The 72,089-nt window shown below is 46.4% G+C and overlaps 1 protein-coding gene across 1 annotated transcript; it reads right to left on the bottom strand.

Moving 5' to 3' along the window:
• Positions 1 to 17,101: 17,101 nt before the first annotated feature.
• LOC146184690 (uncharacterized) lies at positions 17,102 to 56,103 on the bottom strand. Its single transcript, XM_084608602.1, has 11 exons — positions 55,591 to 56,103; positions 55,305 to 55,526; positions 25,830 to 26,025; positions 25,687 to 25,755; positions 21,336 to 21,578; positions 21,012 to 21,182; positions 20,183 to 20,369; positions 19,862 to 20,104; positions 18,450 to 18,473; positions 18,048 to 18,179; positions 17,102 to 17,289 (listed from the first exon to the last, which is right to left on the bottom strand). The coding sequence occupies exons 1-11, from the start codon at positions 55,902 to 55,904 to the stop codon at positions 17,102 to 17,104; spliced, it is 1,989 nt and encodes a 662-aa protein (XP_084464728.1). The 5' UTR covers positions 55,905 to 56,103.
• Positions 56,104 to 72,089: the final 15,986 nt, after the last annotated feature.

Here is a 72,089-nt window from a genome sequence, read left to right as displayed (position 1 = left end):
CTCGGACCGCAAGGTTCGTGGGCCTCGACGCATCCAGCGTCAAAAAATTCAGTGGGTCCAATTGGGAATCTCCCAATTGAAATGCATTGATCAAAAACCAATTGTGTTTTTGCCACCAATTGGGCCTGACCATTTGATATCAATAGGTGCTCCCAATTGAAAATAATTGTTCACCCATGAAGACCAAATGGTTCACCAATTGAACTCAAATGTATACCCATTGAGTCCAAATGGTTAGAACTCACATAACTGAAATAAAAAAGAATGGAGATGCAATTTCAATGTTTTGTGTCCAGAAGTTATAGGGGAGCAGACTTTAAACAAGTGGAATGAAATTACAATTTTTTACAGAAATCATACATGAGAGACAAGCAAGCATTAAACACATGGAACACAGATTCAATGTATATATCCACAGGTTGCAGACTTATAGACTCCATTCTTTGAACAGTGCTGCTGGGACCAGTGACACATCTTTGTTATTCAGAGTTAACTTATTTAATTATGCCTGCACGTACAGTGAACACGATATAGGAGGTATGCACGTGACGGCATCCGCTAGGGGCGCTAGCGGCCAGCGCAGAATTCGCCATACGCGTGATCGTGTGTGTGGGCACCGCACCCAGCCGCAGTATTCAAATCGTTGTGACCCGTGGGGTACACCTTTCGCGTCTTTACAGAATTTCTGCGTGCGCCAGCGTAAACCATGCGAGCGAGTGGATCCCCCCGTGGAGTTCATGGAACAAGAAAAACGGCTGTCTCGACAAAATGTTTGACTTTGTGAAAACACCGGCTCGTACGACGACGGTAACATCGTCGAGGTGTGCCGTGTACTACAAGACAACTGCTTCGCGTTGAATTCCCTGACATCGGTACCTGCCATGTGAAGTGCGGTCTTAAGTTTTGCGACAGGTGAAGAAATTAAAACGTACTAAGCCACGAATGTGCTTTAATTTTTGGCAAGAAAGCGAGGCCAAGAGCCACACGTGCGTGAGGGTGTCGATGACTGGCGTGCCGTTTTTAGAGGTGAGCACATTGCGACGTGTCTGCTCGCTTAGCTAACGCTGTCACCTCCTCCGACTTGCAAGTGACACGTTACAACTGTATGAAGCGTTATCGCTGCACATCGCGTTGTTGCGAACCTAGTTCCATGGGTTATGTGCATTTCAAGCAGAGCTACGCAGCCGATACTAAATTTGTAAAACATGCTCTCTGGGTGTGCCGTTTGTCCTGCGAGTGCGTGACCGTACCTTTTTCTCGACCTTCTGTCACTAAAATTAAGCAACTGCATTGATTCGATTTACTGCTGGAATAGCGCCTGTGGAACCCTCGGTAGTTTGCCGACTACCGCCACTAGAACTGTACGTACGTTTCGCGGCCATGCGAGCTTTGGATTTGGGGAATTTAATGCGCTCGCTGTCTTTTCAAGAAATGTTCTGCCTCAGTGGCAGCTAAAAACGATTTTAAAGAGCTGCAAGTCGTTTTTCGCGAAATGGGTAACCGGCCACTTTTGCTGTCAAGCTGTTGCACGGGTGATGCCTAGTAGCAACGCTGAACAGCTAGTGTTATGTCCCGGAGCATCAAAATATCGCTTCAGACTCCATGCGCATACACAGTTCAACAAAGAAAAGTGGATGTTGACCTATTTACTAGCTTGATAAAACTTTACGGATCTTTTCCAATATACGGCGGCCACCTGACAGCGAACCTGAAACTGCTCGAGCCGACGCGCGCCGATGCCACCGGCGACCTCCGACATGGCGGACAAGGCGGGCCGATGCTCGCGCCATCTGGTAGTACAACCTCAATGAATACCTCCTATAATCAATAAGATTAAGCGGCAAATACTTTTTATAAGAACCAAATTTTTCACTGTTGTCTATTTATAGAGGTATGTATATCTGTGCGCATCTCAGTCAAGGGTATCACTGACTTGACTTTCCCAATTGGGAATGTTTGCTTGGGAGCATTTAGATGCAATGGGAAGCCAAGTTGGAAGCCCAATTCGTTTCAGATGGGCGTCCCAATTGGGAGCGAAGGAATCCGAATTGGGATTGAAGTAACCCATTGGTCTTCCCATTAGCCCAATGGGTTTATCCAATCCCAATTGGGATGCCCCGTTGGTTTCTTCATTCCCAATTGGGAGTCATGAAACCAACTGGGCATCCCACTTGGGAGTGAGGAAACCAACTGGGCTTCCCAATTGGGAGTGAAGAAACCAGTTGGGTGGGACAGTACCCATGGACAAACCATTTGGGATTGGCAGAACCAATTCAATCTGACTGGTCTTCCCAATTGGACCCATTGATTTTTTTTTTTGACTGGGTGCCGCTTCTGGGGCCCTCCCTGCTGCTTCGGCAGCAACCTCGGGCCTCGACGCGCCGCCCTACCCGGCGGTCCTTCCAGCGTCCCCTGCCGCGCCTCAGCTTCGGCTGAGGTACCCCTGCGGTCCCTTCCGCTGCCTCCAGGATATCCCCAGAGACAGTGTCCCGTGTGCTTCCCGCTCACGGTCCTCGGAGTTCCATCTTCCCAGATGACCCCTACCCGCCGCGCCGCTGCCACGGTAGAGGTTTCCCAGCGGTCACTCCAACTGCCACCCGGACTTTCCGATGTGACAGCGTACTGCAGATCCTCTGCAGTCATCCCGGCATCTTGATCTCTAACCGGACCAGGACGCTTGCCGAGCAGCATGCTGCTCGCACCTAAGCCGACCCTGCACTGGGCTCCGACTTGCCGGACGTGGTTGCGTTTGTGTTGTGTGTTACCCGCGGGGTACCCAGGATAGCCCTCTCTGTTCTGCGGACCTCATCGCGGTGCTTCCGTGCTTCGGCCCTTGACTCTGCGGACTATTGCTCGCGCGTCCCCCACCCCCTCCCAACCTTTCCCTACCCCATTCCCCTAGATACCAAGAGTGCCGCCGCTCGCTCAGGCTGGCATACGTCGTGTCCAGTATCCCATCCCCCCTCATCATAGTTACCACAACCACGGGCCTCGCGCCGCGCCGGCTTGATAAAAATGTGCGCCGATTTCGTGACACGGCCCTTCCTTAAAGAATATTGTCCTGCAATATTCACAACAACCACGAACATCGCGCGCACATGCATGCGCTTACAAACTACATTGGGCAAATGTCCACGTCACACACATACATTGCACAAATTGCAACCACAGATTACAAGGCACAAATCAGAAGTCTCAAGTTTCTCAGACTTTGATGACAAATTTTTTCACATATCACTACATGATGTTCACAAAATAGCAACACAATGTTGTCGGATACACATAGGAATCAACAACACACCGCTTTTCAAATGCGAAGCGCACTAACCTAAATTTCCGAGCGTAATTCCAACCTGCGATCAGTACGTGACACGCTTCTGTCCGCCAGGGATTCTGCCTTCGCTCTAGGCTCTTGCATTTCAGGTGCTTCCATGTTCCCAGATCGGGCTACTGCAAATTCCTTAAGGCATGTCTGATGGTCACCTTTCAAGTCACACAACCAATATGTGTGCCGATAAATGCCCTTACAACCAGTAGCGCCGACGGATACACGGGAACCTGTGCCAACGCGCACAGACCAACAAAAAGAATCGCTGTATTAGTGCTCTTTACTAGGCACCGGTATTCCTTCCGCTGAAGGTGAAATATTCCAAGTAATGCCCCCATAAGTAGGACACATACATTTTCGGCATCGGGATTATTGCTTTATTCGATCCACCATGCTCCAAAACAGAGGGACTGTAGCTCAAAAAACCCCAGCACAGCTCAGTTAATTATCAGCGCATTTATCGAGACCAGTTCCGGTTTCAGTCTCTCCGAGCACGGGCGCGGGATGACGTCAAAGATACGAAATCTAACGAAATCTAAAACCCCTCAATAAACTAAAAGTAGCGCCAACATGTGAAGTTTGTCGCCCGCCTCCTCTCCGGCGCTCTCCTTCGTCGTTCGACCCTCTCATTGGCCGAGCGCCGTCACGTGCTCGCGCGCGCTTTTTTTTTTTTTTTGCTGGGCGTGCAGCTTCCTCCTTTCCAGCGGTGCGGGCGGCGCGCGCGCGGCACATTACGCCGTGTGTTTTGCTGCCACGCGGACTGCTGCTAAATTGTTCCCGCCGGCTAGTTAATTTTTTTTTCAAGCATGTTGCGCAGTTTGGTCGGCGGCTGATAGAAGCACGGTGGTGAAGACGAGTTCAACCAACGCACACATCGCGTACGTATGGTGTCACACACTGACAGTTGAAAACGGAACCGTTTCAGCGCAAAATATTTACAAAATCGCCACACTAGCGCCTCCTGCTGGCAAGACTTGTGATGACGTGAGCATACATTCTTCTGATGCCAATGGGTAGGGTTTGTCGTCTGCTCGCGATCGCACGTGGACCGAAATGTCGTCAAGCAGCGCTTCAGACTCCAGTTTCGAAATTATTTCGGGCGATGACGCGGATGTCGGCGACATTGCGAGGCACTTTGACCCGCTCGCCAGTGACTCAAGCGACGACGCAGAAAGCAACAGCAGCTACGAAAGCTTGGAGGGTTGGCGTGTTGGAAATGTCAACTGGTAAGACATGTTGTACTGATTACTTCTTCGAAACAGGCCGTGAAGTACGGCACATTTTTATTCCTTTAGCACGTACTGTGAATGTTGTAGGTCAAGGAGACAGTAAAGTCTGCATACATACTTTTTTGCCAGTTAGGCGCACAATATTGTACAGCATGCTACAGCGTCGAAAATGACCACCCTAGCAAATGTTTAACTACCGCCGCAAGCATGCTGTGTGGTTTGCTCATGCTCAAGCAGTTTTAAAATATAGGCTGTGTTTACCTCGCGAATACAGACATTAATACGTACAAAGCTATCAGTAAAAGGTCTCAGGCCAGTAGCATTTTGATCGACATCTTTTTTTCTTTTTAGGTGCCAGTGCGGCCACTGCCGCGCTATGGATACGGCGGTAGAATAATCGATATGCTGCCTCGAAATTCCGCGCGTGGTCGCCTTGGTGCCCGAAGGAGCTGACTGCGTAACAGAACACCGCACTTTCGGGGTAGCGTGCCTCGATATTGACGCCGTGGAGGTCGCTTATTATGGCCTGGCGGAAGTTCGGCCAGGTATCGTGCAGGCGATAGACATCTACAGGTAACGTAAAACTGGCTGCTTGCGGCATGTATTTGGCGTCAGCAATATCGGGAGCACACTGACCCGATTTTCATTGTGTGAGCGAGGGAAGGGGGGGGTATAGGTAGGGACACCCTGCCCCTTTGGTTGCGGTGTCTCTACAGAGTGCAAAATGGCTTTCGATAGCTATTTTTGAGTATCTTACCTGTTCCCATTTCCATGGGCACTTTTGCTGTTGTGCAAAAAAAAAAATCACATAACGCGAGCCTATTAGAACGAATGCTTTTATTCATCAGTATTTTTTCTAAACCATATCGCTTAGCTTTCGAGAAATGCAATTGACATATAGGACATATAGTATAGTGATATAATTGCCTGGAAGAAATTCACATGCTTCATATTAATGAAAAGCATTTTCTTGCTTGGTATATAATTGTGGCTATCTTTTTCCTATATAGTGGATGTAATGTAGATTTAGATGTAGATTTTTTTTTTCAACAAATGACGAGCATGCTTGTATTGGTTTGTAGTTCTCTCTAAGCATGCTTTTTCTTCAGTCTCTTCTTGGGTATTCTGAAATAAATAAATCAATGCACAGTATTAGCATACATTGCTCAGCCAAATGATAGTGTCCACTTTTCAGCTGCTACAGGTACACAGCATACCGGCAGTTCGTGCGGTGGGTGTGGCACTGCCTTGGAAGAAACAACCGGACTGTCCTGCCGAGCTGTGTGGTTAGGACCATACGCGACACATTCCCTTCAGAAGAATACTGTGGCTTTAGGTACCCCGAGTGTTAAAGAAAAATTTCCAAGCGAAAATGACTCACTTTTATTCAGATGCAGTTCAGTTCAGTTCAGGCGTTCAGTCGTGTCCGACTCTTCGTGACCCTATGGACCATGTCACGCCACGCTTTCCGCGGTCTCTCACTATCTTCTTAACATCACATAGCTTCATCTGCAATGCCTCGAGAATGTCATCTAACCATCGCGTTCGCTGCCTACTCCTTCTCCGGCGACCCTCAACCTTTCCCAACATCAAATCTTTCTCCAGCGACTCCTCTCTTCTCAACAGATGACCAAAGTAGCTGAGCTTTAACTTTAGAATTTGACCCTCCAATGAGGAGTCATTGTTTATGGTCGACAATATCGACTGATTTGATCTTCTGGCAGTCCAAGGAACTCTTAAGAGTCTTCGCCATCACCACAATTCAAACGCGTCAATTCTTCGGCGGTCAGCCTTTTTCACAGTCCAACTCTCGCATCCATACATCACAACTGGAAAGACCATAGCACGGGTTATACGGATCTTGGTTGGCAGACCAATGTCTCTGCTCTTTACTAGGCGGTCAAGGCTAACCATTGCTCTCTTTCCCAGAAGCAGGCGTCTCCTAATTTCATGGCTGCAGTCTCCTTCCGAGGTAATCTTGGCGCCCAAGAACAGAAAATCTGTCACAGCTTCCACTTCTTGTCCATTGATGCTCCAGGACTTGATAGGGCAAGACGCCATGATCTTCGTCTTTTTAATGTTCAGTTTAAGCCCAAACTTCTCACTCTCTTCTTGTACGCGCATCAGAAGTCTCTTGAGTTCCACTTCACTTTCTGCCATTAAAGTGGTATCATCCGCATATCTAAGGTTGTTGATACGTTTTCCAGCAATCTTCACTCCAGCTGAAGACTCGTCCAGACCGGCCTTCCTCATGATGCACTCTGCATATAGGTTAAATAGGCAGGGCGACAGTATGCAGCCTTGCCTCACCCCTTTCTCAATCGGAAACCAATCAGTAAGACCATGCCCAGTTCTGACTGTGGCCTCTTGCCCTTCATAAAGGTTCCTGAGGAGACAGATGAGGTGAATTGGAACTCCCATCTCTTGGAGAGCTTGCCACAATCTGCTGTGATCTACGCAGTCAAACGCTTTCGCATAATCAATAAAGCAGAAGTAAATGGGTTTCTGGAACTCTCTTGCTTTTTCCATGATCCAGCGAAGGTTGGCAATTTGGTCTCTAGTTCCTGTGCCCTTGCGAAACCCAGCTTGCACGTCCGGATGCTCCCGATCCACATACTGCTGCAGCCTACCTTGCAGGATTTTTAACATCACCTTGCTAGCATGCGAAATAAGCGCGATCGTGCGGTAGTTGGAACAATCTTTGGACTGCCTTTCTTTGGAATGGGGATGTAAACTGACCTCCTCCAATCCTGTGGCCACTGCAGGGTTGTCCAAATCTTTTGACATAATGTATGCAGTGTGTTAACAGCATCGTGGTTGAGGTTTTGAAGCAACTCAGCTGGAATACCATCAATTCCGCTAGCTTTGTTCTTAGCAAGGCTGGCTAAGGCCCATTCAACTTCACTCTTCAGGATGCCTGGCTCGAGATCAGTAATCACAACCGTCCTATGTTGGGTTTGCACATCCGGGTCCTTCTTGTACAGTTCTTCTGTGTATTCCTGCCACCTCTTCTTTATCTCTGAGGCTTCAGTGAGGTCCTTGCCTCGTTTGTCCTTTATCACGCCCAGCTTAGCACAGAAGCTTCCTTTGATATCTTTGATTGTCTTATACAGAGCTCTTGTGTTCCTTAATTGGCTGTTGTCCTCAACTGCTTGACACTGTATGATCAGGAAGGCATTCTTATCTGTCCTTGCTATTTTCTGAAAATCCGCATTGAGAACCTTGTATCTTTCTCTTTCCCCCATACCTTTTGCCATCCTCCTTTCCTCAGCTATTTGCAAAGCCTCTTCAGATAACCAGTTTGCTTTTTTGCATTTCTTTTGCTTTGGAACTACCTTAGTAGCAACTTCTTGTATTATATCACGAACATCAGTCCACATCTCTTCGGGCTCTTTGTCTTCTAGATCTAATTCTTGAAATCGATTCCTCACTTCCACAGCATATTCTAATGGAATCTGATCCAGATCATACCTGAAAGGCCTTCTAGTTTTCTGCGTTTTCTTCAATCGAAGCTTAATTTTGGCAACAAGAAGCTGATGATCGGTGCCACAATCGGCCCCAGGCCTTGTTTTTACTGCTTGTATAGCGCTTCTCCATCTCTGCCGGCAAATAATATAATCAATCTGATTCCAGTACAGACCGTCCGGTGAAATCCATGTGTACAGGCGCCTCTTGTGCTGTTGAAAATGAGTATTCGCTATGGTCAGGTTGTTTTCTTGACAGAACTCTACTAGCCTCTGCCCAGCTTCATTTGGCTCACCAAGACCGAACTTGCCTGTAATTCCGGATATTTCTTCACTCCCGACCTTAGCATTCCAGTCTCCTATGAGAAAAACGACGTCTGATGATGGGGTGCGGTCTAAAAGGCATTGTAGGTCCGCATAAAATCTCTCAACGTCAGCTTCTTCAGCAGCAGTGGTCGGTGCATAGACTTGGATAACTGTTATGTTGAAAGGGTGACCTTGGATCCGAAGTGAAATCATTCGGTCGTTTTTGGGGTTGTACCCTAGCACTGCTTTGCCCATTCTTCTGTTTACTATGAGAGCGATCCCATTCCTTCTCTTGGATTCGTGCCCACAATAAAAGACATAATGGTCGCCGGAGTTAAATTCTCCCATTCCGGTCCACTTGAGCTCGCTGATACCCAAGATATCAATGTTCAATCTGTCCATTTCTCGCTTGACGATATCCAGTTTACCTTGCGTCATAGATCTTACATTCCATGTTGCTATGTGATATATCTCCTTGCAACATCGGACTTTCCGGTCGCTTCCCGACACATCCACAACTGAGCGTCCTTTTGGCTTTAGCCCAGCCGCTTCATTCGTCCTGGAGCTACTAGGAATCGCCCTTTGTTCATCCCCAGTAACATGTGGGACGCCTTCCAACCTGGGGGGCTCATCTTCCGGCGCCATATCGATAATGGTATTGTGACTGGCCATAGGGTTTTCTTGGCAGGCAATACTGGAGTGGGTTGCCATTACCTTCTCCAGTGAATCACATTTTGTCAGAACTCTCTGCCGTGACCTGTCTATCTTGGGTGGCCCTACACAGCAGAGCTCACGACTTCATCGAGTTTCGCAAGCCCCTCCGCCACGACAAGGCAGTGATCCATGAAGGGGAATTCAGATGCAGTGTACTTGAATAGAACACAGTACTCATAGAAGCAGGAACACACATGGAATTTACAAAGAAAAATAACCAAAAAAAACATTCAATGAAACTTTGCATGCACATCTTTGTGATTCATCATAGTGGCTGTACAAGAAGCAAAAGCATGGTGCCATATAAGCTCATGCCACTTTTTCCTTCAGTTGTATTGGACTATATACGACAGCAGTTACATGTGAAAACTAACCACAAGAAAACAGAGTACCTGCGATTGCTGAAAACACCTGCATGAGCTAAGTACATGATCACAGTACTCATGCAATTGCAGGCACTACGACAGCAAGGTTAGTGGATGCTCCAAATTGTAAACCTGCCGCTAACACAACAATATGGGAGGCGGTACCGAGCACATACAACTGGCACACCTCATTCAGAGCAGCATACATCATGGATAGAAATAGCTGAAACAATTGGGAAGAGATTACACAATGGAACTGCAGAAAGCTCTCTAATAAAGTTTGGCGAAATCAAGACAAAATTATTGTACGGCAAGCTGCATTCATGGGCGTTCTTGATACAGAAACATAAGTTATATTCAATAACAGGATAAATAGGGTACCAGCGTCCGTCTATCCCTGATAAACGAGCAAGCGCTGAAACCGAAATGCCAGGAAAAGCTGCAGCCTATATTAGGGCCAACATTCCCCAAACGCCACTTGACTTGAGCAAGTGGTGCAACACTCAGCAGGAAGTAGTTGCTGTACTCACGCATCCAAACAAAACGCCCCTGATATTAGTCTCTTGTATGCTTGTCTAAGAAACACAGTACTTAGTCTTGGATGGGTTAAGCATATTCGTCATTCATACCCTGGAATTGCAATACTAATCGGTGGAGATTTTAACGCGCTGCACACTGTATGGGGATATGATTATGATTCTAAAAGGGGTGATCAAGTTCACACTGCCTTCACAGAAATGGAATTTACACTGTTAAATCATCCAGGAGCCGCAACACTACCTGCAACACAAACACACTCGCCAGACGGCACAGTTGAGATGATTGATAAAACAGGAATAACGTCACCATTTACCAGATTGGAGTTATTGGCTGCTATAGAAGAAACGAATGGTAAAACTGCGCCTGGACCTGATGTTTCTTATGAAGTCTTCAAGAATTTAGAAGGAACCGCGGTTGACAGCTTGTTGGATGTGGTAAATGAGGTATGGCAAGGAGGAGAGATTCCACTCGGCTGGAAACACTCGGTGGAGGTCCCAATACCAAAGGCTGGGAAACCTCCCACAAGCCTAGAATCTTTGTGGCCTATCTCGCTAACACCCACAATTTGAAAGATTTATGAAAAGATGACAGCCACCCATATGTCATGGTGGTTGGAAAGTAATAAAAAATACCATGCTTGGCACAGAAAATGGACTGGCTATGCTGGCTGATGAGGTCATACACGTGTCGCCTTAGAGCCACCTTGTACACTGTATTGGCTAGCGATGTGGCGAAGGCATACGACAATGTGTTACATGCCAAGATTCTTAGCAACATGGAATATATGGGCATTCCCTTACAGGTCATAAAAGCAGTACATAACCTGCTTAAGGACAGGACATTTTCTATGTGGATAAACAAAAAATGAATTTGCAATTAGTACATCTCGAACAGAGGCGTGTCACAAGGATCAGTGGTAGCGCCTTTGCTATTCAATATGGCACTGATCCTTCTTAGCAGGGGGTGCTATGAATTCCTGGCTCCGCTGGACAGGCCGCCATTGAAAACTGACCCCGGCAACGTTTAACACTAGAACCCTAGCTAGTGAAGCTAGTTTAGCAATGCTGTTAGAGGAACTAGAGGGTACGAAATGGGATGTCATAGGGCTTAGGGAGGTTAGGAGGCCGAATGAGGTATATACTGTACTGAAGGATGGGAATGTACTGTGTTATCGAGGTTTACCGGAGAGGCGAGAACTAGGAGTAGGTTTCGTTGTCAATAAGTAGATAGCGGGTAATATAGATGAATTCTATAGTATTAACGGGAGGGTGGCAGGCATCGTATTTAGGCTTAATAAGCAGTATAAACTGAAGGTTGTACAGGCCTGTGCATCTACATGCAGTTATGATGACCAGGCAGTTGAAAGCTTCTACAACGATGTAGAATCGGTAATGCGAAAAGCAAAGACGCAGTATACTGTACTAATGGGCGACTTCAATGCCAAGGTAGGGAAAAAGCAGGCAGGAGACCAGGCAGTATAGGTGACTATGGCATTGGTTCTAGGAATAGCAGGGGGGAGTTACTAGTTGAGTTTGAAAGAGCGCAATAACTTAAGAATCATGATACCTTCTTCAGCAAACAGAAGAACCGGAAATGGACACAGAAAAGTCCTAACGGGGAGACTAAAAATGAAATTGACTTCATACTGTGTTCAACCCCCGCCATTATGCAAGATGTAGAGGTAATCGGGAAAGTGCAATGCAGTGACCACAGGATGGTGAGGTCCCGAATTAGCCTAAATCTGAAGAAGGAACGCAACAGATTAGTAAGAAAAAATCCATCAACGAATTAGCGGTGAGGGGGAGGGCAGAAGAGTTCAGGATCTCGCTACAGAATAGATATTGAGCTCTAACCGAGGATGGCGACATTACCTTAGAAGCAATGAACAATAATTTCAGATATATTACTGACTGCGCTGTAGAAGTAGGCGTTAGGATAGTTAGAGAGGATACCGGTAAGCTGGATAAGAAAATGAAAGATTTGATTAAGAAACGCCAGAGTATGAAAGCTTCCAATCCAACAGACCATATAGAATTGGCAGAGATATCAAAGTTAATCAATAAGCACAAAGTGCCCGATATAAGGAACTATAACATGGAGAAAATTGAGCATGCTGTAAAGAACGGAGGAAGCCTTAAAGCGGTGAAGAAAAAATTAGGCATAGGCAAAAATCAGATGTATGCGCTAAGAGACAAGGCGGGCAATGTCATCACGAATATGGACAAGGCAGTTAAAGTAGCTGAGGAGTTCTATACTGATCTCTACAGTAGCCAAAGTATAGTCAGGACCGTAATGAGATTGGCGGTAGGGAGAAACAGTCAGATGTTCCACCAGTGACGAAGGACGAGGTTAAGAAAGCAATAGAAACTATGAAAAGGGGGAAGCAGCTGGAGATGATCAGATAACTATAGATTTGTAGAAAGATGGGAGGGGAAATGCTAGAGAATCTGGCCATCCTGTATACACACTGCCTGGTGTCATCGACAGTACCGGAACCATGGAAGAACGCAAATATTATCCTCATTCATAAAAAAGGGGACGCTAAGGACCCTAAAAATTAGACATATCAGCTTACTGACTGTTACGTATAAGGTATTTACTAAGGTAATCGCTAATAGAATAGGACAACCTTAGACTGCAATCAAGCAAAGGATCAAGCAGGTTTTCGGAAACAGTACTCTACTATTGATCATATCCATACCATCAACCAGGTGATAGAAAAATGCTCGGAATACAACCAGCCCTTATACATAGCATTCATTTATTACGAAACAGCATTTGACTCAGTTGAAACCTCGGCGGTGATGCAGGCATTGCGAAATCAGGGGGTAGACGAGCCGTACGTGAAAGTGCTGGAATATATATATAGTGGCTGCACAGCAACTATAGTTCTGCATAAAGAAAGGTGTTAGGCAAGGAGACACAATCTCCCCAGTAATATTCACAGCTTGTTTAGAGGAAGTATTCAGAGACTTGGAATGGGGGCAGTTAGGGATAAGGGTAGATGGAGAATACCTCAGTGATCTGCGATTTGCTGATGACATTGCCTTGCTAAGCAACTCGGGGGATGAACTGCAAATAATGATTGATGGCCTAGACACGAAAAGTAGAAAGGTAGGCTTAAAAATCAATATTCAGAAGACAAAGGTAATGTTCAACAGCCTCGGGAAGGAACAGCAGTTAACGTTAGGTAGCCAAGCACTGGAGGTAGTAGGCGAATGTCTACTTAGGATAGGGAGTAACCGCAGATCCGGACCATGAAAAGGAAATAACAAGAATAAGATTGGGATGGAGTGCATTTGGCAAGCACTCGCAGATTATGACTAGCAGCTTACCGGTATCCTTCAAGAGGAAAGTATACAACAGTTGCATCTTATACCCCAGTCAAGCGTGCAAGTTAAAGTGCACTTCCGCCGAGTGCACTTCGCAGCTTGAAAGAGACTTTACGCTACTTAAACGGGAAGGCGAAGTGCACTCGCATAAGCACTCGTTGGTACGAAACTAGCAACTGAAAAAACGTTTTAAAAAAGACCTCCAAGCGCGAAGTTCAGGGAACTGCTTTTTAAAGTAGTAAAACATTTAAAAAATGCTTAAAATTTGACACCGGGCCATGATTCATAGACCCCTTATGAACGAACACCATGAACAATAACAATCGCCCCTTAACTGAAAATGGCGTAGCCGCAGTGGCGCACCACTCATAATGTGGAAGTTGCGTACGCGGTTACATCTTGTTTTTGTTATTTGATATTTTGCCCGTCGCTATTATAAATAATTTTATCAAATGAAAATATGTACAAAACAACTAAAATCAACTTGTATACATATCTTATTACATAATACATTTGTGACGGATATTTCTGCCGGCGTGGCTACGCGCTCAGCCCTCGAAATCTGTTTTGCGAACGCACTCCGACCTGAGTGCACACTTTGGCAAGTGCACTTACGTTACGCTGTTTAGCAGCGGTAGAGTGCACTTTTCGTAAATGACACTTGCCGTAAGTGCACTTTATTATGCGCGCTTGACAGGGGTATTACCTGTACTCACCTATGGGGCTGAAAGGTGGAGGCTAACCAAGAGGGTTCCTTAAGTTGAGGACAACCCAGAGGGCTATGGAACGAAAAATGGTAGGGGTAACATTAAGAGATAGGAAGCGTGCAGAGTGGGTCCGAGAAATAACTCAAGTTACTGACGTTCTAGTGGAAATTAAGAAGAAATGGGCATGGGCAGGACATGTAGTGTGAAGAGAGGATAACCGATGGTCACTTAGGGTAGCAAACTGGATTCCAAGGGAAGGAAAGCGTAGCAGGGGGCGGCAGAAAGTTAGGTGGGAGGATGAGATTAAGAAGTTCACAGGGGTCAAGTGGATGCAGCTAGCACAGAACCGGGTTAATTGGAGAAATATGGGAGAGGCCTTCACCCTGCAGTGGGTATAGTTAGGCTGATGATGATAATGATGATAATCCCATTGGCGTGGAAATTAGCTGAAATATCAGAAGTGCGGTTCATGATATACGCAGATGATGTCACGATTTGGTCTGCGCATAAACATCTTGAGAGACAGAAGCTGCATCTGCAAGAGGCTTTACATACTATAGATGAGTACGTCCAAGATGCAGGTCTGGAATTGTAACCTCAAAGTCCAGCTACATTCATGTTACAAACAAGAATGGAAGAAAACTATTGGCAACGCATTGAGTCACCCTAAAGACTGAAAATCAGGCATTGCAAGAGGTTGACGAGTTCAGAGTTCTTGGCCTAGATATTCACAAATCCGACAAAGAAACAATGGCTCCATAAGATGAAAAAAGTAGCTGCGACTTCCTTAAACTTGATCAAATGCATTTTGTCCAGGAGAGGAGGAGCTTGAGCGGACATAGCAAGACGTCTTGTACAATTGGTGTTACAGCCGAGGATACTGTACTATAGGCACAATTACAAAGACTCCCAAGGTGGCAGTAGACGGAATTGAAAATAAATAGAAATGCAATGCGCACAACCACGGCTTTACCAAAATTTACCCCTATCCCTATTCTCCAAGAATTTGTACAGCTGAATATGTTGGCAGAATTAATTGAACATCGAGAGGCAACAAGGAATATGAAGCGAAATTATGTTATGCCCATAGCATCCTTGTATGATGAAGTGGCAGTGCAAACACCAACAATGGCTGACCTCCCTCAATCCTCGGCCCAGTCACACAACTGCCTCACACTTCCATAATGCTGAAAGGTATGGAATGTCCGTTGCTCAGTGAAATGGCAAGTCTCATCACTACGCGCTGACCAAAAAAAAAAAAATAAAAGAGAAGGAGGCCTCTTTAGTGAGGCCAGGTGGTTTAAAAGGGGAATTAAGAGTGAATGTACTCAGAGTGCTAAAGTAGTGCATTTAGTGCTAACGTAGTGCATTCTGTGGCTCTTTCCTTCTTTCTCCAAAAAAGGCGAAGTCAGTGTTAAAATGAGAAATGCAACAGAAAGCGTTAAAAAAAAAATGAGCCCCGAGACGCCCACCGTCTCCCAGCTCCAAAAACCGTTTCGCGCTCAATATTTCCTGTTTGTATGGCATTAATGCGTGTTGGTAACTTTGCAGTCTGAATACAGAAGTCAGCTTACATCTTTTGGGAGAAACGAGAGGACAAAAGTTAAATGTTGAGAATGCAAAGTAAAAGGCTTTCACCTATGCATATATGGCATATGAAGGGCTCTGCTTGGGACCTAACTACAACGTATGGTCCCATACTGGGGAATCACCTGTCTTAAGCCGCTTGCTCAGTGATTTTCCTCGCTACTTACACGTGATAGTGTTTCTGCGTTTTTCGGAAATATGTGCTTTTGAAGTGATCTGCTGAATTGTAAATCGTGGGGCATGATCGCTGCGTCCAAGTGTTAAAAGAAAAGCCACATCATTCGCATCGTGTGGCTAGGTGCAGAGCAAACTTGACTTTGAAGCAAACCATGAGGACTGAACAGGTAGAAAGGAAGTTGCGATTCGGTGCCTAAAACAAGAGAGGGGAGGGGAGGGGGGGGGTGAGCCGTGCCTCTGCACCGGGTGCGGGTGACCCTAGTGACCCCACTGGGTAAAAGAGTGGGCTAGCTAGCAACATACTTTGGCACATATGGCTGCCTCTGAAAGGGGCATGCACTTGCTATCAGGAGTGTATGGTAAAATTGTGTCGGTTCTAGGGAATGGCTGATGCCCATAAAGAAGGAAGAGAAAAGTAAGTAAATGTCGGAGAATTGCAAGTAGCTGCTGGCAACTATCAGGCATATAGTTACTTGCTAAAGATGGTTGTCTCAGAAAGCTAAAGGTGATGTTTGCTGCAGCGGTTGGCGAGGTGGAAATGGCGCTGATAATGGACACAAGCCACTTTCCACTGCTCCACAGGTATATCAGTTATGGTAAGAGTCAAAGTGAGGATCTGCTGCTAAGGGACATACCACAGCTTTGGGAAACCAAACTGTGGGCCTCATAAAATGCTAGAACTGCAGTGTAGGGCACAGGAGCAATGAAAGGAATGAGGTGAGGCGCATGAGCTCCATTGTATTGTTCTTGAATGGCCGACAGCAACACCAGCACCAGGTAAGAGGCTGTCATTACACAGGGACACCCTAATAGCCGGCATGCAACTTTGTCCCTAACAGACTGCTTGATCTGGCTATGTGAGGCATAGAAAAAACTTCAACATAAGCATTCCTGTGTCATTATTGCAATTCACTGTAACATGCCTGCTAGCTTCATAGAATGACAATAAACAACATATCAGTAATTAAACTGCAATTTTTCATGTACAGAGTGACCTAAACCTACTTTTGACATCTGGGCTATCATTTGGTCATTTAAACTGAAGCATTACAAGAAAAGAAAATTAACTTATAGGTTGTTTAGCAATAATAGAAGCGTATCATGCGGTGAACCACGTACACTAATAACATGATATGCATCATTACAGAAAATAAAACATATGCAACTAAAGTTAGGTGTCTGCATTCCTTTTAACTGAAACCAACACTATCATCGTCTGCAAAGAAGGTTCACTCAGATGTGCTAGGCATTTGGCGGTCATGTAGTTCATAACGTGACCTGCACGCTTCCACGAGATTAGATATGTTGATGACCTCATAAGCACTTGTGAGGGGAGGTGGTGGGGACAAGGTTCACTCAGATGTGCTAGGCATTTGGCAGTCATGTAGTTCATAACGTGACCGGCGCGCTTCCACAAGATTTGATATGTTGATGACCTCATAAGCACTTGTGAGGGGAGGTGGCGGGGACAGCAGCCTGGCAGCCTGGCTGTTTGAGTCCATTTCTTCCTGCACAGCACAGAGGAGGCGACCCACATACCCTGCAAGAGTGCACAAAGACACAAATGTTTTGAGCAAGCAGAATAAAATGGAAGCATAAACCAATTTGTCAGTCTTACAGTTACTTCCTTTACTGGCTTCGTGTCGCACAATGAATTATCAGTTAATGATCACGGCCCCTCCAGATATTGTGCGCACCAGCCAACTAGGCTAGAGTTGAAAAGCATCACAGCCTCCTGGGTCATTTTTATCTCAGCATCAAAATGACAGCCAAAACCTGATTGCAAAAAAAGGATTACGTCCCGCATAATGACCTGTGAGGGAGAAAAGGGGTGCATTCCTTTTTTGACGAGCATGCATATAGAGAACAATGCTATTTGATAGTTATTGAAGTTAACTTAGTTAAACATACATAATAAGTTACTAGCATGTTCAGTTAAGTTTCGGGTTGTGTTGAGGCTATGTATAGACATGAGTGATGCCATTGTGGGAGGCTCCAGATTATTCTTCAATACGAAAAAAATAATTAATCTGGTGCATTTTATGCGCACTGAACTGATATTGCGCAGTGGAGAGGCATTTTAATTTCTTTTATTTTGAAGCTCAGCTGTCTTCAACGTGATTTAATCCTTCAGTCTCAGGCTCAGTAGACAAAACAATTGTACTCACTATCTTTGCCAATTTTCCAACCTTTTGCTAGTGCACAGTAATGTGTACAATGAAAGGAAGTGTAATATGTAATACCTTTATAAAGCAGTTATCTTATTCAAGCATGGCAAACTGAGAATACTCTACAAACCATAAGTAGGTGCTTCCTTGATGGGGCACACGGTGACCTCCCCTTTCCTCTTTTTTGGATACCTCTGCTGCCATCGCTGCTCTCCACTTTTCGTCACCGAGTGATTGTTGCCAGCATTCTCATTATAATGTCCTATAAAGTGTCATATAATGCACCGTTGTTTAAGTTCCAAGCGGAGACAGGGCAACAATATATAAATACAAATTAAATGGTTACATTGAGAGGAAAAAGAACAAAAGGAAGAAAATATAAGCAAAAACATGCATATTTTTCATCCTGTTCTTTTGAGCAAGCTGCTTGTTTTATTGTTATTGCTGTGGCATGAAAATTGTCACCAACTAAGTTTTTAGGCACAAGCCTCTTATAACCATGACACTGCTAAGGCCATTTTGGCAAGGTTACTTGATGGAGCCACAACACCCACACCTGAAAACATGCACAATGAAAACTGCATTAAAGCAACTCAGGCAGACCATAAAGTGCAGGATATAAATCAGGATGCACTGTAAACAGAGGCATCCGATTCACAGTAAAATTCAATTTTTTAGGGCTTTCTAGATGTTTGTTTATCTTTGGCTCAATCGGAATTCCGCGGCCTGCTCGTGGAACTGTAGCAGCACTCTGCACAAAATGAAAGTACCAGATGCCACTTAACGTGTTGGGGACCTCTTGAATAACGGGGGGGGGGGGGGGGGGGGGGAGGGGGGGCTCATGTTATTCAAGAGGTCCCCAACACATTCATGGCTGAGAACTGCATTAGACCATCCCCATCAATATGTCCCTAACAGAGCCTAATAATACTAAACACTTGCCTGAAAAATAAAGTGATGTGTAAGGAAGCTGAACTTGCAGCATACACCAACCATGAGTGTTACAGGTGACAAAGACAAGATGCAGAAACAAAACATGTTTCAAAAAGAAAACTAATGGTTTAAACGCTAAGAAAACTATTGGTTAGAGGACAGCCTCCTTCATTTCACTGCAATAAATACTTTTCCCTTTAAGACAGCCAGCAGTTATTTTTGCCAACTTTTTCAGAGTGCCTACTGCATTAAGGGGACATATGTGGCCCACTTTTTCAACACTGATAATTGATGTGGCAGGTTGGAAATAGTGCAGAGGGCATTCTTTTGCTATAAATCTTGAGGCCACAGTTGGAACTGTAATAATTACAAATAATTCATGTTAGCCAAGGCTTGAAAGGCAGCTAGACCTTGATTGAGCAGACCCACCTTGCTTGCATTCCATGATATGAAAAGGCATAAGCCTTTGGTGCAAACCGTTTGATGACTGCATGAAATGATTGCACACCTTTGCCGCCTCTTGCAGTTCAAGAGGCGGCAAAGTTTGTTGAATGCATCTAAGTCTGAAACAATATCTGCAATAAGAACAAGACAGATCTGAGTACCAAGAAACTCCAAGGAAGCTTGCATTACCACAGAAAACAAGCTAAATGTCTGTTTTCATAACTGAGTGGTGTGCCTCTGCATAGGTTCATTTATGACTGTAAAGGGTACACTTTCGCTCAGATAAGATACAAGAAATGCTCAATGCATATTAAGACTTCAACACCATGACAAGTAATAATTTTTGAAATTAATCTAAATTTCAAGGTCCTTTTCTCTCAGCCTTGTTAAACTTTCTGAATGTTAAATCTATAACTAACAAATTCAGAGATTAGTGACTGAATCTTTCATGAACCATGAACCATTCCAACACATAACTAGGCATCTATTTAATTCATAACAAGCAATTTAGCTGTTCAATATCATTCTAAATTCAATGAAGATGATGTTAATACTTAGAAAGAGCACCTGGATGAAACCACTTTCGTGGTTGCAGTTGGCCATGCTGGCACCTGTCATACAGGCAACCGTGGCCATGGTGCTTATTCTGCACGTGGTTCAGCAGACTAAGCCACACATGGACAGCTATGTCTCCACTGCCAGCACCAGCACTAGCCGCAAAATAAAGGTGATTGATTATGGACTTGGTCCACAGCCCAATTAGTTCACAATCTGCGCAATTTGAGGCGGAAAGAAGCTTTTTCCTCATCCCTGGAAAGAGAACATGGGTATCACTGAACGTGACAAAGCATGTTGTCTTTGTGTTAAGTGCATTCTTCTGCAACTGACCTTTGCTCACGTGCCACATATCAAAGAGATGAGTCGTCTTCTCCCGGTTAGTCCGAAGGTACTTTCGTACCTGAGGATGACGATCTGTAACTATTTCATTGATAGTAATGCCATGGCTATCCAAAGAGACCAAGACCCTCTTTAGGCCCTCCAACTCCATGTTGCCACTGCAAGTAACTTCAGTAGACTGTAAGAAATTGTACATTTAAATAATGAGCTAGACTTCTGGAAAAAAAACTGTAGTCAAGACTAGTACAAAATGATTCCTGTTCCAATAAACATACTGCTGTGGCAGCTAGCCCACCAGAAAACAAATGTTTCGGCAAACAATTCATGGCAGACAATTTTTTATTATCTGCTTTGAAAGCCATCATGAAAAAACAAACTTTTAGTCGTGAAGCATGGTATGCTGCACATTTTTTTAACACTGACTTTTCCTTCCATACTACTAGCCTGATTCCAGACGTTACTAGAAACATAGGCCATAAACATACTAGCATGTATATGCCATACTTACACATTTCCTAAAATAATAAATGCAATACACATTGTGGTTTTTCAATCATACTGCTTCAATCATACTTTCATCAATTCTTTCTATGATTACTTTACTTCAAACAGCAAATTCAAATTAATCAGAAAGCATGAGTGGCTGTTGCCTCCCTTAGTGTGCATCCCATAATGAGCCTCTCATTTCTCTACATTTATTTGCTTCCGTGCCTGCTAGGCTGAACACACACCAGTAAAGGTGATGAGTTATCTTAATTAACATCTAAGAAAAATTATGGGTATGACTAATGGTTAGGTACTTAGGAGAGTTTGTTCTCACCTGCACAAGCTGGACATCAGTGATTTTATTGTCAGATGTTTCTAGCAAAGAGTATGTTCCATATTTAGCACTATAGCCTGGGGAGTCCGCTCGGCTGTCCCCAGCAAGTTTTGCCCCATTGCTTCTCACTTTCAGTGCGTCGAGCAATGCCTCCCGCTCCTCTTGCCACACCTTGGGTAACAAAACAACACCATATGCTTTGTGACATGCTTGCAATAGAAATGAAAATTTTCTGTTCCTGACCTTTGTTTGGTCAGAAATACACGTTTTCTGAGCAATGCATGCAAAAGTTCACCACAGGTTCTGCTCACAAAATCTACACACCTTCTGCACTGCTGGAAATAAGAGGCGGCTCTGTATGCGGTCATACATTCGCCTGCTAAAGCGAGCCACTCCAGCATGGTTGAACAAATGCAGGACTTGAGTAGGGCTGCACCCTGCAAACAGAATTGCTGCGGCAATCGCAACATTTCCGCATGGAAAGTTTTTTTGCCTTGGCTGGCTGAACCAAGTACAGCAGTGACCCTCCTCACATGTTGTTGTGATGACGGCCATTGAGCTAGACACCTGAAAATTAAAAAAAAGCTTGTAATAATGAACCAATGCAAGCCTGTGGCTCCTTCAAATGCACATGCTATGACTAGCACTGCTCTCATTTCAAAATTATTATTAAAATGAGGCTTGATAACAGGAAGTGGAAGGAAACAATTTCAGAGACGTTTAGATCAATGTAATCTTACTGTGACAAGGGCACAGTTAGTGCCACTTTGAATGAATAACATTTGGCATTCAGTGTCATTCCTGCAGTTTCACATGGTGAATTTTAGGGCTAGTAGTTGCAGAGTGCCCTCACATCATGGTGAGTTTGGCAATCTCAGTTCATTTGGTCAGGCCAAAAAAGGAAATAAGTAATAAATAAGTAAATAAGTAATTATTAAGTAAGTCTCAACATCAGCACATCTCTATAAGGTTATAATATACATTTTTGAAATCGCAATGTCTTCAAATTTTTCGTCTGAGTTCTTGACTGTATTTCAATGACCATCTCTTTTAAGTCAACACCAAAAAAAAAATAGTGCGCACATCTTTACAGCTGCTCTCACAGCCAGTTCTTTTGAGCACACTGTTAGCTACAGCTGCAGCAATGGCAAAATCATTCACTTGCAGTTACTAATCAGTCAAGCATAGCATGCTTAGATAAAAACAAACTGACGAAAACGAAACAATCACGTGAAACAACCCCTGGGTTCACCTGCTGCACAAAACGACACTCAAAAAAGACACCTCTTTGCTTGAAAGAGCAAGAGAAGTCTTGCTGACACACTTATTGTCCGTTGAAATAAAATATGATTCAACCATCTCTCTCGTCATCTTTTCTTTGTGGCGATACAAAATCCTAACCTGGTCAAACATAGGAGTGCACTTCTTCTCCTTCTTCATTGTTTCACATGATTAGCAATGTGAGACCAGAAATGTTTTGTCCTTGCCACTTTCCAAGTTGTTCTGGTGTTCCAGTAGTCTCTTGTTATTACATCGTCCTGTTTGTCCTATATAACAGGCTCCACAAGACTACTGGAACACCGGAACAACTTGGAAAGTGGCAAGGACAAAACATTTCTGGTCTCACATTGCCAATCATGTGAAACAACGAAGAAGGAGAAGAAGTGCATTCCTATGTTTGACCAGGTTAGGATTTTGTATTGCCACAAAGAAAAGATGACAAGAGAGATAGTTGAATCATATTTTATTCAAACGGATAATAAGTGTGTCAGCAAGACTTCTCTTACTCTTTCAAGCAAGGAGGTGTCTTTTTTGAGTGACATTTTGTGCAGCAGGGGAAACCAGGGGTTGTTTCACGTGATTTTTTCGTTTTCGTCATGTGTGTTTTTATCTTGGCCTTGGAGTAAAGGCTTAGGCATAGTTGTGAGTCATAGCATGCTTGCTATTCAATCCCAAGCTTAAGCAGCATCAGCGCAGTGAAGCTTGGGCCCTCATGCAACATAATGCTGCTGAGACAGTTGCATTCCTCTGTTGGGCCCCAAAGAGTAGACCCCATGGTCCGCTAAGTTTTTCTTGCTATTGCGTTCTGGTCTGGCTTTTTTCTTGCTTGTCTGTATGCTCTTTGTGGTAAACATGTTATTACCTGCCTAAATAAGCTCTGAAAACTAGTTTGAAATTATTGTATTTGTCACAAAATTACATATTTAAGTATTTGTGCCGATAAATGTTGATTTAAACAGAATGTCTAACCTTCTTTGTCACTGCCCTTATTTTCAAATGACATACTTTGTTTCCATATGACAGCAAGCATCAAAAGTGTCATTTCTGCAAAATAAATGTCCTTCATGAAAGTTTTACTAAGCCTGTTGATGTGACAGTGGCATAATATAACTTACATTGTAGTATAATTTTCTTTGCAAAAAATAATTTGTCAGCATGAATTAAAAAATCTGCTCTAGTCACTGTATATTTTAACTTTTTAGTCGGGTGCTTCAACAATAACTATAGCTCTGCTATCAACAAATGGCGAGGAATTCTATTTGTATATATGAAAAGAGTAAAAAAATTGTGTCTTTCAGGGAATCAGGTAAAACAAAATATGAACTTAAATTGAAAACTGGAATTAAAGCTAAAATTTGATATAAAAATGTAAAACTTAATAGCTGGGTAGTACAGGGATGCAGATTTCAAACATGCTCTATCTGAAAAACCATTTTTACCACAGTTTCAATTTCAAAGAACCCTATCCTCTTTTATACATAGCTTCCTACTTCTACGGACACTTACACTCACTATGCCTTTTGTACTTTGCAACACATAACTTTAAGAAGCAGCCAGGAATGACAAGTAATGAAAGCACAGCTGGGCATGAATTTCGCTATGATAGCTTGCTTACCTCCAACATAGGTTCAGCAGGAAGATGACACATGCTGCAGAACCTGAACAACTCCAGGAGGCATCCCTCATATACATTGAATTTCCTGTTCAGACAGGCTTCATGAATCGACCTGTAAGCCAATGTGCTTCGTCAGTTCACTATTGGATAACTTTTTCCTCTCTCAGGCTCATTCTCTGCAGACAGTTACTTTATTATGGTTGGGGTGCCATCGTGCTTGATGCAACAATGTTTCTGCTACAAGATGGATGACTGTAGTGCTTGTTCTACGAAAATGTTTGTTTCTTAAATTGACTTTTCACTAACTGGAATGATTTCTTGTATAAACAAAAGCAGAAAGGAGGACGAAAGAACTAGTTATAAAACATGCAAATCTGCAACTGAAGTTTTGACAAGAGATGATGTGGAACAATGATCTATACAAGTGAAAATAAGGCAGTGTGCAGTTGTGGGCATGATCTCATAAAGGCTACAATGTGATACATGTAGTGCAGGCAAATAATTTCCTATCTCAATTTGCAGAATGAAGTTGCAGTGTCATCTCTGCTACACTTGCAGAAAAGGTTACTGCTGCCATGGCAGGTAGTTCAGGGTAAGCAACCCCAGCACTTACGCTGCCATGTCGTCCAGTGAAGGCCGGTACGATTTGTCATTTGGGTCATCAACAAAATCAAGTGAAGGTTCCGAGGCTAGAGGCGTGGAGCACAGTCTGTCTCCATTTGTGAATGGCAAAAAGTCATCAGCATCAAGTTCCGTCTGGCATTCGGTAAAAGCATCGCATGGGCACCTATGTTATCAAAATTCACTTCCTCAGATGACTTAGCTTGCTAAGGAACTATGCAACTGAGCACAAGACTGCACGCTTTATATCAGAATATAGGTAGTGAATGCATACACACCAACTTCATTCCTTGAGTTGTCAGTCTGCGTTCCAAAGGATCTGGTCGTAGGTTTGATCTCTGCTTGAGTTGACTTCATGGCCACTTGTGCCTGAACTTGTGTCGCTATGCTTTGTTTTGACACAGAGCTGCTTGGGTATTGTGTAGTCGTGCCTGCCTAGTAAGGCGATACCAACACATATGCAACTATTAAAAAAAAATCTACTCCCAAGCTCTTTGAATTCAGGTTAACAGGGATCCTCTGATCAGGTGACACGAAATGCAAATTTCACTACAATCCACACATGTACTGCATGTACTGATGTCACCTTGTTACTATCCTTTTTTAACAGAGGTCATAATCGCCCCTTGCCATCATATATGCAAAAAAAGAAACACTCATGCTCAGCTCTTGGAGGTGACGCGACAGACATTTGCCTGGCATTGCGACTCCATGAGCTGCCTTATACAAATTTAGGTACAATAATTGATCTATTAATTGAAATATCTGAACAAAATGCTTATACAAAGGTGCCAAATTGCTCAGATTGCAACAACCCGTGCTTGCTGATGCTAAAAAGTACTGTGTACAAAAATAAAAACAAAATTAAAAAAAATTAAAATAGCGAAAAAACGGTATTCATATGTGTAAAACACAATCGCGTCATAAGGCAGGGCTTTTTCTTTTTTTTTCTTCTTTTACGCCGCCTCTTTATAGCGCTGTAAACACTGCAGGTCTAGAAATGCATGCCAACTTCAACAAAATCCGCGCGCAGCTACTGTTGCGATGTGTTAACCGCGCGAGCGTCCAGGCAAGCGCTATCGCGATGTAGCTTATACTGAATGCGTAGAAGGGGGCCGCCAATGCTCGCGTGAAAGCGAATGACATACCAGCACTTGCCAACTCGGACACCAAGTTGCAGTCGTCAACTTGCAAGCTGGAAGTACTGCTGTACGAGTCGACGTTCACCTGCTTTTTTTGTTCCAATTAGTGGTCAAACACGGCATACACGCTGCATGAAAATTGCTGATTGATCTACAAACCTGATGTTTCGCACGTTTCGGCGGGCTTGTGTCGACTTCAGCGTTGGTGGTGTAGAGAATGCTGGGCACGGCGCCAGGCTTCAAGCGCGACTGTTTAGTTGTCATGCCGAACTGCACCATTAACTCCGGGTTGAAGTTGCAGGATTGCAGCGTGAAGTGAAGCGAGAAAATTCTACTCCCCTTCCTCGGATTCAATCTGCGCGTCCGGACGTGCGAACAAAGTCTACCCAAGCTTTGCGTTGCGCTTCATCTAGGGGAAAGCCGTGGAACACAATCGCTTCGCCTGTTTTGCTCTCGCAGAAGTCTACAACACAGTTATGAGCCATGCTTAGCTTCAAACGCGTGAGAGGCACTCGTGTAGAAAGCTAGCAGCAGCGTGTACCTCCACGAGCGAGCACAAATGAAACAGACAGTTGGTTGGTTGTACAACTTTTAATTCCATCAGAAATGGGGAGTCGTGCGCCCGCGGATTAGAGGCTGGCAGGTAGCCCTTGGCTTGTTGCGGCCTCTTCCGCCAGATGGACGGTACGGTGCTGGATCGCAGGGTCCGCGCTTCGCAGCAGGGTATCCCAGGCTTCTCTACTGGTAATATTTTGCCCTATCCCTGGAGATTGTGGGCACTCCCAAATTATGTGGTCGAGGGTCCCTCTCGCTCCACAGTGTTTGCAGAGATCATTGTCCCTAAAGTCTGGTAGCGCGTGAAGCGCCCAGACCGGGTTCATGAACGTATTAGTTTGTAGCCGCCTCCACGCGACAGCTTCTCTATTATTTAGTCTAACATCTGGCGGGGGTACCAGTCTACGTCCCTATTTATGATGGTCGATGATTTCCCCGTAATTTTGCAGACGCTCGTCGTATGCCCAGTGTTCGGGGGACTCGACGGCTACCCGGAAGTAGAGAGCTCGGGCTAGCTCGTGAGCCGCCTCGTTACCAGGGACGGCAGCGTGAGCGGGTGTCCAAATTAACTGAATTTTCCTATTTATCGTTCTTTGGGTGAGGATTTTGGCCGCCTCCGGCGATATCCTCCCCTTCCCAAAATTTTGAATGGCAGTTTTGCTGTCGCTAATTATGAACTTGGCTTCTGTCCCTACGCAAGCTAGCGCTATCGCAACTTCCTCCGAAGTCTCTATGTTGCGGCCTCTGATGGCTGCCGCGGATACCGGTGCCCCTCGGCCATCAACTACCGAAGCTACCGCCGCACCTGTTCTGCTACTTGCCGCATCAAGATAGACTACTTCCTTTGCTCCCATGTTCTTGAACCGTCGCTCTAGAGCTTCGGCTCGTTTGGCCCTTCTTTCGACATTAAATTCTGGATGCATATTCCTAGGGAAGGGGGGGACTACCAAGACATTCCTGATTACACTATTAATTGTGACTTTTTTTTAACTCCCCTGTCTGGGTTGAGGCCTACTTTTGCAAGGATTACCCTGCCCGTCTCGGTCGTGCTTAGTCTCTCTAACTGGGAGACTCGCACTGCCTCCGCCAATTCTGCCCACGTGTTATGCACCCCGAGTTCGAGCAGTCGTTCGCTCGAGGTACCCATGGGCAGTCCTAGCGCCTTCTTAACGCATCTTCAAATCAGGCAGTCTAACTTCTCTTTTTCGCCGGCCTTGATGTCCAGGTAGGGCGGGGCGTAACTGATTCTGCTTATTACGTATGCCTGGATTAGTTTTAGTAAATTTCTCTCCTTGAGGCCTATTCCTTTAGTGGCGACCCTCCTCAAAAGCCAGAGGGTTTGCATCGCGTAACTTTCTAATTTTTTCAGGACCTCTCCGTTATGGCCGTGGGATTGAATGACCATCCCCAAAATCCTGATCTGATCTACTTTTGGCACCGGTTTACCCTCCACCTGAATATGAAACTCCCCGGTATTCTTGCAGCGGAGGTACTTTGGGTTATAAACGAACAACTCAGATTTATGCGGGGAGCACGAAAGTCCCCTTTTAGCCGCGTAATCGACAATGATGTCGGTTGCTGCTTGCAGGCGTTCCTCCGTACTCGCATTGCTCCCATGGTTAATCCAGAGGTTAATATCGTCCGCATACATGCTAAAATTTAGCCCCTTGATTTGGTTAAGTTTACCCGGGAGGCCTCTCATTGCCACGTTGAATAGAAAAGGCGATAGCACTGAGCCCTGCGGTGTGCCTTTGCTTCCTAACTCTATCGTAGGAGATTCTAAGTTTTGAAATATCATGCAGGCTTTTCTGCCCGATAAGAAGTCTTTTATGTAGTTGTACGTCCTCTCCCCTACTCCGAGCACTTCGAGCCCTTCGAGAATAGCCTCGTGCCTGGCATTGTCGAAGGCCTTGGTGAGGTCTAGGCCCAGGATCACTTTGGCGTCTCTCGATCTCGAGTCTATGATATCGTGCTTTAGTCGGAGCATTACGTCCTGCGTGCACAAGTGTGGTCGGAAACCGACCATTTCGTGCGGCCACAGGTTGTTTTGCTCCATGAAGCACGTTAATCTCGTCTGTATTACGTGCTCCAGCAACTTCCCTACCCATGAGGTTAGGGAAATCGGTCTCAAATTTTCCAATTGCGGGGGTTTTCCCGGTTTGGGTATTAGTATTATGTTTGCCGTTTTCCACTGATCTGGCAACTGGCTCGTTTCCGAAACTTTTCCAATGAATTCCGTTAGTAGACTAATAGAGTTATCGTCTAGATTCCTTAGCATTTTATTGGTGATCCCATCGGGGCCCGGGGCTGATTTAGTTTTTAGTCTTACAATTTCCGCCCTTACCTCTGCCTCCGTGATGGGGGCGTCAAGCGCCTCATTGGACGTGCCACCGTAGCTCGGGAGTGGGGAACGCTGGTTGTCTGCAACATACGTTTTTACTAACTTATTCATGAACGCCGCATCGTCTCCTTCAAAGGCGTGCCTGACTTTTGCCAATCTTATTCCCGATTGAGTTTTTGAATTTGTTGGGTCCAGCAGATGCCGGAGCATGCCCCATGTTTTGGAGATGTTCATGCGTCCCTCCATTTCGTCGCATCTGCTGAGCCAGTTTTGTTCGCACAATTTGATCGCGTAGCTTTCAGTTTCCTTGTTATGCCTCGCGATTCATCTTCTAAGATTCTTGTTCCACTTTTGTTTCTTCAACCTGCATTCCATGCGTTGTTTAGCGTCCCACATGTGGAGCAGTCGGCTATCTGCTATACCAGGAGCTTCGTCTCCTACCAGCGTCTTTGTCGCCTCACCAACGTGGCGTTTGAGTGCCTCCATCCATTCCTCAATGTTCTCAATTCGTTCTAATTGCGCGGTTGCCCTGATTTCTCTAAATTGATCCCATTCTGTAACGGCCGGTTGGCACGCCCTGTGTGTCTTGACGCCCTCTTTGCGGACCGAAACGATAATGAAATGGTCACTGCCAAAATTTTGCTCAGAATTTTGCCAGTCTAAACCCTGTAAGTTTTTTGAAAATGTCAGGTCTGGGGATGTGTCCGCGCATACGCTGTTACCCGTCCTCGTTGGATGATCGGGATCCGTATGGAGGGGGAGACCTAGCTCGTTCGTGTCCTCCCATAGCTGCCTACCTTTGGTGTCCTGTATAGCATAGCCCCATTCTTGATGTCGGGCGTTAAAGTCACCAACGATCAGCAAGGGATTATTACCGGCCGCCTTGATGGCTTTGCGCATAAGGGCCCTAAATCTAATTTTCTTTTGCTTGGGCGAGCTATAAATGTTAAGAAGGAATAGAGTGGGATCCTTCTTTCGTCCCATTAATATCTCGAGGAATACGTTCTCGATATCTCGAGAATTCAAATCGTGCTCTATCACCGCTTAATTGCGCTTGACAAAGGTCGCCACCGTCGATTTCACGCCTCTATCGCTGTTAAACACCTGGTATCCCATTAGTTTGGCTCCCTTCCCTGTTTCCTGAAGGGCGATTGCGAGGGGGGTCTCAGTTATGAGTGGAAGGTATTGCTGCAGTAGCGCTCTCTTGCGCTGGAAGCCGCGACAGTTCCACTGCCAAATTTGGTTTACAGGATATTAGTGTGTCGTCACTGTTCTTTGCTCTGGCAACTCGACGTCATGGTTGTTTGATGACGTCATGCTGTTTACCTTTGATCACATTTTCGTCACAATGATGTCGCTGTTGATGGATTTTGAAAAACGGGTCCTTTGCCTGGCTTGTGCTTAAAATCAAATTAAAATATCTTCGCGGCAGCGAAAGAGGTTGGGGTTGCATGGGTAGCATCTCTGTATATTTGGGAAAGCAATCCCATCTCTTCCGACGCTTCGAAAATTGGTGTCTATACTCTATACATCGCGCAGCACACGGGCGCCTTGCTTTTCGCCTCCATCGAGAAGGAGCAAGCAGCCGCCGAGGCCGGGATTTGATCCCGCGTCCTTGAGAACCACTGCGCCACCCCGGCGGGAATAAGTTGGATGTATGGCGGCGTAATAAAACTATTAAGAGCGCCTTTAAAGCCCGCAGTTTCCGGTGCCGGTTATTGCTGTCTTCGGATATAGTGGTCTAGAATATTGGGATGGATGGATGGAATATAGGAGCGTCCCCTTTGAAACAGGGTGGTAGCAGCAGCTATCATGCTCATTTTTCTCCATATATCTTAATTATTGATTTAGAATGGTTAGCTAAACCATCATTCTATTTATTAAATTTTGCTCCTACATTACTAACATTATGTCACTTCTCTGCTTTTAAGCCACCAATCTTCCAGCCGTTTTTTGCTAGTTTCCACCGCCGGTTTATTCACCCGGCCACTGTTATCTCTAAACCCCAGAGCTTCAGGAACAGTGATTGCGCCTGCATCAACTTCCGGATGAATACCATTGCATTCGAGTATAATATGGTCAATTGTTTCACTGGAGTTTCCACATACAGCACATGCGTCATCTCCATTTTTAAACTTCTTTTTGTAGCTGCGTGTTCTAAGGCACCCTGATCTAGCTTCAAAAAGTAGGGCACTGCCTCTTGAGTTATCAAAGAAATCTTCCTTCCTGATCTGCATTTTCCACTTTCGGTATAATTCCACACTCTGTTTTTTTTTTTCCATCGAATTTATCCAATTTTTACCTTCTGTGTTTTTCACCTGTTGCGTAATGCTCTTTAGTTCTCCGTCCTTGTTACTAGCATACTTACTAGTTAGTTTCATAGTTCTTTTCCTCCATTGTGAGTCAACGCTTTTTAGGTACAGGTATTTAAATACCTTAGCTGCCCATCTGTTACTGTCCAATTTCCTCAGGCGTTCCTCATATAATATTTTACTCTGAGCTTCCCGTACTTCCAAAGATGCCCAGCCCATATCTCCCTGTACCGCCTCATTTGTAGCTTTGCCGTGGGCACCTAGTGCTAATCGTCCAACGGATCTCTGATTTGTTTCTAATGTCGACTGTACCTCTGATTTTAGGCACAAAACCGCATTTCCGAAAGTAAGTCCGGGCACCATAATTCCTTTCCAAATACCCCTCAATACCTCATACCTATTGTATCCCCACAATGCCTTATGCTTCATTATCCCGGCATTCCTTCGCCCTTTGGCCTTAAGTGATTGCTCATGCTTTCCAATATATGCCAATCCTTCGTTTACCCATACCCCCAAATATTTATATTCTGCTAATCTAGGTATTTCAAGGCCTTGAATTTTAAGACCCTGATCAGTTGAGCCGTTGAAAATCATCAGACCCGACTTAACTGCGCTGAGCGTCCCCTTCGTCTCCGCAATACTTAACTAGAGTTTGCAATTCTTCCAGACTCTCAGCTAGCAGCACAATATCGTCTGCATACATCAAACCGGGGAGGCGCTACTCTACCGCCTTTCCACCTAATCTGTATGACAGGTTAAAACCTAGGTTACTGTCTTGTATCCTCCGTTCCAGGTTTATCATATAAAGCATGAACAGCACCGGTGATAGAGGACAGCCTTGTCTTAATCCTTTGCATACTTTGACATCCTCCGTACTTCTTATCCCTTCCCACGTAATTTCTACTTTGTTATCCCGGTATATTTCCTGTAGGAACTCTATTATCTCATAACCGATACCTTCTTCTTTTAATATGCTCCACAGGAGTTCCCTGCTTACGTTGTCGTACGCCCCATTTATGTCCAGGAAGGCCAAATACAAAGGTCTATTTTCCACTCTAGATATTTCGATGCATTGGGTAAGCACGAACAGGCAATCATCTAAGCGCCTACCATTTCTAAAGCCGTTCTGAAGTTCTCCGAGTATCTTGTTACTTTCAACCCATGCTTGCACCTTTAATTTCACCGCCTGCATGGCTAACCTGTACATTACAGATGTTATGGTAATCGGCCTGTAGGATTTTATGTGCATCCTTTCTCCTTTCCCTTTATAAATCAAATTCATTTTACTCTGCCGCCAGCTGTCCGGAATTTGCTTATTCGCTATGACTGTTTCCAAAGCTTTTAACAACGTTTCCTTACTTTTTGGACAGAGTTCATTAATCAGCTTGATCGGAATTCCATCTATTCCTGTAGATGTGTTTTTAGGAATATTTTTTTCTTCCTTTTTCCAGTTTAGATTGGTCAGTTCTAAGCTGCTTTTTATTCTGCTACCTTGTGTTGCTTCCCGATTGGCGGAGATTACCCTATCGTCATTCTTAAATGACTCGGCTATAACTGATGTAATGTAGTTCACTGCGTTGTCTCCCTTTAAACAATTTCCCTCGTTATCTTGAATCCGATCTTGCTTTCTTTGATTCTTCTTCCCTAGCCAGCTTATATGGTTCCAGAATTTTCTTGCTCCGCCTCTAGAGGCATCGTGTATATCAGCCATCCAGCGATCGGTGGACTGTCTTATTTTACTTTGGATGAGGGCCTGCAGTTGAAGTTTTTTTTTGTCGATATGATTCCCATTTTTGGTCGATTTCCTCCTGAGAAGCCTGTGCTTTCTTTGCCATTCGGTGTTCCCTTGAAGCAGCCCGCCGTTGTTCAATAGCTTCCCTGATTTCCTTATTCCACCAGCACCGTGGCTTCCTCTTTCCATTCCAGCCGGGTTTGCTACTTTAACCTCCTGAATTTTACTGCTTATGAGTAGTTCTACCTGTTCATAATCCCAGTCTTCCATGGGGCTTTTCTCTATTGCTTCCTCTATGTCTGCTGCTATCTGCGCTATTTGATCGTCGTTTAATTTTACGTTTACGTTTTGTCTAAGTTCCATTTCTCTTTTCATCAAGGGCCCCATCTGCAGACTAATACGTTTATGATCACTTCCCAGACTACACTCCCCTTCTTCGTCTATTTCCATTTTTATGACCTTGCTATAAATTTCCTGCGACATTAGACAATATATTCAATGGTCATCTGCCTGTTGCGGAATTCCCACGTGATTTGGCCTTCACATTTTGTTTCTCTATTTACTATAACTAGACCGTGTCGCTCGCAGTAATCTAGCATTAGCTTTCCGTTACAATCCGTGTATCCATCCAGATCGTCGATGTGGCCATTCATGTCCCCCAGCAGAATAATATTGGCCCCGTTTCCAAACTGGCTTATATCGTCACTGAGACATCAATAAGATCCCTGTTTTCTTACCTGCATTGATGTCCTGTTCCTAAATGAACTACCCCTAGCCATGTTCTTATGCCGGCAATGGTTCCTGAAACCCAGATATGTTCTTTACAAGATGATTTAATTCTTTGCCAATTTGTTCCCTGGTGTATCAACATACCTACCCCTCCACCCTTTCTTTCCGTTCTCGTTCTGTTGCACCCTTCCCAGACGTAGAGCGGGCCGCTTTTGCGATGACAGGAACCGACTCCCGCGAGAGGGCGCGACGTGCAACAGGGGTGCCACGTTCGCCGCTCGGCGCGTAGCGGCCGCGGGGTAGCGGGGGTACAGAGAAGGGGCGCGGTTCTCTTTGGAGATATTTTGACACGCTACGCAAATGATGCGATATTTAATAAAGGGGCTACTTATTACAAGTGCTTAAACTCATCCCTGCCATTCCATTACGTTAATCTGGAGACGCCGTGCTCGCTTGGGCAGCCCTACGGAGCAGCGCGCGATGTTTGAATCGCTATTTCAAACTCTTTCAACATTTCTTCCTGCGGACAGCCATAAATCGTCCAGATGAGCTTGTACTTAATGTTTTCAACGAAGCGTGGTGTTTTGCATTCGTTCTTCCAGTAAGGGAATAAAGGCTACTGCCGAGGAGCTCTATTAACACGCGGAGAAAAACAGTATACATTGTCGTGACGCTGGGACTAAGTCGACCCGGCCTTCACTTGGTAGCGTGCAGAGACTCGGGGTTGAAGAAGGACTGAATCTTCGAAGTTGGTGAAATATGTACAAGCAGGTTTAATGGCACTTTGAGAAACTTATTTACAAGAATATTTACATGAAGAAGAAGGGTACATCAGCAAAATGACAAGCGTTAAGAGTTCATAGCGAGAAGCGACTGGATGAGCCGTTTACCCAGGGCCCAGAGCGACATTTCGTGCTCTGCAGCGTCCTTAAAAACCCCCTATGTCCAGCCCCTCTCTGAAGATGCTGACCAACCAAATCCAGGGCACGCCCCTCAGGTATCGGCATCCAATCGAACACATCACTGCACTGATGGTCTGAAGCACTGACTGGTCCGGCATTCATTCGTTGGGCGTGATCACTTGTTGGCGGGAAAAGCTTGGGAACGGCGAGGAGAGGAGGTACATTTCTATTCTTCAGCAAAGAAACCACAGGCTGGTTCTGACAAGGGGTTTTACTTCTCAGAAACCCGAGTGCACGTGGCGCCGCATAGGGCTCCCAACATGGTCCCTTTTCGACAATTGCAAATCTTTCCTGCATTCCCGGGAAATCACTTAATGGCCGTATGAGTCATGCTCCTTTCTTGTCCTGCACGTCAGCGGACATGTCACTCTGTCGTCTCCTTTGGATAGGAGGCATTCATCACTGGAGGATAGCACTTCTCGACTGGAAGGGTGAACAAAAGAAAGAAAGCACTTCCTGCTATTTCCCGCAGGGGGACGTTTCTTTGTGTTTTTCCAGACGTTCTCTTGACAGGGTCAATTTGGCATCTGCAGGTTGTCCACAAAGCAAAACATGCTTACAAAACAGGATTCCTGGAAACAGGCTCACTTAGAGCCATTGGACCATCACCACATATTCACAAAACTTATCCATGCCCACAGGCGAACAATAGAGCGCGCAAATGCGGATGCTTGGTCGTAACAGCCTCCTCCCCCGCCAGAAGAGACTCGGAGGGCAGCAGTCCCAGCTGCTGCATGAAGAGACGACTTAATGGCCTGCACGTGAACGCTTGAAGCTCGCTGTTGCTTGTCGCGTTGTCTTGATTGTTGTAGGCCAAATTGCTCGAGCTGTCTGAAACTCAACCACATGTCGAAGCAAGCACTCGGCTCCCGTCTGAAGAGACCAGGTCAAAAGAAAACTGCCATTGTTGTTCGAGAAAAGCCCACACTCAAGACGTTAGGACCCACGTATTCCTAGAAAACCAAACGTGCTGCTTTACATAGTCACACATATACAAGCGCACGAAAAAAAAAAAACCTGATTATCAATTTGGATACATGGTGAGGAACATCTCGGACCGCTTAGAAAGAGCGGCTAAGCGCGTCCGCATTCCCATTTAGCTTCCCTTTTTTGTATCTTATTTCAAAATTGTACTGCTGTAAAATCAAGCTCCACCTAAGAAGGCGACTGTTTTTCGATGTCGCAGTTTGCAGCCAAGCCAGGGGACAATGGTCCATCTCTACGGTGAATTTGGTCCCTCCAAGATAGCACTGCAATTTTTGAATGGCCCATACAATGCAAGCGCACTCTTTCTCTGACGCGCAATAAGCCCTCTCTCTAGAACTCAGTTTTCTGCTCAAGTAGAGCACGGGGTGCTCATTACCGTCGTCATCTCTCTGGCAGAGAACAGCACCTAACCCTCGATCACTGGCATCACACTGGACCGTGAATTCTCGGCCATAGTCTGGAGCTCGCAATACCGGACGGCTAATCAGCACAGCCTTCAGGTTTACGAAGGAGGCTTCCTTTTGTTCGTCCCAGACTACATTTGTCGGTTCTGTCTTGCGGAGAGCGTCGGTCAGAGGGCTAGCCAAAGCTGAATAGTTAGGAATGTAGTGATTGTAGTACCCAGTCAGACCTAGGAATGCTCGAATTTCCGTCTTCGTGCTCGGCCGCGGGTAGTCTGCTACCGCAGAAATCTTAATCTCGCTGGGTTTCCTGAAACCTTGACCTACATTGTGACCCAAGTAGTCCACGGTCGCCCTTGCCAGGCAACATTTCTCGGCCTTTACGGTTAGTCCAGCTTGACGCAAAAGGCTCAGTACAGCTCTTAGATGTACCATATGGTCCGCCCATGAGTCGGAAAAAACCGCAATGTCATCTAAATAAGGCACTGCGAATGTTTCACACCCCTTTAAAACCCTATCCATGAGTCGGGAAAAACAAAATGGAGCATTTTTGAGCCCGAAACTCATCATTGTTGGCTGGTAGCTGCCCGTCGGAGTGACGAAAGCCGCGCATCTGCTGGCGCGTTCAGTGAGCGGTACTTGCCAGTATCCTCGAGTAAGGTCCAGCGTAGTCACATATGCCGCTCTACTGACCTGTTCTACTCTCTCCTCAATATTCGGAATAGGATACACTTGATCCCTGGTGAGAGAATTTAGCTTTCGGTAGTCTACCACAGGCCTAGGGTCTTTACCTGGAGCTTCTACTAAGATCATAGGCGAAGCATAATCGCTTTCCGAGGGTTTTATTACTCCTAATTCCAGCATGCGAGTTACTTCCCTATCCAGAATTTCTCTTTGCCTTGGAGAAAATCGGTAGCACCTTGATCGCACTGGCACGTCTGAAGTCAGCTCAATATCGTGCTCAGTCAAATCAGTCCTGCCTGGCCTGTCCACGAAGCAGGCCTCAAACTCTGTTATTATTTCGCCCAGATCGGACAGCTGGGATTTCTTTAGTTCTCCTATCTGCTCCGTCTTTTTGAGAAGCTCCTGAGCGTTGCTTCCTTTTCCGCTGAGGCAAATCAAGTTATCCCCCATCTCCTCGGGAAGGTTTAACGTTAGATTTACCACGGCTTCCTTCTGCACATAAGGCTTCATAAGATTGCAATGATAAATGCGCACTGCTTTACGCCTATCGGGAATTTTCACTGCGTAGTTAGTGTCAGAAAGCTCTGCAACGACTTTAGCAGGTCCTTCCCACTGTACTTCGAGCTTATTCTTGGGATCATTGGCTTGCTCCATAGCTAAGTCCTCTCGGGTTCCACTTAAAAGTCTCGTGAGATTACTAGACACTGGCGGCAAGAGGTTACTTTCAAGAACGTCCTCATTCCGTGTCTTATCAAGCTCACTTTCATGTTGACTTATCTGAGATGCCTCGCTCTCAAAGTTTTCTGGCCCGCTATTTTCCGCATTTACTACTGTTTTAACTGCCGTTTCCTCCGCTGTTGATTTTTCTGAAATGAGCAGTGTAGCTAGTTCTCGCGCCTTTGAACGTGTTAAGGCTTGCACAACTCTGTCTCCGAAAAGGATGCCCCTCTTTCGCAGTAGCATGTCCGATTTGTTGGAGAACAAATACGGATAGCACTTAGGAAGCTTTCCTGAAACGGCAGCCTCGGTTGTTAATTCGCCGAAAGGGCCCTCGATGACCACGTTCGCGATTGGCAAGCACACACTCTGTTCCTCCACTACCTGGCGGATCCACGCACACTGTCCTGTATAGTCGGAAGGCGACACATACGCCGGATGGACAACATCCATCGTTGCGGCCGAATCGCGCAGTACCTTGCAAGGCTTCCCGTTGACTACTAGGTCATGCAGGTAGGGTTCTAAAAGCTGCATATTTTCATCGCAGTCCCTGACATACGAGAAAGCAATCTTTTCTTTCCGGCAGTTGACGGCAATGTGACCCTGCTCATTACACCTAAAGCATGTGAGCGGCTTCCTAGCCTCAAGCTTTTTCTTTGTGTTCTGCGCGTTGGTCACTTCCCCACTTTTCTCACTGCCGTCCTTTCTAGGGCGTTTGCCTGAAGAAGCCTTCCTTTCTTCGTTTGCAAATCTAGCAAAGTGCCTTTTCTGACGGTTATTTACACTGAACGTGGGATTGCGGAGCCTATCTACTGCTGGGTTGCTGAATTGTCGGCGCGAAGCGTACTCCTCAATGAGTTCGGCAGCTTCAGTTGCCGACTTAATTTCGCCTCGGTCCTGTAACCAATTTCTTTCTTTTTCTGGGAGGCAGCTATAAAACTGCTCCAAAAGAATTCGCTCGACTACAGCGTCCCTATCACGGTAGGAATCAGTGCTCTTTAGCCACTCGCCCAAATTTACTCTTAAATTGTACAGGAATTCAGGGTAACTCTCGTCCCTGGACTTAGTAGCGTTCCGAAAACGTTGTCTGAACGCCTCGGCGCTAAGCCTATACTTTCTCAGAAGGCAAGCTTTGACCTTCTCGTAGTTGTCCGCGTCCTCCTTGCTTAGCCGCGCGACAACCTCCGCTGCCTCGCTGGGCAGAACCGTCAATAATCTCTGTGACCAAGTGTCTCGCTGGAAGGACAGTTTTTCGCAGGTTCGCTCAAAGTTAGCCAGATACAGACCGATATCCCCTGATATCACATATGGCTGCATGTACTTTGACATCTTGAAATCTGCCTCCTTGTTGAGACGAGGTACCGCTAGCTGGGGACAATCGCCCGACCTCTTGCTCAACTCTAGTTCTAATTTCCGGAGCTCAATTTCTAGCTCCAGCTTTTTTGCTTCTCTTTCACGCTTCTTTTCCTCTTTTTCCCACTCACGTTCGCGCTCACGCCTCTTTTCCTCTTTTTCCCGCTCTTTCTGCTGTCTGAGCTGCTCCTTTTTTTGACCGATGAGGTTCCATGCTTCACTGAGCTCCTCATCATCGGTTCCCAGATCAGTGATTGCCTTTATAATCAAGGGTTTTCGTGCCATACCACTTGTATCAATTCCCAATTCCTCACACAATAGCAACAGGTCCGGTTTCTGCAGCTTTTGTAGGTCCATGATCGCTCCGAGTGTCGGCTACTTCCAAAACAACTGTGCAAACTACCAAACCTAAAGGCGTTTCAACACTTTTTTACCAGTTCTAAAATCTAACCCTGTTCTAGAACCTGGTCCACATCAGAAGAAAAGCCAAGCACTCACCCACACATGCGATCGATGTTCCGAGCTGCTCTCTTGTTGGCCGATTGTTGCGCCTGCTTGTTGCTTGAGATGCCACCTCCGATCACAAGATGTTGTGGCTTGTAGCTTCAGATCCACCTCCAATCACCAGATGTTGTGGCTTGTAGATTCAGATCCCACCTCCAGTCATCAGATGTTGTGGCTTGTAGATTCAGATCCCAACGCTGGACACCAGTCGTTGTGCTTGTAGATTCAGATCCCACCGCTGATCACCAGTTGTCGTGACGCTGGGACTAAGTCGACCCGGCCTTCACTTGGTAGCGTGCAGAGACTCGGGGTTGAAGAAGGACTGAATCTTCGAAGTTGGTGAAATATGTACAAGCAGGTTTAATGGCACTTTGAGAAACTTATTTACAAGAATATTTACATGAAGAAGAAGGGTACATCAGCAAAATGACAAGCGTTAAGAGTTCATAGCGAGAAGCGACTGGATGAGCCGTTTACCCAGGGCCCAGAGCGACATTTCGTGCTCTGCAGCGTCCTTAAAAACCCCCTATGTCCAGCCCCTCTCTGAAGATGCTGACCAACCAAATCCAGGGCACGCCCCTCAGGTATCGGCATCCAATCGAACACATCACTGCACTGATGGTCTGAAGCACTGACTGGTCCGGCATTCATTCGTTGGGCGTGATCACTTGTTGGCGGGAAAAGCTTGGGAACGGCGAGGAGAGGAGGTACATTTCTATTCTTCAGCAAAGAAACCACAGGCTGGTTCTGACAAGGGGTTTTACTTCTCAGAAACCCGAGTGCACGTGGCGCCGCATAGGGCTCCCAACATGGTCCCTTTTCGACAATTGCAAATCTTTCCTGCATTCCCGGGAAATCACTTAATGGCCGTATGAGTCATGCTCCTTTCTTGTCCTGCACGTCAGCGGACATGTCACTCTGTCGTCTCCTTTGGATAGGAGGCATTCATCACTGGAGGATAGCACTTCTCGACTGGAAGGGTGAACAAAAGAAAGAAAGCACTTCCTGCTATTTCCCGCAGGGGGACGTTTCTTTGTGTTTTTCCAGACGTTCTCTTGACAGGGTCAATTTGGCATCTGCAGGTTGTCCACAAAGCAAAACATGCTTACAAAACAGGATTCCTGGAAACAGGCTCACTTAGAGCCATTGGACCATCACCACATATTCACAAAACTTATCCATGCCCACAGGCGAACAATAGAGCGCGCAAATGCGGATGCTTGGTCGTAACAACATGCGAATCAAAGCTTGTGCTTCGTAAGGTCTCTTAGGAACAGCTTATTTTTTACGAACCTTATTTATGAACACCTGCCTACATTTCGCAGCTTGTGTTTATTAATACATAACAACGTTTATCTTAAATCGTCAGTAATGTGTAATATATCTCTTTAATAGGTGTTCTTTATGTGCCCCAATCACCGCTTATAGAAATTAGATATACAGTGTGCGAGCAAAACACATTTATTTATTACCGTTCTAATATAAAACACTGCGGTATTTAGCGGCAAAAAGAAAAAAAAAGGAACATATACGCGACTCAAGCATTTATTCTCTGTTCGTAATTAACAAATACATATATCGCGGACATTTGTTTACGTGCCGCTGACCAAAGGGTGAACCAGCTGTTTAGATTTAAAAAATGTCAAATACAGCTAGGGCAATACTTCAGATAAAATATGAAAAATTAAACCTGTCACATACGTATATGAGGGAATACGTTCATAGTGAGCACTTGAGAGCGGACGCTTTGCTGGCATCAAATGGTACAGAGCAAAAAAAAAAAAAAAAAGAACACTTATAATTGCGCGTCGTATTGGCAGATATGATGCAGTTCTTGCCGCGCACCGCAAGAAAACGAAATAATGCGAAAACGGTGACGGGCACCAAATGCGCATGCAATTTTTATAAGGTCGAATTCAGATGCGGACATTAATGCGTGCTTATTCTTCGAGTGTGTGGTATGAAATGTGAGTAGTCGACTGGATATACTCGCCAACTAATGCTTGCCGGACTATAATCGGGCTACTTGCCGCGGGTACTCTTTGCAGAACTAATCAGGCTATAATTGTTAACAAGATTGATATTACACGTGGAATACTTCCAAGGGAATTCAATTATTTTCCCTTTGAGAACTCGTGTCGTGGTTCGCTTACTTCGCAAAGAGCGAAGCCGCAAAAACACATGAAATTTCATTACTTCAAGTGTGAGCTTTCTGGTGCTCTAAGTAGGTAAAATTTCTGAACCTCCACATTTTAGATGAAGGTTGCAAAATCTGAAGTGCAAAGGTTATATCTACGCTTATATCTACGCGTTCGATTGCAGCCTTTTTGTGCACTGCTTTTTTCTTAATTCCCAGGCCTCCATTTGGTTCTTAAACTCGATTGTTTCCCCTTTTTTTTATTGCCTGTCCCATTTCTCCATTTGTCTTCGTCTTTGGCTGCCTGCTTTCTTCTCCGTCGTGCGTTTGTCGTGCCGCACAACAATTCCAAACCTTTGTTCACATTCGCGGTCGCTCTTTTCACGGCGCTGCGTGCCTCCTTTCTCCCTCCCTTGTAGGCGACACGTTTCTTTTCTTTTTTTCTGTGCATCCTTTACTTCCCACTTCTTCCACCTTTCCTGACCCACTGTGTTTAGTTATTTAGTAGCCGTTTACCTGGTGTAGTGTCGTTCGTTCGTAGTGTAGTCTTTACCTCTATGCGGGGTAGTCCATTCATTCGAACCGAATGCCAACTTTTCTTGTGGCTTCAGGTGACTTACTGTAGTCGGTATAGTCTGCGCGTGAAATAACGGAATATACCATTTTTGACTGTTTTGATAATGGGGTTACTGTGGCCAGCTTTAGTCAGCGCTCGAACGCACATGTTGCATGTTTGACTTCTTCTATAGATCCTGTCTCCACACTGCCCTCTTTTCAAAACGAGCGCATTTCTGGACGTCAATTAGGTGCTTCAGGAATGCTAAAGCAAGCTGTACGGCGAGTGAAGCGTGGTGTGCGAGTCTGAATTTGTGCGCCCTCTCCAAGCTGTTTTCTTCGGAGCCCAGCTCCTGTCATGTTGCTTCCGCGAGGTGTTGCCGACGGCCAAAGGGGAAAATAAATTAGGCGATTGCTAACAGTACTGAGCCCTGTTAACCCGCATATTTGTAAAATCTTGTTGCGAATAGCTCGAGGCGACGCACAAGCAAACAAGAACGTACAGTGCACACGGTATCCGCCCGCCGCACAGCGCGCATACGCGGGCACCCGGACGGCTGACACACCAGTTGCTGGTGGCGCCCTCTGCGCTGCGGCGCCTCCGGCATCGCAAAAGCGGCCCCCCGCTCCCATGCATTTCGCGGCGCGGTCGACACTTCTAGAGCACTATACTTCGGACGCGGGATCATGTGCTCCATTGGGAGCCTTGCGCTGGAGTTATTATTTGGGTGGCTCCGCTTCGTGGCGGCCAAGAAAAACCTCACAGATAGATAGATTGATTTATTGAAAGGAAAGGCAGAGAGGTTCGTCGAATTGGATAAAATCTGGCCTGGTACTCTGTACTGAGGAAGGGGAGAAGAAAGAGGATCATGTTGGGTGACGATGCGCGAGAATGCATATGCCCAATCTTCTAGAGCACTATACTTCGGACGCGGGATCATGTGCTCCATTGGGAGCCTTGCGCTGGAGTTATTATTTGGGTGGCTCCGCTTCGTGGCGGCCAAGAAAAACCTCACAGATAGATAGATTGATTTATTGAAAGGAAAGGCAGAGAGGTTCGTCGAATTGGATAAAATCTGGCCTGGTACTCTGTACTGAGGAAGGGGAGAAGAAAGAGGATCATGTTGGGTGACGATGCGCGAGAATGCATATGATAAAAATGTACCGGAAGAGCAGTTTGCTTGTTAGTACAACTGCTTCTCTTGTAGCGCGTATTTCGCAGGCTTTTTACGTCGACTCGGCTTGTTTCGCCCCTTGGTGAGCGCGAAAACACTCTTCATGTGTCATGGACATCATTGTGAACAGGCAGTAGTCTTACATCAAAAACAACAACAAAAAAAAAGAAAAGCTCAGGCTCCCTTCACGCTAAATGTTCAAAGCATGAATTTATTTATCTTGCCGCCTCTCCATATTGAAATATCGTCGCCACCACGTACTATATTGCCGATTGCGTAATAGGGTGTCACGGGCAAGTTAACAATTGCATTATTCAACTTTACTGCTATTTAATAGTCATATGAAACGGTGCCAATGTGTGATTAGTCCGGGAATCAGGTGAATGCATGCTCTTGTTCAAGAGCAACGTCTTTAGCCCAACGCTGGCCGCTCCACCAGCTCAAGCTAAAATATATAGAGGAACGCCAGCTATGTGCATGTGTTTTTTCGTCATCGCGACAGAAACCGTCCCTTATGCTACTGTTTTCAGAAGTTGCCCACGTACGTCAGCAACGAAAGGTAAGGACGGCAAACTAGAGCTCACTTGGAACGTTTGCTATCTCAAAGAAAACATCCTTTCACTTCCAGGAGGAGGCGGCAATAATAAACTGTATTTGGCGCAGATTTATAATTACTAATCAGCCGACAATAGCATTTCGTTCATAATCATGCACTGTGAGTTCTTGAGCTGACAGTGCGCTTCTATGTGCGGGGTCCACACTGATTCAACAGGCAAAAGCTCTGGCTCGAGCACGGCAAGCTTATAAGATAGAGGCAATTGGCTGTTGAGCAGAGAAACAAGGTCAGCGTGCCTGCACAGGTATCTGTACCTAACTACGAACAACGTAACTCCTGCCGCGCCAAAATTAGAATGATTCTGCAGTACCATGCAGCTTCAGCTTTTTGTGTGACTTTCCTGTACGTGCACGCTGTATTTACAAACATTACGAGTGCGGCTTATCAGCTAAATGGTGCGTAAAAAGCAAAAACCAGCGCAAGATCAATTTGCATGTTCAGGGACTAGCATGTATTGAACGCAATCTCCAGCAGCCCATGCATGCCCCGTGCAAAGTGCCTATCGGGAAGACTGTACCTCAGTCCTAGTTGCGGGTGTAATAACGCGCTTAGGCTTAGTTGGATGTAAACCTTTCGAAGGGCTCCGCGAATTCTCGCGACACCCGCCTGGCTGGATCGACTAGCAGCGCGCCGAGACATCGTCTCCGATTTCTGCACATCATAGAATGCCGGATTATTTTATTTATTACCATGTAACATCGGGACAACTGTGAAGGTGTTTTCAGTGCCTTAAGTTATTTGTAATTCGTACATAACACAAATTAAAGCGGAGGATCCATTCCGACTGCAATGCATTCGGATGCAGACGCCAGCGATTTGAATTACCCAGCAGATGACTAGAGGGCGCTTTTTAGAACAGTTCTCGTGGTGCCCCCTGGGCAGCGCATGCCTCCCATAGCGCCCCTTGGCGGCCGCGGTAACAAGGTTTAAGCAAAAGAAGACAGTGAGTTCCAGATTATTTTGTCGCAGTTGTTGTTTTAAACACCCCTTTTCTTTACGGTGATACGGGCCCCAGCCCTTTCCGTGTCGAAGTTTTTCGTGACGTCCTGGCTCAAGCAGGTATGCCCACAGACGTTGGGTGCGTATCAGTAAACCACGTGTGGGGAGTCACATTTAGCCGTGGGGAAGCAGCGAAACGGCTCCTCACCCTGAAGAAGCTTCATGTGAGGGTGTCAGGGTATGTTCTTCGACACTGAAGACCGGCAGGTAGCTTGGGCTTCATAGTATACTATACGTTGTCACGGACGATAACATCCGGACGCTCAGACGGCCACTGACGTCCGACGGACATCAGAGCACGGCCGCAACTCGGCGGCCGATTTCGGCCGTCCGCCGGAATTCCGGCGTACGTACGAAAACGGATGGTCGAATCCGTTCGCCAAGGGGACAGCCGCCGTACGTCCGCCACTGGATTCGCTTTTACACAGCTATGATATAGTTTGTAGTCGTCGTACTCGTCTGAACTGCGTATAAATCAATAATGCCGTCAAATCTGCATTATATGATGCCAGAGCGAATCGATGCGATAGAAAGCTTTCCATTAAACAGTTTTGTTTATTTTCCGCATGTTTCATTGTTAAATTCTTCCTTCAAAATTTTTGATTAAAAGTTAAATGGCCATTAAACATATTTCTATCATGATTCTTCGGTGAATATAGATAGATGTATTTATTGAAAGGAAAAGGCAGAAAGGTTGGCCGGAAGAATTCAAATCTGGCCTGCTACTCATGCCTCGGTGAAATTCTAATCAGTGGCTGAATAGACGCAGCAAGCAGCAAGCTCAAAAAGAACGAAACCGAACCTATCCTCAGAAATGAGCCAATCCAATCCACTTGACAAGTTTTGTTACAGTGAACTAGAATATTTTTTTATGGAAGATGGCTTCACGTTTCCGCGTTCTGCATTTTCTGCGCAGTTACAAATACCTACGGCTGTAATGCACTGCTAGCATTGTTTTTGCTGTGGCTAGGTGCGGCTGGCACACTTTGTTCACCCGCCGATTCCAAAGTAAGTATTTCACGGAACTTTTGTTTCTTTAGAGGAACTTTTCGATGCACCGATGGTGCTGAGCTTTTGGGTAAGGAAACAGCTCTGTACAGCAGCCGAACGGTCGAGTGTTTTAGGCGAGACTGACAGGATGGCTCCGCGCCGACTAACTAAAGTGCAGCCTCATGTCTGAGGGCCATCCTTCTCGGCAATACTGGACGCTGCGCCAGTAAGCCGCGCAACTTTTCTGTCTGTGATAAAGGAGGGCCTGCCTGGGCTTTAAGGGAGTTGATTTGTTAACCATGCGCAACGTGTTGAGTTGTAAAAACTATTCGAGAAAACTTTTGCACTCGAGCCTATCGTGCGACATGCCTACACCTGTGAAAACGTCGAGAGTTTTTTTTTCTTTTTTTTTTAAGTGGACAGCCGCTGATCTTTCTCTCTTGAGCTTTACGGCAACTACAGTTTATAAAAGGAACGGCTGTGTGCACTATGTTGTAGCAACTAAATAACTAAAGGTTTAGTGCTCTCCTTCAGCTTTGACAAACCAGGACAGCACCTTGTGCATGTTGGTTATGCATGTGGGACCGAACAGAGCAGAACAACCGGACAAGGAGAGGAGACAAAAAGGAAGTCAGCACTTGTCTTTTTCTTGACCCGTTGTTCTGCGCTATTCTGGCACGAATTTGACATACCGCCGCCGCGATACAATTGGGCTGTGAGCTCTGGTGCCTACAACGCCTTCTTTTATACAAAACCAGCATACTTGGAGGCCATGCATGCAAAAAAAAAGAGACCAGTTGAGCAAAAGTAAGATGAAAACAAAATTGTTGTTGCTCTGTCCTTACAGATATTCAAAGGCTGCTCAGAACTTTACTGCATTATTGACAGCGAGATAATGCCAAAGCTACACAAGAGCCATGCAGCACCTTATAGTGCATGATACTGAGCTTATGTCTCGCACTGAAAGCTTTTATCATGCTCTTAGATTATCATATTGAAGTAGCTTTAAACCCATGCTTGTTAATACAGTGATAGCCATAAATTGAATCTATGGCATCATGCTCACATACAAGGCTTCTGATAACTGTTGGCCACATGATGTGGGCTACAGCAGAAACCTGTACCTGGTCATCTTAAAAGCATTTGTGCAATTGATGCTTTTAATGTGTTGTAAAGGTTTTTGTCTTCTGTTTCTGTATGGGAATGCTTTTCTTATTGAAGGCTAACATTTGGCTTGCTACAGCAAAAACCTGTACCTAGTCATCCTAAAAACAGCACCGCAGTTGGTGCTTTTAGTGTGTTGTAAAAGTATTTGTGTTCTGCTTCTGTATGACAATGCTTTTCTCGTTGAAGACTAGCATGAGGCTTCCATAAATTTTTCAGATGCCATTTGCTGTAGACGATTTCGTAGGCCAATATGAAGCAGGACTTTGAGCATGGATAAACTGTCATCCATGGGGAAAAACAGCAACATCCCTTTGCATTCTCATTTCTTTGGTATGGATAAAAGTGAGTATTGTATCATTATCTATATTATTAATATTGAATCATGATTATCAGTGTTGAAGTCGTTTGAGCGTGATGATTTTAAAGACACAGAACATCCCTTCGACAGTAATGTTTTTAGCTTGTTTACATGTAGGATGTAGAACTGGTTTAAACAATCTTTATGCAGCCAATTCCTTTTACGTTGTCCACCATGTTACTTTTTGTCATTGTCCCTTGAAGTAAATAGCTAGTATTTTACGATTACACAGTCGTCCACTCTTAGCTTAAATGGAAATGTGTGGCATGCTGTTCGCAAAATAGCAATGCATCCGTCACAGCCATGCATCAAGGCTAAGTGGCTTGTGCATAGAGGGACCAGCAGCTCCAGCTTCACGTCATCTGCCTCTTTGCTCCGGTGTGCAGACGTGCATTGAGGCAAAGTTGTTTATGTGTAGAGAAACCAGGAGCTTCTTTGTCACATCTGGCTGTTTGTTATGGTGTGCAGATGCGCATCGAGGCAAAATGGCTGATGTGTAGAGGGAACAGGAGCTGCTGCTTAACGTCTTTCGCCTCTTTACTACAGTGCACAGCCGTGCATTGATGCTAAGTGGCTTGTGCATTGAGGGCCCAGGAGCTACAGCTTCATGTCTGCCTCTTCGATCAGGTACGCAGGTGCGTATTGAGGCAAAGTGGCTTCTGCATAGAGGGACCAGGAGCTGCTGTGTGACGTAGTCTGTATATTTGCTATGGTGCGCACCCGCGCATCAAAGTACAATGGCTCATGTGTAAAGGTACCATGAGCTGCTGCTTCATGTCGTCTGCCTCTTTACTATGATGCACAGGCATGCATCAAGGCAAAGCGGCTTATGCGTAGAAGGACCAGGAACTGTTGCTTCACATCTGCTATGATGCGCAGCTGCGTATTCGGGGTGGTGGTGGAAAACATTTCCATCAGATACAAATACAGGAGGTTACGCACTAGCTGACCCTGAGGGGGCCTGCCCTGACAAACACAAGGGGTCCCTAGTTTGAGGCACCAGTGGCGGTAGAGGGACTAGAGGCTGCTGCTTCACGCTGTCTGCCTCTTCGCTACAGTGTGCGGCTGCGATGGACGCAGTGGCATATCGAAAAGTGCATGCCACGCACGCGCATGTTCAGCCTAAGAGTGGACGACTGTGTACCTGCTATAGCTCTGTTATTCATAGAATAAAGCTAGGCCAAGTTGGATAAATTATAGCTCACCTCATATGTGGTCAGCAAAGAAAAGCCACTTCAGAAAATGTGATGCATTTACTGTCATAGGATTCTTATTCATATACATGCTACTGACAAGTCAGATTCTTCACCCTCAGAAATGCCAGAAAAACAACCAAGGGTGCGCCTGTAAAAGTCTAGCTTACTCTTTCTTTGCAGACTTGAGTCAGATGTGTGTTCCATTGCTGTGGGTGGGACAGGTGTGAATCTTTATCCCCTTTTAATATTGTTGCCAGACACTGAATTATTAGTTTACTCTGCACTGTTTCTGTCTAGTTAATGTGCAGAGATGTACATATATTTATATGACTTGGAGTTGTCGGCTTTGCACTTAGAAACATTGTAGCGTTATCTGATGTGTTGCTTTCATTGCTTTAATGATTTCTGTAAGGGATCAGTGTGTATGCTAGGCACCATTATTAGTCTACTCTTTTTGGGTCACTTGTTCAATGCCCAGCTGCGGCCGTCTCCCACTTGCCCTCGGGCAGGAGTCGGGAAGACGCGCACAGAGAGGCAGCTACAGCAGGGTCCGGCTTAACGGCAACGTAGGCAGAGAGGGAAAGAAGTCCCTTCTTCTGAGGACTTTGCGGTCGCACTCGAAGACGCGGGGACAGGCAGTTTGTTCTCATTGCGGCGTAATGTAGGGGGCTCATTTTTATTTAGGGAGCTTTACGAACAGTATACACCGACAACCCCTTAGTACGCTGATTGGACCCATCACCCGGAGGCAGCGCAGTTTTGAAACGACCACCTCTTCTGGAAGAACTGCATATCGTTCAAAGAAAAAAAACACTGTCAGGCTGAAGGGTGTAAGGCCCTCTTCCTTGACGGGGAGCCCATAAAAGTGACAATTATTCAGTGCAGGCGCGCTGAGTGGGTCTCGTTGAGGATTCCAACCCTGGATGCCAACAATGGTGAGAGATGGCGGCGTTGAAGCAGGGCAAGTGTGTAACAGTGACGGTATGATGCGGAGCGGGAGGATGTGGTTTGGCTCTTCTGATGTGGTCTGCAATGGTGCTGACTCGGACGCCGATAATTGCCCTGTAGAAGAAGCTGTCAAGGGTGCGAGCTTTGGGCAATGGTTGCGCACGTGGGACTCCGTTTTGATGTTTATTTTTTTTATTTTTCTTTCCTAGGTGAGAGTTTGTATAACACTGTGAAACCATGGGGCATGACATGTGACCTAGTGAGCCAATCATTTCGAGGTCTATTCTATAAATTTCGTTTGTTGTGAAACGAATTTGTTGTCCCTTTTGATATTGTTTGTTTTAGGGAGAGGGTGAAGACCCTTATGAAAATGGAAAGACATGCCAAAATGTATGTTAGCCAGTCATGTGTGAGTTTGTGGTTATTGGGGATAAGAAATGTGGGCCGAGTCCTGAAGTTAATGAAATTGGGTACCGCGGCCTGGAGAACTCGTTCTGAGCTAGATTTTGATCTCTTGCCTCTTAGGCATAGACCATGCTCGTTGTTTCACGTGTTGTAAATACGTACATTCATGTATAAAGTTTTCAGTTCATCTTCCTCTCCATGTGCAAGTTGTAGCCAGATGCAGTAAATTCACTATTTTCATTTATATATAACATGCCTTTCTGAAGATGGTGGGCTCATTTGTCCAGTCCTGTAAGAAAGCAGCAAAGGGCTCCCAAATCTTCCACAAAACTGTGTGATATCTTTAGTGCTAACTGCGGCTTGATGTCACACAAAACATGTAGTTGAGGTAGATTTCTTTGCCCCCCACTCTTTTTGTTCGTTCAAATGAGGACCAGCGGACACTAACTCTTGCTTTTGTAAAGCCCTAGGCCCCTCCTTAAGGCAGTACTCCAATGTCAATACTATTTTTATAGCTATGGCTGTCCAACAGCACTCATGTCTTTTATACACTTCTTTTACTAATCTCTTACCCAAGTGGTGGCTTATACTGCGGGGGCGAAAATCTCTGGACTGTATGTCTGGAGATTTTGAACTAGAATCGTGATGTAAACGAATTGTGACCTTATTTCTCTTACACACATGAAAGAACTAATGTTCAACTTTCACATCGACAAGTATTGTCCGAGTTTCCTGGTCGATGTGAAAGTTATGTGCTTTGATTGCAGTTTGTGTGGTCCACAGAAACTGTCCCATATATTACGTAAAGGCAAATTATGGGCCGTCCTTGGACAGGGGCAGTTTATTTGGCGCCCACTACCTTCCCCCCTAAAAAAGGTAGTGTTTCTTGTGAACAGCTGGCAGCATTTATAAAGACCATTATTTTTTTGTTATTTGTGGTGTGTAGTTAAGATCCATGACACACATTCACAGCTGGTTGGAAGAATTATGCAACCATATTTCAGTACCTATTTAACATCCATGCTGTATACTGCCGGTAATACATCAGGAGCTTGTGGTTGTCAGCTTTTTTGTTTTATTTAACTGTAAGCCTTGCTATTGTAATGTCACATATATCGCTGTAGGTAAACAAATAACTTTACTTTTAACTCTTGCAGAAGCATGAAAACTGCGCAATCACTGCTGTGGGCTATGCTTCCACATTGGGCTTTAGCCACATGTCAAATATCTATCATCATTCTGCTGCTGCAGCTTGCATGTTATCAGTTACACTAACATAAGTTACTTCGTCACAGCTGCTCTAAGGAGACGCTTTCTAGACGCTTGTAGCCTAGATGTTGAAGGCTCCGCCTTCTAGAATACGGGTTCGCGAGCGATGGTCTCGCCCGACGAGTGAAAACCAAGTCTTTCTTAAAAACACCGCTTTATTCCGGATCAACAGAAAAGTATAAAATAGAAAAGAAACAGCATTGGTCAAAACTGCGCTGGAAACGTGCCGTCGAAGTTCGCGACAATGGACTATGCAGAATAAAACGAAACATGGGTCAGGGCTTCACCGCGACAACGCAAAACACACTGCGGCGCGGATAGGGCGAGTAATAGGGCCAAAGCGTTGATCACGGTACAAAAACATTGCTACTCGCGTGGCAGCACTCACGCTAACACTCCTAAGGCTTCCTTGAAGGCGCCGCTTCCGTCTTCGCCTCGCAGGACTCCGCTCCGTCGTCAGTGTACATCCCGCCGGCTTGGGACGCTGCCACGCCGCCCTTCTTTGGCCGGCCGCCCGACGAAAAAGCCCCGAGCCCTGCTTCCAACGCGCTTATCTACCCTCTGTCTCGCGCCGATAACATGCCGCCCCCGCTCCGGGCAGCTCGCTCATGCGTACTCGCGCTGCCCGGGCGGACACTAACACAAACAGAAAAAAGCGTGCGCGGTTCGAAACGCTAAAAGGGGCTGTGGGGCCCCACACTCCCCCCCCTCTCAAGACGGGACACCTCCCGACGTGTAAAACAACAATAACGCGACATAAGGACGGAACTGGTACTGCTGCTGGCGGGGCGCATGCTTGGAGGTATCCGCCGAGCGTGGGTAGCCGTAGTGCCTGGTAGGTCAAGTGGTTCTATGTGGCTAGTGGACGGCCGTGGTAAGCTCGGAGATCGGCCACGTTGACTGGTCCGGCTTCTCGACCACCCTGCACATGGCGAATAAAGTAAGAAAGCCGAGACGCGCGCTTTGTTATCGTGTAAGGGCCAGTCCATCGTGGAGCGAGAGAAGCAGCAAACCCTTTTGCTGCATCACTTAGTGGGTGCGTGCGGCGAAGGACTTTGTCGCCGACTGTGAATTCCAAAGGTCGCCTTCCCTTGTTGTACTGGTTACAGTGTTCCAGGCGGGCAAGGTCCAGGTTTTCCCTTGCCTCCGTCAGAGTCTCGGCCAAGCGGCTGGAAAGATCATGAGCAAATTTAGAATGGCTAAGACCCGGTAAATCAGAGCCATTCAGAGCATGCTCAATAGGGAACCTGAGCTCACGACCAAGGAGAATGGCCGCTGGCGTAAAACCTGTTGACCGGTTTACCGTGGGTCTTGTGGCGAAGGCCATCTCCTGGATACGAGCGTCCCAGTCCTTGTGCCGCTCCGTGAATGCCACCATCATAGTCTTGAGATTTCGATTCACTCGCTCTGTAATGTTTGCTTGAGGATGGTAGGGCGTAGTCTTTTTGTGCTGCACGCCAAGAACTTTGCAAGTGGCAGTGAATATCCTACCGGTGAAATACGTGGCACTATCAGTGATAAGCTGAGTTGGGAAATCAAAGCGAGTGAATGTTTCTAGTAGCTTATCCCAAATTATTTTCTAGTCTAGCCTACTCAGGGGATACAATTCTACCCATTTCGAGAAATGATCAGTAATTACTAACAAGTAGCGATTCCCTTTCACTGATCTGGGATAGGGACCCATTATGTCGCAAGCTACAATTTCCCATGGGTATCGGCTCTCTACAGGTTGCATGAGGCCCGGTGGGTTTCCTCCCCTTGGCTTCGCGGTCTGGCAGGTATGACAAGTGCGGACGAATGTCAGGACATCCCTTCTCATGCGGGGCCATGTTGCAACGCGACACAATTTGTCATATGTTTTCTTGCCATCGCTGTGACCTGCGAGGCGTGTATCGTGGAAGTACTCTAGAAAATGCTTACGTAGGCCCTTAGGAACGACCACACGAAATGCGGACTCACCACTGTCGTTGTCCGCAGCAGGTATATACCGCAGGATCAAACCATCTTCTGCTTCCACGTAGCAGTCATAGCTTCCGTTAAGCGCCCGGCTCCCTGCAGGGCTGGCGCTGTTCAGGCTTTGGCGTATCTGGTTGCACTGGTCGTCTGAAAGCTGAGCGTCCAGGAGCTGTTGACGGGACACCAGTGTGCCCCAGGTGTCGGCAGGAGCTGTCACAGCATGGACCGCGGGTGCCCGCTCTCCCTCGCCCGGAAGTGGAGCTCGTGACAGGGCATCGGCCACTTTGTTGAAAGTGCCTCTTCTGTATTCTACCCTGTAATTATACTTTTGGAGAGCGAGTGACCAGCGGGCTAGACGGCCAGCTGGATTTTGCAACCTCGAAAGCCACGATAGGGCCTGGTGGTCGGTCTGAATAGTGAATTCTGCGCCATCCAAATACATGTCAAATTTCTTGAGGGCAAACACAATCGCGAGACACTCTTTCTCTGTCACAGTATAGTTCCTTTCCGGTGCCGTCAGTGTATGACTAGCAAACACCAATGGGCAAAGCTTTCCTTGATGTTCTTGAAGCAATACCGCCCCAATTCCGTACTCACTTGCATCCGTTTGTACTGTGAATGGCCGGTTAAGGTCTGGAAGCCGCAGGCGTGCAGTATCCGCGATGGCTGCAGACAGTGAACGGAATGATCCCTGCTCGGCTTCTGTCCATGACCAGCGGGCACCCTTCCGGAGGAGCTGATGGAGGGGTCGCGCCAGGTCAGCGCAGTTCGGGATGAAGTGGCGGTAGAATCCCACCATGCCCAAGAAACGCTGGAGGCTCTTTATGTTGTTTGGTGGGGGCAGCTGCAGAATGGCTTGAAGCTTCTCTTCATCCGGGCGAACTTTGCCCTGTTCCACAATGAACCCAAGAAGATTGATTGTGCTTGTCACCAACTGAACCTTGCCGGGGTTAATGGTGATGCCCGCCTTCTGCATTTGTTGAAGAACATTCGTTAGATGACGGAGGTGCTCTTCTAAGCTTTCTGAGAACACTACTACGTCATCCATGTAGGCCATAGCGTAGTTAAATTTAGCGTCTCCGAGCACAATATCCATTACCCATTGAAAAGTAGCAGGTGAATTGCACAACCCGAAAGGCAAGCGCACAAATTCGAACAGTCCCCGGTGGCAAGTGAAAGCCGTTTTCTCAATGTCGCAGTGGTCAATCGGGATTTGCAGAAATCCCCTACTGCAGTCAAGAGTTGTAAAAAATTTTGCTGACCCAAGTGAGTACATGACAGAGTCAACAGACGGGAAAGGATAAGAGTCTCGAACTGTCACAGCATTCAGACGTCGATAATCGACACACAACCGTACTGTTCCATCCTTCTTAGGCGCGAGAACAACAGGAAACGCCCAGGGGCTTTTTGATGGTCTCACCGCACCGGTAGCCACCATTTCGTCGAGGGCCCCATCCAGCAGCGCTCGCTTGTGGACACTCAAGGGCCTTGGATTGAATCTGATAGGACGAGGATCGCCGGTGTCAATCCTGTGGGTTAGTACGTTGGCCTTCCCCGGAGCCTCCGTGAACATTGCTGCAAAGGGCCTGAGCATTGTCTCGATTCTGCTTTTTTCCGCTGGTGACCCCGTGAAGGAATTCAATACGGTTAGAATACCACAGCCTGTGATATTGGCCGAATGGCCGTTCGTGGCAAGCAACTGTGACTGTGGCTCAGCGGCCTTAGTCTTGAACTGAAATGCTTCTGTACCGGTGCCATACCGGTAGGTTCCCTTACTGAGATCTATCACGATTCCTGCCTTCACTATGAAGTTACGGCCTAGTATGACTGGCCAGGATAGTCCGGGGAGGTGTAAGAAACGCTGTCTAATCTTTCGACCATTCATAGCAACTGTTAGGCGGGCTGCTGAGGTTGCCGGTACTATGTGAGTCGACGCCATACGAAGGTTAGTGTTTACATTCCGCAACCGGACACATTTTGTCTCGCATGAATTTTTCACCTGATCGCCGAAGACTGACACTGTAGACCCTGTGTCTAAAAGGGCTGGAAGCTCCAGTCCGGCCATTTTGACCAAGACCAGCGGGGTCTTGTCTGGTTGGCTTTCCTCAAAAGAAGTTGACGGGACTGCACTCACCGAGTGTTTGTAGGGCTTCTCGGGGTCTGCCTCATGCATAGCAGGTGGTGACAATGGTACCTGTGTCGAAGACACCTGGGTCAGTGGCACCTGGTTCGATTCAGGCAGGAAAGGTAGCGACTGGATCAGCTCTCCCGGTGGTTGGCCACGTCTGTGCGGCCTGGCCGCTGGATGGTGCGATGACCAAAACACCCTCCCCTGTGTTGTCCTGAATCTGCGAATCGGAGGACAAGTTGTGCCCGGGGGCGACGCCCGCTTCTCACCTGATGGCGACACCGTTGCACCCGGTGGTGACATCCACGTTGCACCCGGTGGTGACACGCACGTTGAACCCGGTGGTGGCACCCACGTTGCACCCGGTGGTGACACCCACGTTGCACCCGGTGGTGACACCCACGCTGCACCCGGTGGTGACGTCCACGTTGCACCCGGTGGTGACGTCCACGTTGCACCCGGTGGTGACGTCCACGTTGCACCCGGTGGTGACGTCCACGTTGCACCCGGTGGTGACACCCACGCTGCACCCGTAGGTGACGTCCACGTTGCACCCGATGGTGACACCCACGCTGCACCCGTAGGTGAATGGTAGCCGGCAGCCGCTGTAGGAGATCTCCGGGATTTGCGCGCTCTGACGTGGGGTGTCCCAACTGCTGCCACACAAGGGGTACCAGCGCCTGCATATGGCAAGAAGACACGGGGCCCCGTCTGACCTGTCGCCCCATGAAATCGGCTCGTCACCTGAGTAGACGCATCAGGGCTTGTGACTCCGTGCAAGTCGCCAGCCCCCGTACGGCAGCCTGGCGTCTCCGGGCTGCATGCTGCCGATGATCCAGGCCACGCACAGGACGGCTCAAGGCAAGTCTCTGCAGGGGGAGGTGGTTTGTACTGGAGCTCCGCCAGGAAAGATGCCTCGATGCGGGATGCTTCTCTAGCCATGTCATCGAAGTCCGCGAACTGGCGACGCCGGAGATATGGCTGGTACCTTGGATGGCACCGATGTATAGCTTGAGCCACCTTCTCTGGTTCCGGAACTGCAGGATCTGCCCGCTCATGCAGCTCTTGAAAACTGCGCAAAAACTCTAGCAAACCCTCGCTTTCGCCTTGCGTCCTGGTGCAAAGCTCGTCTTTCATACGGATGTCATAGTCAGGCGGCAAAAACTCTTCTCGAAAACTGTCTATAAAATCCTGCTTTGTTGTGAACGGCCGCTGTCTACTCCTCCAGGTTGCTGCGGAACCTACCAAAGCTACGGGAAGCACACGCGTGACCAGAGCGCTGTCCGAAATTGCCATTGCCATCTGATAATCGTCGATTTCATATAGAAAATCGCGCACAGATTTCTTATCGGCGTATCCTTCAAACCTTGGCACGGCCAAATTCAGCCGCAGCTGATTATCGCGATAGGGAGTGGGCGTTAACGAAACTGCCTCGCTTCCTACCATTTCTCTGAAATGTGCCTTTGATTCCAGTAGCTCGTTCAGGAGGCCAAGAATTCCGCTACAAATGTCCGATGGTTTGCTTTTCCTGTCTTCTGAGTGCTCATGCTCGGAACCCACCCGTGTGGGAGGCCGAACTGTCTCCGTTAACTGGGCGCTTGCACCCGGTAAGTCCGACATCGCTACGCACGAAACTGCATGAACCTCAAATTGGTACACTCGCGGGGCAAGCCAAAGCTCGAGTAGAAATCACGTTGGGCGCCAAATGAAGGCTCCGCCTTCTAGAATACGGGTTCGCGAGCGATGGTCTCGCCCGACGAGTGAAAACCAAGTCTTTCTTAAAAACACCGGTTTATTCCGGATCAACAGAAAAGTATAAAATAGAAAAGAAACAGCATTGGTCAAAACTGCGCTGGTAACATGCCGTCGAAGTTCGCGACAATGGACTATGCAGAATAAAACGGAACATGGGTCAGGGCTTCACCGCGACAACACAAAACACACTGCGGCGCGGATAGGGCGAGTAATAGGGCCAAAGCGTTGATCACGGTACAAAAACATTGCTACTCGCGTGGCAGCACTCACGCTAACACTCCTAAGGCTTCCTTGAAGGCGCCGCTTCCGTCTTCGCCTCGCAGGACTCCGCTCCGTCGTCAGTGTACATCCCGCCGGCTTGGGACGCTGCCCCGCCGCCCTTCTCTGGCCGGCCGCCCGACGAAAAAGCCCCGAGCCCTGCTTCCAACGCGCTTATCTACCCTCTGTCTCGCGCCGATAACATGCCGCCCCCGCTCCGGGCAGCTCGCTCATGCGTACTCGCGCTGCCCGGGCGGACACCAACACAAACAGAAAAAAGCGTGCGCGGTTCGAAACGCTAAAAGGGGCTGTGGGGCCCCACAATGTTGATGTCGATATACCCCTGACATGCCCAGCGAATGTCTTCGGTAGAGGGTGCATGGAAACCAGCGAAACGTGCAGTTTACAGTATAAAAAGGTAGCAATTTTAAATGATGTTATTATTGATCACTTCTTTTTAGAGCAGGAACAATGACTAGAAATTTGCCTCTTAAAACACTCAAAATACAGGTTTCTGCCACCAATGCGTACCTGTGTAATACTGCAATGCTCTGGCTGTGCTTTACTTTAATATACAGCATCCTTTATGCTACGTTCCTCTGCATGTGCATTCCATGTCTTGGGCATTGCTGAGGGCGCATAGCAGCAAACATAACATGCCATGTTCAGTCAGAGTGGCATGTTCAAAGAGACGACATAAAAACATTAAAATACTGAATGCCAGGTTCTGGTCAAACTACGTTTGTATTCTGCATGGGTTTTGCTGCAGTTATATGACCTTTCTACATAGTATGTGACTGTTCTGAATGGAGATGCATGCATACAGTGCCATCTGGAAAAAGCAATTGAGTTACCCTTGGAGATGTGTAATTACAGTTCAGCACAGATAACTTGAATTTCATTTTCCCTTCTATTTCAGGAGGAGCCCAACCTGCTCTTTTCAGCTTAGGCCTGCAAGACCAGCAACAGCTGATGCAGCGAATGCACAGGATAGTAGCAGCTCCTGGAATCCCGGCCTCCAGAGGCCACCCATAGAGGACTCGATCATATCCTCGCTAATTCCGAAATATTAGGTTTCAATAAATACCTTTTCCTCCACCACCTCCCCAAGGGAAGAACTGTCACAGCCAAGGATAATTAAAAAATCATTCAATTAGATTCTTGATACTCCAGTTGGCCTGCATTTTACCATGCCATTCAATCTAAGTTTGCATGCAGCTTTAATGCGGATATTTTTTTAGTGTAGACTATTTATGCATGCAGTTTTTTCAATAAAGTCTAAAAAAATCAAAATGCTGTTTTTACAACCTCACGTGCTGGTATGCCTCTGCACTTCGCATGTTTTCAGGAATGGTGCATTTGTGTAAAGCTCAGCTAGCATATGTGCCTCTTTTATGGAAGTTTTAATTGCACACTGCTGTTTAGTGCTTTGTGTGTGAAAGTAAAGCAGACAACAGGAAACTTGAACCTGTTGCATATTCTGTTGTCTGCTTTACTCTCATGACAAAGGCATTGAGCACTAGTATGTGACTGAAATTTTCATGGCACATGCTTGCTGAGCTTTGCACGAATGTTATTGGCAAGCATTTACACCAATAGCGGGAAACGTTCCGGGAAACGTCCGAATGTCCGCCTCCGGCTGTCCGTCGGATGTCCGTGAGACGCGATCCGGATCCATGAACGATAGTCCGACGGACGTCCGCTGTACGTGTATCGAACGTAACCGGACTTCCGTCGGATGTCCGAAGGCCCGAAAGCGGACGTCCGTCGATCGTCCGTCGGACGTCTATGGCCGTCTGGGACGGCGTTTGCTGCGTTCGGGAAGGTCACCGAAGTGACCCGGCAGCGATGGCACTTCATTGTGTTCATGAAAGCGTCTATTGACCAAGACCGTGCTGCTGAGATGAAGCCAGGTGTGACAATGGCTGACAACTCTCATCAAGTGCGAGTCACCGGGGAGTTGGTCCTTCTTGAGACTCCGGGGCGGTCGATGCAGGGCCTATGCTGTCGCGGCATGGTTGTCGTTCGACGCGAGTGCAAGGTGCCTAGATGTTCAAAATGCAGGCGCTTCCGGGGAAGGACGACACTATGCACCTCTTTGTGGACGCCGCCGAAGCAGAAGAAGCAGCGGCGAAAAGGACTGAGGGTACAGAAACGCCGGCAGTGACCGCAGACGCTTCGCGGGCCTACCACGGGTGATGACACTGTCCAAAGGAATCCTGGTCACCATCCTGATCATGCAGAGTTGTTGGCGGCCAGACAGTACATGTCAAGCGATGGATAAGTTAAACGAGCCGAAGAGTAGTAAACACCATCATGAAGCGTGTAACGTCCTCATGCGCAGCGTTCCCTCCCCATTCAAGTGCCTTTATGCCGAGACAGGCGCTCAATGAGACAAGGAGGTTAAAGTCTTCGTCGATGAGAACCCAACCAAAACGGTCAAAACCTCGCCGCTTTAAACGTATGACTTGGCATACTCTTGTCAGAGTAGATTGTAAGGGATGCGGTTGCACCTGCGGCGACGTCTAGCTACGTGATAGACGCGAATGGTAAACACACTGCACTGGGTCCCTTCACGCTTTTGAAAAGGTTTTGCACCATCCTTAACATTTTAAGTGCACCGCTTTTTAACGAACCACAGCGTTGACGAGCTTGTTCTTCAAGAGACGAAGTTTGAAGGCGAACAAAAGACAGGGAGCATGGTGGAACGTTTTACGTCCAGGAATTATGCGGTTCTTAGTCACGCCATCGCCACATCTGCTAGATGCATTGTCTTTATTAAAACGTTGCCGAGCATTGTTGTGCAAGCTTATGTCTCGTTTCCTTCAGGACGGTGGGCTGTAGTTGATTTGGTTTTTCGCAGTATCTAATGGCGGATGATCTGTATTAACGCACCTAACGTAGTGAAAGACAGAGCTGTGTTTTCGAAACTATTCAATAGTACATAAGCACCAGGAAACAGTCATGTTGTGGTATTTGAATTCCTTTGAGCGCGGAAGATAAAAAGAGCATGCGTACCAACAGAGTTAAAATCACCAAGATGCTGAGTAGTTAATAGTCAAGTTTGCCTTGCAGGATGTAACTGAATGTGTGGCGTACAAATATGTAGTTAGGTTCACACATTTCCGACGTAATACGCACGCCCGTGTTCATAGAGCTTATGTATCTGCTGACGTAATGCCCAATTGCCATAGCTATGTAATTGTACTAGAAACGTTGCCTCATCATTGCATGGTCAAGTGCAGCATAGAGTTGAAGAACGAATTTTTTCCAGTGCGAACTTTGGAATTTAAATAACAAATTTTGTAGGCATGAAACTTTCACGTCGGGTGAAGCACAGGAACTAAAAATAACCGAGACGGCAAGCCTGTAGTAGAAAAGCGGTTTGGGCGGGTTGGTTATTCATTTTCCTATGAAACAACGCGGAGAGACAGGACGAAGAAGCAGGAAAAGAAACGCACAATTCAGAGCTGCATGTGTCTTTTTCTTCTTCTTCGTCCCGTGCCTTCGCGCTGTTTTATAAGAAAACGACAAGCCTGAACTGGGGATACAGTGGGAAGTTCGCAAGCAACAAATTAAAACAAAAGTCATCGAAAAGGCTTGACGCATACAGTATCAGGAGAGGTTAAACGAAGTGCAAGTGAGGTCCTGGCTTGGCACACTATTAGCAGAGCAACTCAAAGCTCCCGGTAGGCTTATATATGACGTCAGAGAAACAAAACAAAAGCTTGAAATATTAGACGAGGAGCGTTATTGCGGTGCGCTAGTGCTCGCGAGAGCTGTAAAATTCGCTGCATGCGAAACGCCCACAAAACGGCCGTTAGGAAGGAAAATAGCTCCCGCTCGGCGGAGCCATTTCATGGAAATCGAGTTTGTTGGAGGCATCGCGACCGAGGACTATAGTATCCCCCACGCATTTTTTGGTCACTTTTGGTCCCTTCACTTTACGGCAGGTCGATACGGTTGAATTTAAACAGTTGCTCTTAGAGGCAATGCGGCGCATAGTTGACGAACGCAGAGTGATTTTAGTACAGCCAATTAGTGAGCAAGAGGTGGAAAGGGCTATTGATAATTTAAACCCAGGAAAGCCGCCTCGCCCGGATAGCCTGAGCGCGGCTTTTTGTAAAGCACTTAAGACGGAATTAAGATCACTCTTTAAAGCGGTATTCAATGAAGACTAGGAATTGCTTCTGTTGCCAGCGTCATGCGCACAGTCTCAGCCTGTGGTTATACCAAAAACAGATGAAATAGAAAAACTAAGTCAGGTGTCATCCTACAGGTCCAGCGCACTAACAAATGTCGATGAAAATATTTATATGAAGGTGCTTGCAGCAAGACTGCAGATGGTAATATACCATATATAGGCGCAGCTAATCAATCTTGCGGGATTAACGGTCGCACTATTGTTGAAAACATTCACAAGTCTAGGTGCCTGCTTGAGTCTCGTTACGCAGCATGCGCCCAGGTCGCAGTTCTTCGTCTTGACCAGAAAAAATTGTTTGATCGTATAGTGCACGAACTGATTTGTTGTATCTCGGATTACATTAACGTAGTTTTTGTTATTATAGAGGGGGTGGCTCTGGTTCACCGCAACTGCGCTAAGGATTATTAGTAAACAAATTTTAGGGGCCCCATTAGTGTGCAATGTTCGGTTCGCCAGGGTTACTCACCACTGCTCTTTTGTTTTGTATTTATGTAGAAATCTTGTGTTTAAGCATAAACAGCAATGATGCAATTCATGACTTTCGGTTACAGGCTGCAGAAGTAAAGCTGCTGACTTATGCAGATGATGTGACGGTTGTCTGTACAAAATCTAGAGGTAATTTGAAACGGCAGTGGATGCGGTAAAACGCTACATCGAGATTACTGGAAGTTTAGTTAGTTGGGGAAGTTGCCACAGGTTTTGGCACGGAGAAACCATCAACCGCTGAAGTGTTTCCTAATGTAATATGTCCTTAAACCCCTGTAAATTCCCCAGGTGTCAACGCGGAATTCAACCGTGATACGGAACCCTTTTGCAAGCGGAGGTCCAAAAACAAAGGAAAAAGCTGAAGAATGCAAAAACACGCAGCTGCCGATGTTTGCAAGACCAGCAGACTGTAGCATTTTTTTTTTAAGCAAGTTCTGGTATGTGTTTCAAGTGTCGTACTGCTCGCAAAAAAAAAAAAAAAACGTGCTCTATTGGCTTTGTGCAGTGTTTATTGCGCTTCCATATGAGACCGGTCCATTCGGACGAATTTGTTCAGGCACGTCAAGGTGAAGGGGGGGGGGGGGGGGGGGAGGGGGGCTGGGTCGTGCAGCAGATCGTGGTAAATAGGTTCATGTTTCTCCGTAACATTAAATATCCTGTTTTGTGTACCATGCGCCAAGCCAGGCTTGGGCGTGCCTTAAGTGATCGTGTTTTCGGAACAGTGCATATGACAGGAAGAATACACGGTTTCTTTAAAGAAGAGGTTTCCAGTGCAAAGTTTCTGAGTGCCAGGCTTTCAATGGATTACCTAAGCAATGTTAAGCGACAAACATTGTATAGAAACTTATGTGACACTTTGTTTCCAGAGCCCATGTAGAGGGGCTTATACCCAGGAGACCCAGGCGGTAACGTTTTGAAGAGAGATTAAAATTGCAGGCTCACCGGTGAAAAAAAGAAATCCTTTTCAAACTGCACACTGGAACATTGTATGTAATGTGTTTTAAAGAAAAACGTGGTTTTTCCTACCATGTGGAGATCCGACTGCCGCATATATAAAAAAAACCCGAAACATTAGATCGCGTATTTTTGCACTGTTGGGAAGAGGTTTATTTCTGGGATGTGCTATAAAGGACTATTAAAAAAAGATTTACCACTCATCCTGTATGGAATGAAGATGGCTGTCCTTTTGATTTAGTTATGCTCTAAGGCCGCCATTGTAAATGGCACTCCCGAATGGCCGAGTATAACTCTGATATTGATGCTCGGCCAGCACGCATGTAATTTCGGGAAAGTATTCACAAGTTTACAGAGGTTTCCAAATCTGAAACATGTGTCCACGGTTAGGGCCCTTGGTTACGCTTAGAGAATTTGATGTGTCAAAGCCCTACTTCTAGGGTATGGCGATTTTTTATTGCAATGTATTATGGTATATGCATTATGATGTGTGGTAAAGCCAGGCAATAAATACATATAAAAAAACTGCTGCCGCGTAATGGATAAACACTGCTTATCTCAGCACTAAAACATGTGTTCAAATCCTCTCAGTGCACTTTCTTTTAATCACAACATTCAAATAAAGTACAACTAACCTGGGATGTGTTCCTCTTTAGGTGGTATAATATGATGTTTTTTAATTCTTAATAGCCGCAAAATTACCTTTGAACACAGCCAAGAGGTGACGGTATGACAACGGTACACTATGCAATTACTTTCATCATTATCAACTCCTGCCTACAATGAGTCTGTTACCTTTTTGCTGCATTCAGAGACACCGCTCAGCAACAATCGCCATTTATCTCGCTGAGACAACCAGTGAGCAGAGACGTTAATGATTCCTACCGTATAGAGAGTGACATACATCCGTGCCAATATCAGGGTTCACTTATTCAATGTAATAAAGATGGCGCAATGGATGCAGCCGATGCAATAAGCTCTCCACTGTAATTTTAATCCAGAAAACAATATTATTATTACTTCATTTTTGTTTGAGTTTTGCGCTGCATGCTTGAAAAAATCGTAATGTTGTGATTTGTTTTTTTAGTTACGTACTCGGCGCTTCAGTTCCTGAAGTTTTCAGTGAACGATATTGCGCGTCCCAGTGAGCTGCGCAGGACATTTTAATTAATTTGTAAAGACGAAGAAGACCTGGCGTCTGCGCGCCGGCACGAGACAAGAGCACCAGCCGGACGACCGAAGGGTTCCGGTGCCGTTCTGTTGAATGCTCCTGGCTCTTCAGATTCATCTCCGATGACTGGTAACGTTTACGAAATCTGCCTTATACCGACCTCTTCCGCCTTGCTCTTCGTTTCTGGGTGTGGTGTTGGGGGAGTGCTTAGCTTGAAAGTGACACCATGAGCAGTATGTCGCAGGACGTCTCATCGTTCGCCTCAGATGCCCAGGAGGAAATGCGGCTCCTCACCCATGACGTCCGACAATTAGACCTGCAAACCGAACAGCTCTGCACAAGCCAGCAGGAGTCGTTGCCCTCATGCAAAGCGGAGAACAGCGAGGATATTGAGCAGGCGCTCAAAAAGATAATGTCCGACGAGGGCAGCGAGAAATCGGCGGATAGCTCTTTAGGCCTTATTGACATCGATCCCGTGTCCATGCTCGACGAAGAGACGTGGCTTCTCGATCCGGCGGAGACAGGGCCCATCGGTGAGAGAGGGCAAAGCGTCTATGAATGGCTGCGCGGTGACTCGAGTGATCTGGATATCCGAGAGCCCTTCGTCAACGCCGCTAGCCTGTTGCCAGCGGACAAGATGGAAGAGATCACCCAATGCCCCCAGAGAACCTCTGACTCATGCACGCACACTCGGCCACAGCGGAGGCGCTCAGCTGAAGACTTTGAAGAAATGCCAACTATTGCGGCTACAGAGACAGAGCCAAGTGGGTTGCCAACTGACCCTCCTGTGCTGCAAGTGTCTATCCTGGAAGTAGTCTCACAAAGTAAGGAAGCTGCGTTGCCAGGCAGTCCTGTGCTAGAAACAGTCAATATGAAAACACTGAATCATCCACCAGCTAACAACCATGAGAATGCCCTACTGCAGGAAGAGAATGTAAGACTGTGCTCACCTAAATATTCTCCAAAGCGAATATCCACAGCTAGTGCTAGCCCCACTGACTCAAGGCATGAGGAATTACGTGAAGACGACAGACATGACGAACATCAAATCAGCGTGCATTGTGCACAAGGTCAGACTGAACAGCGATTACGGGCCCTGTCTTTGACAGTGGCACGCACCTTGGGAGACCAATCCATGTCGGCTGGAAACAGTCCTTACAGGCCTAAGACTGAAATATCCAAAATGCCAATCAAAAGCGCAGTGACCAATGGCCCACCCAACTTGAGCACAGTGCCTAAAGCACTGGGGACTGCCAATTCTAGTGGCCAACAGTCCAACCAGCAGCAACAATCATTGAGCCAGCGAAATGAAATCGGCCAACTCCCTCCGCCAGCGGGTACAGGTTGCTCCAAATTCAGTCTAGCTGTATGCATCCACTCACCACCGGTGGCAGCAGCTGCTGCAACGCCTGTATCATTAGGGCCTTCCGTGCCCTCTCCTGCATTGGTCACGGGGACAAGTTCGGTGGGCCTGCCGCAGCGAGTATCCCATGCCTACCCGTCCCGTATTCCACTGCCGACACGAATTCGACCCGCCAACCCTTCCAATTCTGCTGCTTCCATTACCCCTTTTCCGGCTTCCGCACCACAGCGGTCGGGGCTGCCTCGGCCCACCACGATCCCGCAACGATCGCTGAGCCAACGGAATGAACTGGGCCAACTCCCTCGGCCAACGACTGCAGGCCGCTCCAAATTTCGTCTTGCTGCATGCATCCGTTCACCCCCGGTGGCACGAGCAGCAAAAGCGCCCGCACCGTTGGGGGCATCCGTACCCTCTCCGGCATTGGTCACGGGGACAAGCTCGCTGGGCCAGCCGCAGAGGGTATCCCATGCGTACCCGTCCCATATTCCACTGCCGACACGAATTCGACCCGCCACCTCTTCCAGATCTGCTGCTGCCCAAACAACTCCTTCTCAGGCTTCCGCACCTCAGCTGTCGGGGCTGCCTCAGCCCTCCACGATCCCGCAACAATCGCTGAAGCAACGAAACGAACTTGGCCAACTCCCTAAGTCAACGACTGCAGGACGCTCAGAATTTCGTCTTGCTGCATGCATCCGCACACCCCCGGTGGCACGAGCAGCTGCCACGCCTGCCCCGTTGGGGGCTTCCGTGCCCTCTCCGGCATCGGTCACGGAGACAAGCTCGCTGGGCCAGCCGCAGAGGGTATCCCATGCGTACCCGTCCCGTATACCACTGCCGACCCAAATTCGACCCGCCACCCCTTCCAGTGCAGCTGCCTTCACCAACACCCTTGCTCCGCCTTCCGCACTCCAACGGTCGGGGCTGCCTCGGCCCTCCTGGATCCCGCTGCCGTCTTCCAAAAAGAAAATGTAGGTGCATGGATTGAGCTTCGAAGAGATCAAGTTTTCTCGCCTAGAATTCTCGCCTTCAGCAATAATGCTGCATTGTCACAAACATTTGCAGAAAAGGATGACAACAGCGCTGACGGCTGTTACTGAGAATGCTAATAAACTGGTGCAGCCTCGTCTGCAGCTTTTTTCATCCCCTCCTTATTTATAGATAGCAATGGTTTCGCACGGCTTACCCGTGTCTTAAGCAAAAGCAAAATTAGGTCCTCAGTGCTGTTCATTTTCTCTAGTCATCATTTTGTATGTGTAAGTTTTCTATATAACCTGCCAAAATGTACGTGAAAAAGCGTGCTCCGCTCCGGTTATGAAGTGATTAAGATGATCGATTGCTGTACCCACGGAAGCGGGATATAATCCACTGCGCAATGTCAGTCCAGGTTCTCAAAATTTTCGGAGTCATCAACTACAACTTTTCAGAAGCTGAATCGCATTAGGCCGTTAAACCCATAAACAGAACGAAACCAGATGTTCTTGCTTCTTATCGGAGTGGTGGCCTCGTGCTACGGTAGAGCATCCGCCCCGAATTCGGGTGGTAGTGAGATAAATCCTCGGTGCCTCAAGGAACCCACCGGTGTTTCAATAGGTACAAAGTTCTCTCGACTTCGTGTTCGGCTCTTCTGGGGTCAAATGCTTTGAAAAATTGTTGATGTTTTAGCTTGAATAAACCATGTGGCTAGGTGAAAGCTTCGTTAATAATGGTTACACGTGGTAAAGCACTACATTCACAGACTAAGAATTGGTGCTAATGAAGCAAGATCCGGTAGACACCAAGAAGAAAGAAGCAGGGATGAAAAAGAAGACAACGGGAAGCAAGAAGGTTCAGAAGATAATAAGAGGAAAAAGAAGACAGAGATAGGAAGATGAAAAAGAAGATTCAAAGCAAGAAAATTTGGAAGGCGCTGTGAAGAAGACGGAAGGAAAAAATAGACAGTATGCATGCTAAGAAGGGTGGAATGTAGGCTGCACAATCAATTATGGCTGTCTGCGTGCTCCACAACACCTGCGAAACATTGAAGGGTGGCACTGAGCAGCAACGGGAACAAGAAGTCAACGCACTTCATTCCCTGTATGGACAACCATGTCACACTACAGCAGTGTGTGATGGGCGAGGTGGACAAGTGCGGAATGCACTGGCAAAATTCTGGAAGCAAGTGCAGCCTTAATGGTGAAGTGCTACATCTATCCAGTGTTACCCATGTATAGCACCCATCTAGCAAGCTTAACTTTGTGTGAAGGAAATAACATTTTTTTGTCATCTTCTACATTGTGTGTTTTCAGTTATCTGTAAAATGAAGTGGTGTGAAGCTATTGATCGTGGTAGTACATCACAAAGTGTGAAAAAAAATGCAAGGATGTCTCAAGTGTGGCAAATATGGATGTTCAATTATTATATGCAGTTTCCTTTTACTTCAAATATAATATACAGGCTGCATACTTCACAAATCGACCTTGTTCGTAATTGTGTGCATTTACCAAACAAAGTCGCCACGACTTCACACCTGCTCAGCAGATTCATTCTCGTCGCAGGCAGATTCCTGCATCAGGTTGCTATCATTAGCCGGCAGGGATCCTAGGAACCCGTGTATGTCCCAATAATATCGCAAGGAAATGATACGGACACAGTTGTTTTCCCTCGGCTGAGGAATCTGCAATGATACAAGCCTGAACTGCAAAGTGTCACGAAAAAATGGAATATTATGTTGTAATACATAGCGTGTACTTTGTTAGCTGCAAACGCTTGAACCGAGAAACTGGCCTTGCAGCAACTAAAGGCGTGAACAAGGGGGAAAATGGTGGCGTGACAGAAACACAAGCATTGAATTTTGTATAGCTCGCTGTGACGAGCAATTTAAAAATGCACACAGACATGCAGAAATTGATACCAGTATGCTTTGGACGAGTCACAGACATGCATATGCAACTGACTGGAAATATGCATTTTCGGGCCATTAGATGCTTGCATATGCCATGGTCACAGCACTGCTCGAGCGCTATGGAAACTTTGATCATGTCGGCATTCCATAGTCATAAGCAATGCTAAAATCACTGCTTTGGTACGTAAAAAATTTAACAGCATTATTTTCTATAACCTTTGTATTGTACCGATTATAACAACGAAAACATAGTTGTTACTTTTTGTAATAAATGCTAAAGAGCTCAGCTTCAAGCCTAGCGTATTGCAAATATACATTTACTGAAACAAATGATAAAGAAGCAGGATCATGCTTACTGTCGTGAGGTGATAAACCTGATTGTCACCAAAAGTAATTGCGTATTTGCCGCCGTGGTTACTACCATTGAGGCGCAGTTAAGCGAAAATGTTTTGCGTCATCCGCTGGGAAGAAAGAACAGCTACATAATTATTGCGGAATATGATGCTCATTATGAACAAGACAGAGTAGGGAAAATACGCTAGCTGACAACAATCTCTTGTTTGCACGTGCAGCGCTCGGTGAATTATCAAGCATTTTGACAAATTTACTATAATCAAGCAGCATGCTACGCGACAACAAAGCAACTCAGCCTAGTCTACGTGACGAAACAACCCAGCTGACGACTGGGCCTGGTTAGAACACGTGCACCGTAAGAGGTGCCAGCATGCATGGTGACACACTTGCTAAAAGTCAGAACTATTCGAGGCAACGATAGAAATGACGTCAGTTTATGAGATTGTCGCAATACAACTCACCTGTACTTGTTGCCCATGTTCTGATTTATTTTATTCCTTGGTGCTCTTGCATCCCGACTTCTTGACGTTTCTCAGCAATAGCTGCGTACACCTTCGCATCGGGCTACTTTCGCCGGAGGTCGCCCAAGAGGTCTTCCCACAACATAAGTGCCTACGTTCCAGTCTCAGACCACGATACTGGTTCTTTGCTTTCTTCGGACGGCGCCATCCTGCAAACTGACTGCACTCACTGGGCCAGTGGCTTCTGTACACACCGACGACCAACTGAAAAAAACATTCAAAACAGCTGCGTCTGTCGCCATGGTGGCCTTACTTCTGACAAACAGTTCAGCTGAGAACGAGAATATTTATGGCAGTACTTGCAATATTTGTCTCCTGAATGAAAGAAATAAGTTTACACGCGACAAGGGATAAAAAAATTAGTTTCACTTTACAAGCGGCGTTTTTATGTTGGTCAAAGTTTATTTCGTTTTTGAAACGGTGCCCCAGAGGTTATGCACTTCGTTCGTTGGAAACTCTAGTGAGTTCGCCAAACTCACTTATCGCCGACTGCGTTTACCAGCGAGTGTCATTAAAGTTCATCGTGGAACACGATGCAAATGACTTTAAAGGCGATTGTCACTCGTTGAAAGTGACGCTAACTTTCTAATCTGACAGGGGTATAACTTACACGCTTTGCATATATAGTAACTTTGTAGTGGGATGCACTCGTGGGCCACCATGTCTTTCTGCCCTTGTTGACGTGAGTGATGGGGCGCAGTGCAGCAGCTGGAATAACGTATTCTGCGGTGCTTCGGTCTGGAGGTTTCTCGGCCTTTCTGTCTGCGCCATCTTCTCCGGCGTGCGCTGCAGATGAAGCACCAAACATGTGAAAATGGTCCACCATGATCTTATAGGTCTGAAATAGCAATCTTGTAGTGCGACAGAGTTTTCGGTTACGCAATAGAATATCATTGAACAGGCATGCCTTGCATGTGCCTCCTGCGCTTTCAGGAAACATATTTCAAAGTAAAATGAAATATGCAGAATCTAATATCTGAAATGAGCTATCCATGAGTGACTGGGGACGAAATTAATACGAAACTGCGTATGTCATGTAAAATCTAATGGAATACATGAAGGACTACACAGTTGTTGAAAGGCATTCGAAACTACTTCTCACCCGATGATGTCATATGTATATCCCAAACGGTGATAAAACCCATCAAGCACTATGAATTAGATAAGTACAGAAGGAGCAAAGCCATCAAGCCTGGTGGAAAAAGTATAAAGAAAAAAAATTACAATGGTTCAACGCTGCTGAACCAAATATTGAGCGAAAGTATTACCTACGGGTGACCGAGCGTTCGTTTTTCTTTTTCTTCTTCCTCAGCCCACATATAAAGCCCCGCTTTAACCAGCCTATATGAACGCGCCTTAGTGGCCTAAAGGGGTAACGTGAATGCCAAGGTTCTAGCACGCTGATTCTGACATAACCGTCCCATGTGAAACGAGAGACCCAATTTGGCAGCTCCTGCCAGCCCGTGTGTCACGTGGGGTGTGACGTCACAGCTTCACGTGGGCAAGACGTAACTGCGGCCGCATGAGGCGAAGACTTGAAAGTGCGAGTAGTATTACTTTAGCAATAAAACATCTTCCCTGATGAATGTAAGAATGTAGAATGTATGAATTATCTTCCAACAGTGTGTGTAATGAGAAACTGTTACTGATACATGCTTGCATGTTTTAATGTTAGAATCTCTGTGGCGGGCAGGGATCTCTGTCAGGCTTGCACATTGCCTTGAGTCTCTGCCTCCTCTCGCTTGTACGAGGAATCAATAAACCAAACCTAATTTCATTTTAAGCATGATGGCTGCAGGGCCGCCGTTCGAGGCTAATCACTTACTGGTGTGCAACGTGCCTGCCGCCGCCACTCGCCTGTTTACTTCTTGTATTGTGAACGCGATCACCTTTCCCAAACGTGCGCTGTGTGTGGGGAGGCTGACCGAACCTCCGTCGTAGTCTTTGCGGGACGCAGTAAGGCGGAAGGCCATTCATGGGGGAGGCACAGCTGACCTCGCTTTCGGGCGATCGCAAATATGGCACCCTTCGGGCTGGCCATTAACAAGCACCTAATTATCCCTATTTTGACACTTTGACTTTGTACAGTGCGAAATGCAGTGTCGCTTATCTTGTCCGCTAATGCGACAAAGAGCGCCCGAGGAAGCACTCAGGATTCGAATCGGGCATAGTTCTGAGAGCACAGAAGCCAGGAGCTTCCCTTTCGTCCTACTCCATGTCTTCGCCATAGTAGCAGTGTGGTGTTTCCTTTTACAAGTTGTGTTAAGGCTAGCATGTGTAGCCCGCTGCAGCCCACCTGATCCCGCATCCTTTGATCCCGCATCCTTGGGCACAGTAGTCGAGCGCCGTAACCACTGCACCTCCACGACTGGATCGGTGGAAAGGATTTAAGCAGCAGCGCGAGCGTGGATGGGGTGGTGGTGTGCAGGAGTCATCTTCGAAGAGAGCTTCCCAACCGGAGAGGGTTCGATATCATTACCGGATAAAGAGTGTTACTGTACACTTTGTGTCACGCAATTTGTATTTCTTGTGGGGCCGTAGATTGGAGGCTAAGGCCGACCTACAGAGCTGTTCCTATCTGTATAATATTCCTTCATTGGGCAATTGATGTATGGGGCCGCTTACTGTAAAAGGCCGCCCACTTTCTTGCCATTTGAACGCATAAAAAGTGATGTGATCGAAGTCGCCGTTTAACTCGTTCATAGACAACCAGTGAGCATAAAGACGCTGCTGGACCCTACCGTTTAGAATACGGAATTACGCCGCGCTGACATCAAAGTTTTAATATTCAACGTAACAAAAATGGCGCCATAGACGCAGCCGATGCATTAAGCTTTCTACTGTAAGTTATTTTCATCCAGTAAACTATTTGATTATAAGTTCATTTCAATGTGCGTACTGCGCTGTATGCGTAAGCAAATCGCAAAGGTGTGTTTTATTTTTTATTCACCTACCCGGCACTTTCGTTCCTGAAGTTTTCGGGAAACGGTAATACGCGCCCCAATAGCTGCGCTGGCGTTTTTATTTAATTTGTAAAGAAGAAGAAGACCTGGGGCCAGCGCGCCGGCACGAGAGGCGAGCACCACCTGGACTACCAAAGGGTTCCTCGTGCCGTTCGATTGAATACTCCTGGCTCTTCCGACGGGCCACTCGAATGCGTGGTAATAGGTGCGAACTCCGCCATATACCAACCTCTTACGCCTGCTCTTCGTTTCTGGGTGTGGTGCTGGGAGTGCTTAGCGTGAAAGTGACGCCATGAGCAGCATGTCAGAGGACGTGTTATCGTTCGCCTCAAA

This window comes from Amblyomma maculatum, chromosome 7, assembly GCF_055883805.1.
Source record: "Amblyomma maculatum isolate TAMU_Amacu chromosome 7, ASM5588380v1, whole genome shotgun sequence".
Taxonomy (NCBI): Eukaryota; Metazoa; Arthropoda; class Arachnida; order Ixodida; family Ixodidae; genus Amblyomma; species Amblyomma maculatum.
Note: the sequence above shows the minus strand (reverse complement) of the source record. Positions and strands in the feature narration are given on the sequence as shown.

Bases quoted from the DNA above. Each gene is read 5' to 3' on its own strand.
- LOC146184690 (XM_084608602.1), bottom strand. From the start codon at position 55,904: ATGAGCGGGCAGATCCTGCAGTTCCGGAACCAGAGAAGGTGGCTCAAG. The intron at 20,105-20,182 runs GTCAGTTGCAGA...TTCTCTTTCCAG, and splicing joins TATGTGGCACGTGAGCAAAG to GGATGAGGAAAAAGCTTCTT. The intron at 18,474-19,861 runs GTGCTCTTTCTA...GCATGTTTTCAG, and splicing joins ACGAAAGTGGTTTCATCCAG to GTGTGGGTGTTGTGGCTCCA.